The sequence below is a fragment of the Thermobia domestica genome, chromosome 14, assembly GCF_964235325.1.
Source record: "Thermobia domestica chromosome 14, izTheDome1.hap1.1, whole genome shotgun sequence".
NCBI lineage: Eukaryota > Metazoa > Arthropoda > Insecta > Zygentoma > Lepismatidae > Thermobia > Thermobia domestica.
This window is the reverse complement of record NC_137467.1, coordinates 171,893,253-171,965,341: the sequence shown is the minus strand read 5'-3', so window position 1 is coordinate 171,965,341 and position 72,089 is coordinate 171,893,253. Positions and strand designations below refer to the sequence as shown.

At 36.5% G+C, this 72,089-nt stretch overlaps 1 protein-coding gene across 1 annotated transcript; it reads right to left on the bottom strand.

Annotated features, from left to right (window-relative positions):
* Positions 1-14,502: 14,502 nt before the first annotated feature.
* ktub (Tub domain-containing protein ktub) lies at positions 14,503-53,153 on the bottom strand. Its single transcript, XM_081739182.1, has 10 exons — positions 52,776-53,153; positions 44,865-44,944; positions 42,113-42,278; positions 36,674-36,793; positions 34,350-34,504; positions 31,102-31,296; positions 25,318-25,548; positions 23,972-24,089; positions 18,185-18,337; positions 14,503-15,199 (listed from the first exon to the last, which is right to left on the bottom strand). The coding sequence occupies exons 2-10, from the start codon at positions 44,904-44,906 to the stop codon at positions 15,066-15,068; spliced, it is 1,314 nt and encodes a 437-aa protein (XP_081595308.1). The 5' UTR covers positions 44,907-44,944; positions 52,776-53,153; the 3' UTR covers positions 14,503-15,065.
* Between the last annotated feature and the right edge of the window lie 18,936 nt (positions 53,154-72,089).

The window sequence follows — 72,089 nt, the reverse complement described above, 5'->3', positions numbered from 1 at the left end:
GACCTTTTTAACTAGCGCAGAATTTCTGTAACGCAAAAATTAATTTGGATGGAGTAACAAGAAAGAAAGCAAAGATATGCCATATTAACTATTTAAATAAACGAAGGGATAAATTTAAGTGATCTATTCCATTTTGTACCAAGGAGAAATGCCATTTTTATCTAGCTTAGAATTTCTAGTGCATGTTGTAATATTTTAAACAAAACGAAGGGCTAAATTTGAGAAAGCGAACATGAACCATTGTACTCAAATTTGGATGGAGTATTTAGCTTTGTATGAACCAGAAAAAAAGTGAAGAAGGACCATTTTAACTAACTCAGATCTTTATACCATTTTGTACCAATCAGAAGGGTCATTTTAACTAGTCAAGCAGAAAAAAGGAAAGAATTAACACTTTGTACTAACCAGAAAAGGAGAAGAAGGATCAGCATTCTATACTTTTCGTGCCATTTATTGGGATGTTCTATTTCTTTCTTTCTTTTTTTTTTTTTTTTTTTTGCCAACGAGAACCATTTTTAACTGATTTAGAATTTTATACCTTTTTGAAAAATTTGTATCAAATCGAAAAAAGCAAGGAAATACCATTTTAAATAGCTTAGCATCTTATAGCTTTTTGTGTTTTTGGTCTACCCAATTTAAACAAACAAAGGAATAAATTTGTATGACCTATTCACTTTTATAGCAATCAGAAAAATGAAAGAATAAATTTGAATAATACAAAAATAATACAAAATGTAGCATCACAAAGGTATAACATTCTGAGCTTTTCTTCTGATTGTTACACAAATTAAATAGACCACCCGTAATACAAAATGGTATAAAAATACCTAGCTTGTTATAATGAACCTTCTTCCCTTTTTTTTCGTGCTTTTTCTGCTTGCTATAAAAGTGAATAGGTCAAACAAATTTGTTTTTCTATGGTTGGTACAGAAAGTAGACCTTCTCCGCTTTTTTAATTGCAAACAAAATTTATTCATTCTTCAATAGGTCAAGCACAAAAAGGTTAGTTACCATTGACCTTCTTTGCTTAAGCCACTCAAATTTATTCTTTCATTTTTCTGATTGCTATAAAAGTGAATAGGTCATACAAATTTATTCCTTTGTTTGTTTAAATTGGGTAGACCAAAAACACAAAAAGCTATAAGATGCTGAGCTATTTAAAATGGTATTTCCTTGCTTTTTTCGATTTGATACAAATTTTTCAAAAAGGTATAAAATTCTAAATCAGTTAAAAATGGTTCTCGTTGGCAAAAAAAAAAAAAAAAAAAAAAAGAAATAGAACACCCCAATAAATGGCACGAAAAGTATAGAATGCTGATCCTTCTCCTTTTCTGGTTAGTACAAAGTGTTAATTCTTTCCTTTTTTCTGCTTGACTAGTTAAAATGACCCTTCTGATTGGTACAAAATGGTATAAAGATCTGAGTTAGTTAAAATGGTCCTTCTTCACTTTTTTTCTGGTTCATACAAAGCTAAATACTCCATCCAAATTTGAGTAAAATGGTTCATGTTCGCTTTCTCAAATTTAGCCCTTCGTTTTGTTTAAAATATTACAACATGCACTAGAAATTCTAAGCTAGATAAAAATGGCATTTCTCCTTGGTACAAAATGGAATAGATCACTTAAATTTATCCCTTCGTTTATTTAAATAGTTAATATGGCATATCTTTGCTTTCTTTCTTGTTACTCCATCCAAATTAATTTTTGCGTTACAGAAATTCTGCGCTAGTTAAAAAGGTCTTTTTTCGCTTTTTCTTTCGTTTATTTGAGTAGTACAAAATGGTATAAAAAGTAGAACACCCAAATTTGTTCTTTCGTTCATTGAGCTAGTATAAAGGTACCTTCTTCGATTTTTCTGGTTAGTACAAAAAACAGGTCACTCAAATTTGCTCCATCGTTTGTTTAAATAGTACAAAAAGGTACAGAAATTCTCAGTTAGTTAAAATGGGTCTTCTTCGCTTTTTCTGATTAGTACAATTTTGTTCTTTCGTGAAAATACTCAGCTACAAAATTAAATAGCTCACTCATATTTATGCCTTCGTTTATTAGACTAGTTTAAAATGATATAAAATACTCAACTTCGGTTTTTCAAATGCATTACTTCGTTTAATTGATTTTAGAGTTGACACAAATTATAATTCCTTTGTTTATTTGAATACTCCAAAATGGTGCAAAACTAAATACTCCATTGTTTATTTGAGTAGTAAAATTATATAAAATAGTCCTTCTTCGCCTTTTGCTGAGCCATTTCTCATTGGTACAAAATTGAATAGGTCACTTAAATTTATTCTTTCAGCTAGTTCATTTTTTCTCGTTGGTATAAAAAGTAGAACATCGAAATTATGAACTTGTTAAAATGGCTCTTCTTCGTACAAAAATAGAACATTCCAGTTGGTACAAAAGAAAATAGTCCACCTAATCTTCACTTCTTTTTTTTCTAGTTGGTACAAAACTAAATACTCTATTCCTTCGTTTATTTGAATAATGGCCCTTCACTTTTTCCAGTTGGTACCTAAGGAAATAATCCAATCAAATTTTTCTGGTTCGTACAAAACTAAACACTCCATCCAAATTTGAGTATTACAAAAATGAAATGAAATTCTGAGTTAGAAAAATAGTCCTTCATGCTACAAAATTGGAAATCTCACTCAAGAGACCTTCGTTTGTTTAAATAGTACACTTCTGAGTGGGTTAAATTTATCCGATCGTTTGTTTATTTAAATAGTACAAAATGATTTAAAATACGCCGTTATTTCTCATTAGTGCAAAATTGAATAGGTCACTCAAATTCACCCCTTCGTTTGTTTAAATATTAGAACATGGTCTAGAAAAAATGTCATTTTTCATTGGTACAATATTCCTTCGTTTATTTAATTAGTACAAGACATAAATTCTGAGGTACTTGAAATGGCATTTCTCGTTGATAGAAAATTGAGTAGGTTCCCTTTGTTTCTTTAAATTCTCAGCTAGCTAAAATGACATATCTTTGCTTTCTTTTTCGTTAGTCCATCCAAATTATTTTTTCGTTTATTTTGAATAACCCAAAAATGTACAGAAATTCTGAGCTAGTTAAAAATGGTGTTGTTTTGATTTTTTTCTCGTTAGTACAATAGCAAATAAGTCACTAAAATTTATTCATTCTTCACTTTTTCTGCTTGGAACAAAAAAATTGAATAGGTCACAGAAATCTCTTGCTGGCTACGTTTACGAGTTTGACCTCGATGGTTGACACTTTTGAGACATGTGGTCTTTGGTGACCGATAACTAAATGTGGAAACAGCACCTCAATATTTTGCTCAGTTTTCGAGTCATTAGTTTTTAAGTATGTTGACCTTTGACCTCGATGATCATTATTTTGTAACTTGTAGTAGTTGGTGACCGATTACTAAATGTGGAAACACCACCTCAGTATGTGGCTCCGTTTTCGAGTTATTGGGTTTTAAGTATTTTGACCTTTGACCTCGATGATCATTATTTTGCAACTTGTAGTAGTTCATGACCAGTTACTAGATTTGGAAACACCACCTCAATATGTGGATCCATTTAAGAGTTATTTGGTTATAACTATGTTGACCTTTGACCTCGATGGCCACTATTTTGGAACTTGTGGTACCTGATGACCTATTACTCAATGTGAAAACACCACCTGAGTATGTGGCTCCGTTTTCGAGATATTAGGTTTTAAGTATGTTGACCTTTGACCTCGATGGCCACTATTTTGGAACTTGTGGTACCTGATGACCTATTACTCAATGTGGAAACACCACCTGAGTATGTGGCTCCGTTTTCGAGATATTAGGTTTTAAGTATGTTGACCTTTGACCTCGATGGCCACTATTTTGGAACTTGTGGTACCTGATGACCTATTACTCAATGTGGAAACAGCACCTCAATACGTGGCTCCGTTTTCGAGTTTTGACCTTTGACCTCGATGGCCACTAATTTTGGGACATGTAGTACCTGATGACCTATTGCTAAATGTGGAAACACCACCTCAATACGTTGCTTCGTTTTCGAGTTTTGACCTTTGACCTCGATGGTCACTATTTTGGAACTTGCACTAATTGATGACCTATTACTAAATGTGGAAACACCACCTCAATACGTTGCTTCGTTTTCGAGTTTTGACCTTTGACCTCGATGACCACTAATTTTGGGACATGTAGTACCTGATGACCTATTGCTAAATGTATGATATTCGTACTCAGCATGGTCGAAAACCCCCATATGCCGAGTTTCATCCAAATCGGTTCAAAGAGCGTATCGAATCGCTATGTTACATAGGTATTCATTGTCTTAAAATAGGGGTTGAAAAAAAAAATGCTATGGTGAAATAGTGGTTGAAAAAGTAATCATAAAAGGGAATGAATACACCCCTAAAATGGATGGATGTTGTGTGTTCATAATCTCAGTGTAATTTCTGCTATGTTAAAATAGGGGTTGGAAAATAAGCCATGTTCTTTTATTAGCTCTGCTGTGTGTTCATAGTCTCAGTGTAATTTCTGCTATGTTAAAATAAGGGTTGAAAAATATGCTCATAAAAGGGAATGAATACACCCTTGTGTGTTACGTATTCTTATGTATTATCTGTTCTGCTGTATGTTCATAATCTCAGTGTAATTTCTGCTATGTTAAAATAGGGGTTGGAAAAGGGAACGAGTTCACCCCTTAAAAAGTGGTCATAAAAGAGAATGAATACACCCTTGTTGTGTTACGTATTCTTATGTATTATCTGTTCTGCTGTGTGTTCATAGTCTCAGTGTAATTTCTGCTATGTTAAAATAAGGGTTGGAAAATATGCCATGCTCTTTTATTAGCTGTGATTTCTGCTATGTTCAAATAGGGGTTGAAAAATATGCTCATAAAAGGGAACGAGTTCACCCCTGAAAGAGTGCTCATAAAAGGGAACGAGTTCAATCTGCTCTGCTGTATGTTCGTTATGTTACGTAGTCTGATGTTCTGTTGTATGTTCATAGGGGTTGGAAAATATGCTCATAAAAGAGAACGAGTACACCCCTGAAAGAGTGTTCATAAAAGGGAACGAGTCTTATGTATTATCTGTTCTGTTGTGTGTTCGTAATTTCTGCTATGTTAAAATAAGGGTTGCAAAATATGCTTATAAAAGGGAACGAGTTCACCCCTAAAATGGAGGTCATAAAAGGGAACGAATACACCCCCTAAAAAGTGCTCATAAAAGGGAACAAATTCACCCCTAAAATGGAGGTCGTAAAAGACCGTGGGTTGACGGTTCACGGTGCTCGATTTCTCGTATCCTCCCTGTGTCTTCCGGCATAGTGTGTCAGGCGGCACTGGGAAACTCGTTGTCTGCTTCAGGCGGGACCGAGAAAGTGGGTAGAGGGTCAGTGGCGCAGAACTGGCATTTTTCTACTACTATGATCGGATGATGGAAACATAATGTGAACAGAATTTGAAAAATAAATCTTTAAAGTTCTACGTCACACGGTTATGCCGGCTAGGCTAATGGAGACGGTGATGATGAGAAATGAATGAAATGGTGGAATGAAGGAAGTGGGAGGAAACAGGAGAACCCGAGGAAACCCACGCACACGCTCACAAAGCTCACTTTGTGCGAACTGGGATGGTACCAAGGTTCTCATGCACCAGAGGTGAACGCTCTACCATTGAGCCACCGCGACCCCGTGAACAGAATTCGTGATGGCTAAAGCTGGTACTCAGATGAATATGAAAATGGGGTCAATTCTTGCAAAACGGTTAGCTGGAAAATTGAATTCATCTTGACGCAGAGAGGAGCTCCACAAAATATGAATAATAAGGTAAGCGTCTATAATCAGTAACGTTTTTGTGTTGATTTAGTTTGGTTAGTAGTTAAGTAACGGTGATAATAAATAAGATGCACAAATCTTCAGTTCCAAATTTACATAAACACCATTGGTCTTCAGCGTTACCTGCAGTTCAATCTTGCAAAGTACTTGAAGACGAGACACTAAATTAATGACAAAAAGAATACTTTTTCTACGTCCAAACTATGTTGCGCATAAATATGGCATACCTTACAGAAGAACTCTGACCTTCGATCTCGATCGATAGGTATAGTAAAAACGCTCAAACTGTCCCCAGGCGGCTACAAAGGAAGCGGAACACCATTGAAGGAAACCACGTGTTTCTTTGTTACATGGGAGGGATAATTCAACATGTCCTTCCAGTTGAGGGTGGTGTGCCAGTTGACCTGCTGAAAAAGAAAGCGATGTTGCAATTTTCACCCTCTTGCTTACTGATTCTTCAGTAGTCTTCGCAGAAAGACAGATTTATCTAGTTTTTTCGTTACTTTTGTTTTCATTGCATACTCCTCATCCTGCCTCCTTTAGCTTGAAGGGCATAATTGTGGGACGTTAAACTGAAATATTTAATTTAATTTGAATTCAATTTGGATATGTTGTAATCAAGAGAAAAAAGAAATCAATCATTAGTTTCATGATATGTGCTTATATTACTCTTAAATATAGCATGTTGTTAATATTATGTAACTTTCATAACGATAACGCTTGTACGAACCAAACATGTTAAGTGGTTCGCCCCTGTCTTCCCCCGCAAGGCAGTGCCGCAAAAGCTCGATGAGAAAAAAATACAATATTTCTTTGCCACTCCTAGAAATCCGTCCTTCACCGCCTCTGTCCATACTATTATACTGAATTCCTTTAATGATTGTATCCATCGATAATAAAAGTTGAGCGATGGCAACAACGTATTACTTCGACACCGAACACGTGCCGTTTATGGCTTATTTGGAGTGTTATTTATGGGCGGTTAGGGTAAATTTTCTGCTTGAGTTCAAAGGAAGCCTGTTGGGGACCAATAGAACGTCTCGACTATATCAGAGGTACAGTACTAAGAGAGATTGAAAAAAGCATTTTATTGTCAAGGATTCTGCATCACAACAATAGGCCCTATCTCCGTCCTTATCTATTTAAACCGATCACTAACTAACTAACTCTATGGCCTATGGAACCCGAAGGTTCAATGCCGCGTTCACAAAGGCTCTCCACTGACTTCTATCCTTAGCTAACTGCATCCAGTTTCTGCTTTGTATTCCAATCTCTGCGAGATCCATCTTAATATTGTCCTCCCATCTGCGCCTAGGTCTTCCTAATGGTCGTTTTCCAGTCAAGACTTTGAAAGCGTTTCTGCTTTCTTCCATTCTAGCTACATGACCTGCCCACCTAAGCCTCCTAGACTTGACGACCCTAACAATGTTGGGTAAACCGTTTAAATTATGTAGTTCCTCGTTATGAAGTTTCCCCCATTCCCGTTTCTCCTGGGTCCGAATATTCGTCTCAGGATCTTGTTCTCAAATACCTTCAGTCTATATTCTTCCCTCAGAGTAAGCAACCATGTTTCGCAACCATACAGAACAACAGGCATGATTATCGTTTTATATATTTTAAGCTTCAAATTCCTCGACAAAATTCGGACAAGAGATTTTGAACCGAATAGTAACACGAATTCCCTGCTTTTAGTTGACATTTAATTTCTTCGTGAATATGATTTTCGTCTGTTAATATTGATCCTAGACATTTGAAACTATCCTAAATATTTGAAACTATTAAATTTACATCATCAGCATATGCCATAACCTGGTGAATACAATTCAACTCTAGGCTCTGGTTGCTATCTTTGAGTTTCCTTATAGCGTATTCCAGAACGAAGTTAAATAATAATGGCGACAACGCATCTCCTTGTTTCAGGCCATTTTCGACGTGAAAGCTCGTGTACCCGAAAATTTTCCTACCTGAACTTTACTTTGGTATTCATTTAAACATATCTTAATTAATCTAATTAGCTTTCTTGGTATTCCAAGTTCTCTAAGAACGTTGTATAATGTTTCTCTCCTAACCGAGTCGTACTAAACCGATCACTTCGTTTCAATATTGTATGCGGAGGCACGGTAGCTCAGTGGTGGAGCGCTTACCTCTGATGCGGGGGGGTCCCTGATTCAAACACTGTTAGTAAGTTTGTGGAGCAAAAAATGGTTACTTATCAGCTTTTAAGATCTACATAATACGAAGCTACAAACGAAAACTCAGTTTGTATATTCCATGGAGACCAAAGTTATGGCCTGCTGAGCAATAGATAAAATTATCGAAACCAGTGTATGGCTTTTAGGGTCCCTGGTTCGATCCCAGCTCGCGCCAAGTGGTCTCTGTGGTGGACAAATACCGTATGTGTGAGTTCTCTCGGGTGCTCCCATTATTTTTCATTTCATCATTCGTTCATTATCATCATCAGTTTCTTTTAGCTTCAGTGTATAATCGTGAGACTTTACTCACTCAACGTAAGAAAGAAAAATATATGGGTTCTCATTAGACAAAGTGCCATTGAGAATTTCTCTTTCTCTAAGTAATGAGTTTTTCGCTCTTAAAGTAAGAATCTCAACTCGAGCATAAGATGTAGTGAAGTCAGCTGAAAGAGAAGTTCGATTACTAAATAAGCATACTGCAGGCTTTTTGACTTACATATGTAACAAAAATACACTGATAATGTTAAATATTGATGATAAATATTAAAAATCCTTAAATCGCTTCCTTTCTGAGGTACGATAGTTGGAATTGAGAGATGCTTAAAGTGTAACAGATTCCCAAGGTGTTCTCCAATTATGTAAGGTTGCCAGATTTCTAAAACCGAAAAGGATACTTGGACCCTTAACCATTAACGGTTCACTACCTTTTCTGTCTGCTTCCGGCACTGCTTGCAAAACAACAACATATCCACAGATTACTTCACCAGAGTTGTCACCAGGAGGCAATAGCTGCTCTACCATAGCGGAAAGTACGTACACAACGAACAATAATTGAAAATAATAGTCTTCAAACGCAATAGGCAAGATCAAAAAATGTGTAGCCAAATGGTAACGAAAACTCGTTAAGGCAGGGATGCAAATAAGCAACAGAATTTTAGTAGCCCAAGAAAAAACCACTAGCCCCCATCCCACGACAGAAATCATTTACTTACCTTCGCAATGATATTAAATACTCGCCCGCACCGATAAACCATTCGCTAGTGGTTATTTGCATCCCTGCGTTAAGGGTTAAACTACTAAAATGTTCTGCGATCGCCTATATTTAAGTTTGTGTACAGTGAGCCTATTGCAATTTATAAAAGAACTATTTTTTCTATTATCTTAAGAATAACAAAATCAATATAAACATTATCAAAATATTTGAGTTTAACGTCCCACGATTATACCCTTCAGGCTAAGGGAGACCATGATTAAAGCAAGTGAATGATGATGGAATGACAAAGTGGGAGGAAACGAGAGTACCCCGAGAAAATTCACCACAAACTAACTTGGCCGGGGATTGAACCAGGGACCCCACGCACCAGAGGTAAGCGCTTTACCACTAAACACCGCACAGTGGTCGGAAACTTAAAAAAACGGACAAAAATAGTTTATTCCCAAACAATGGAAGTTGACTGACGTCTGTCTATCGTTTTATACGTAATTGTCCTTTCTAAATCGATTGCAACTACTGCTAAAGTGATTCGAAAAACCTCTGCTGCAATACGTGTAGTTATATATACAGGGTGGTCCAAAAGTGGGGAAACCCCTGGCATAAATATCAAATACTGCAAAATATAACCAAAGGAACAATGTAGCGAAGCAGGGTGTCTACTAAAATTCCAAAATGAAATTTCGTGACCTTTTCTTTACCAAATCATAAAATTTCCTAATATTTTCAACTGCGAATTTGGGTGCGAATTAGGCCGAATTTTCATCCATGCGATACAAACGTTCTTTGCTTGCGATTTGGTAGCGTCTAAAGCCGAGCATAGACATTTTTGGTGCTGAATTTTGACGTTTTATAGAACAAAATTTTCCAATCTGTACTTACATTTGCAGTTTTAAAAAAAAGGACCCAAAAGCTAAATTTCGTGACTTTCGTGACCGATAGACACCCTGCGAAGTAATAAAGATGAGGAGAAATTGGGGGAGAGACAGAACAATGAAAGCAGCCATCTTGAAATTCACCATCGTGAATATCACATACAGTTTATAAATTGAAAATAGCATGTTGACGCCTTATGTGAATTGGACATTGCTAGCCAGTACAATGTTATGGCAGGTATTAATATGCATCCAAGAAGCGGTTATAGGTTCAGTGTGCTCACCCTCTAATTGTATGTGCAGCTAATAAAAAGACGGTGTAAAACAAATGTGTGTTTGGCCTTAGGATACAAAATTAAAGTTCACAGTTTTGCACTTGCACCATTTTCGAAGAATCACTAATATTTACTGGAAGGAAATTTAGTTAAACATTACGTTGTTTCGGTAAGATTAAAGTTTATCACAGCAATGTATATGAGGCTTTCACTACAACTTTTGATTCAGGGACGAAGGGTAATCCAAATTACTTTCAAGACAATATGCCTTTTCCCTTTGTAAGGTTCAGATAGCGGATCTCCATTGCGACCACAACAACATTATTCATCACGTATTTCTAGTTATATGAGGCTGAGTCCTCCTTGGCTTGCAGCTACTTCCAATGCTTAACCTTTGCACTACTCATGATCAACTCAATAAACCTTATTTTGCAAATAAGAAGGATGAGCTTTAGACTGTAGAGCTACTAACAACATATATGTAACTTTTTTTGTAAGACTAACAAAGCTATCTTATAAATAATATGACAATGCGTAACAAATCAAACTCTTCACTAAACACTTAGGGCTTTATGCAGAGTCGTTTTGAAGCGCGATTAGTGCCGTACTAAAGAGTTCGACTAACATAAGTCTCCGTCAGTAGTTCAGTATGACGCTAATCATACGTCGAAACGACTCAGCATAAGGCGAGTAATATTTGAGTCAAATGTATTATTCAACCGCTTTCATCGACCTCAGAAACGATATAAATGGTTAAAACGTATCATATTGTTTGGTTCATTTTTTTACTCATTTTTCGGCATTTTTATTTGTTCATGTTTACATGCATTTTATGGACAGCGAAAATATTCCTATGTTCTGAGACTCTGGCTTTGGAAGCAGGAGAGATATTTATAATCAAATATCAATACTGATTTCATAGGCGGCGAAGTTGACAAAATCGATTTTTGGCCGCTTTTTTACAGTTTCCGACCACTGTGCACCGTGTCTCCGACAAATATGTTTCAGATTCACCATCATTACCACTTCGTGCATAATTTGTACAAATTTGAAGTTATTTCCAGTATCTATTCACAGAGATTTTATTTTTGAAAATATTAATCTACTGCAGTATCAATTCTTTCACATTTAGCATTTCAGTTGGATATGGAGATAATGTAAGAGGCTATTGTTTTGTACTTTTTGTAGAAAATTTTATTAAAAATTAGCATTTTCTTTGTCTAATGCAAATTATTTAGCTTATCAATTGTCATTGTTCCCTTAACTAAGCCACTAAGATCCTCAGTTTTCAACAAGAGTTATTTTTAAGCCAAACAAGGACAAAATGCGTCCGTCTTTCTTACAAAAGAGGACGGTGCAGCTAAAAGCTGAGGTCTTCGAACCTTATCTCCAACACGATCGTATCATATGAATTCCCAAACTTTATTCACAAATTTGGGTAGGCAGAGGGTAGTCTTGAATGTAATTTGTTAGACCGCCTTTGTTATATTATACTTTGGATAATGTATACTTTGGTTTGAGATTTTTTGGACGCACTGTATATATATATAGTAATATTTTTAGAATTTTATTTATTTAATAACATTGACTTATTTTAATTAGTAAGAGTATATTTTGTACTTTGTTGTTTTTTAGTTTATTTTTAAGGGAATTTCGATGTAAAGAATTGTTATAAAGAAATTTTAGAATTTAATTTTTTTTTTGAAAGTTTTTAGTTTCGAAAGGACACCTTACGTCCGTCCGATTTAATTTTTGGATAGCTGAGGACCCCTGATCAATTGTTTATATGGAGCCAACTCCCTATGACCAACCCTGTGTCCTCCAGAGGTCACAAAAAGTCTCACCGTTACGAGGACTACCCAGCCGTAGCCCAGTATAACACACAACTATTTTTTGTATGCCAAGTTTGAACCAGTGTGACCTTCGGTGACCTCTCGAGGGCACAGGGTTGGTCATAAGAAGTTGACCCTATATAGACAATTGACCGGGGGGTCCTCAGCTACAACATATCCAAAAATCTCCCAAGTCGGACAAACGGGGAAATGCAATGCTTTTTGTACGATGTCCTTGAGCTCTTTTTTTTTTTTTTTTTATATATATTTTTTGTTTAGATGGAAATTATTTTTATTGGAGTTTAAAAATTTTAGTTGACGTAGAGATTTATTTGGACCAATTGTGGTAAATAGGTTTTACTGTATATTAATTACGAGTGCGTCCCTTTCTTATTCCTCTCCTGTGTAAGCACTAATTAAGATACCGGAATGATTATTGCTATGCCAAGTTTGGTTGGGCCATAGTTTATCCTGATGCTATTTTTTTCCTGAATGTTGAATTTCCCTCTCAAATTTGGGCCCAGTTAAAAATTCGAGAATTTTCGAATTTCAAATTTTCTTTTTTAGTTTTTTTTTTTTTTTTCAGTATAACTTCCTTTGTTTTAGAGATCTACTTAGAACTTGCCAGGTATATACCCCATATGGATACCTAAGATTTTAGACCAATTTGAAAATCTCAAATCAGTGTCGCCAACTAGGGAGATTATTATTTTTTGGTCAAAAAATTCGAAAATTATGTTTATCAATCCGTACCAATACGTAAGAATGCAAGTCAACTTACGCCAGTCTAACATCAGTCCTTACTGAACAAAAACAAGTACACATTACTATAATTGAGTAATTAGGAGGCGCATGAAAAATTCAAATTTAAGAGTTCGAAACCTTAACTTTTACTTTTCGGTTTACAATAATCCTTTTTACTAATTACAAGCTTCGTTTGTTAAATATCGACATGATACTTCTGTGATATATTAGTGGTGTACCGAAGTTGCGTTTATACAGTAGCAGTGTTTCCAGCGACAGAAAATTTCCTTCGTATTGGCTACATTGGAACAAACGTACCAGTATCTAAAAGATTCATCTTTGGCCTACACAACGCACCATAGAAAGTTTCACTTGGATAATTAGGGGAAGTACAGTTGAGGTTTACAGCAGACCTTGTTGTTTAAGTGGAAAGATAATTGTGATTTTTTTTTTTTTTACGTAGATATATATATATATATATATATATATATATATATATATATATATATTAAATTACATGCTTAATTTATTAGGTACCTTCATGATACTTCTCCGATATATTTGCGGTGTACCAAAGTTTATTTTAAGATACTTTGTGTCTGTCTGATAGCAGTGCTTCCAGCCACAGAAAACTTTAATTCGTGAATTTAGGTGAAAAATTCAGAAAATTTCCCACTTTTCCCTCTTGTTGACTACATTGAAAGAAACTTAGCAGTACTTGCATAACTTGATTTTTGCTTCTGAGGAGAAAAAAGTATCAAAATTGCGTGTGTAGGATGAGATAATTTTTTTTCTGTCTTTGAATGGTAGCCAACGACTTCACGTTTTCACTGAAAGTTGACACACACACACACACACACACACACACACAAAAAAAAAACTTTTTGAGGTGACTTGGACCCATATGACAACAGTGGTGCAAGCTCCAAAAAGTTTTAAAATTCGGTTATGGATTTTTTTGGTGAATTTTCACCCCTACATTTCCCGGCAACACTGCAATCAAAATTACGTCATAAAATTGCCACATCCTTCTAAGAAACAAGGTATCAACCATATCAATCGAGTAAATAATCTTTGGGTTGCAATTCATTAACTGAAAGTCTACGAAAACGCCAAAAGTGATCTTGTCTCGAAAGGGTTAAAAGGTCCAGTGCTAGCAGGGAGTTTGTGCAAGATTATGAACGCCCAGATCCAAGCAGGTCTGTCGAAACTGAGATGATTGACAAAATTCAGGTATGACCAAAATGCAAGTTTCAGGGTATTATCAGACCTCCTGGGGGTGAATAAGGGACTGTAACGGATGATTTAAAGAAACGAGAACTGTATGCACATTTCGTGTCCCTATTACTTAACAGACGAGCAGAGCAGTGAATGATTATTCCTGAGTCCCCCCCCTCAAAAAAAAAAAAAAATATATATATATATATATATATATTACCATATCCCGCATACTCGCCAGACTTCCCTTATGATAACTTTCTCCTTCCAAAATTAAAAGCAACATCTAAGGGTTGCTTTTTAACGATCTTCTGTCATCCAGAAAATAGTGACGAGACCTTGAACACCAGTACAGTTCATTTCGTCCAGCAGTCACCCCATAACATACTGGATCGTGCAGAACTAGTGTAGACAAAAAAAGGTTCCACTTTGAGTAAACCCAAGTGTTATTTTTCCCAGACCCCGTCTCGTTCCCTAATGACTGTACTGTATTGCATTGTTATGCTGTGGCTGCTAGTACGCAAGTTCATACAAGAACTGAAAATAGTGTTAAATTAAAACAACTGTTCCACTTAGTTTAAAGAGTTGTATTTTTATATTTTTAAACAAATAATCCAAGAATACATATTCTTTTTTGTCATTAAAATCAATGATATAACAGCTGTGAAATATAGTTTTGTTTTTTTGTTCATAAATGGATGGTGCTTGTTTGACAAAGTTCTACCAGAACTTTTAGTTTTCTTTGCGTGGATTCGGTGAACATATTTTTTTACGTCCTTCGTCGTTTACAGAAACATGCTGAAGCGCAATTGAAAATGGCAGCATATTTTGACAGGTACAGTAATAAAAAATATAATTATATATAGCACTTCTGTGAGATACACAAAGACTAGAGCACTTTTCACGTACTGAATGCAAATCATAATAAATAAATAGATCTAATTAACGACAATTAAATTTACTGATTTTTTAAAAAATGATTCCATTTAACTATGTATATATACGTAATAAAGGTATGTGGAATTTGTTTTATTACGACGGCAATACAAGCAAGTTGTCCACTTATTACATAGGATACGTATTCTGACACTGAACTCAATTCTTTTCCGCCAAAAGGAATCTCTTCGTCGATCGATCACTCGCAGGCTAACTTGCTGTCGAAACTACTGAGAGCAATGGCGAAGGCTTGCAAAGCACACATTGGATACCGATAGTCCATCGTAAATACATCTTCTGCTACTCGCCCGAATTGCATCACTATGTAATCCACTGAAAAGAAGAGAAAAAGATCCAATTAAAAAATAATAAAAAAAAAGTGCATTAAAATACAGTCTTTGTAGGACAAAATACAGAAATGGGTCGCTCTTTTCCTCAGGTTGAGGGCGAAAGCGTTTGTGAATACGGAGGTACGTAGTATTTCCAAAAGTTTCTGTTACTACACTGCAATACTGACGCCACTGGTAAGAAGCCGTTCATGACATGCAATACCATCTATGGAAGAAATCTATATAAATAAAAATGAAAGCGGCTATGTTCATTACTTAACTCTTGAACCACCCAACCAATCTCGATCAAATTTTCAACATACGTGAGGTTCGGGCCTCGGGTTGATTTTATCGTTTCACTTTGATGGTGCAACTTAGGGTAGGGGAAGATATATAAAAAATGAAAATGAACGTTATTAATGTTGAATCCATAGTTTTCTAGGTCGTTGAGATGAATAGTGACACTTCCAATGCCATTTAAATCCAAATCCAGCCCCGCAACTTGGGGAAGGGGGAAGATGTATAAAAATAATCGTTATTAGTGTCGAATCCATAGTTTCCTGGGTCGCTGAGATGAACAGCAACACTTCCGATGCCATTTAAATCCAAATCCAGCCCCGGAACTTGGAGGAGGGGGAAGATATATAAAAATGATCGAAAATAACCGATATCAGAAAGCGCTTTAGTAACAGTAAAAAGTGACTCACTAATGAAACATATTACTATTTTTTTTTTCTTTACTCCAGCGAAGCGGGTAACTGACTTTGTAATGTATAACTTTCAACTGTCTAGCTACGTCAGTTTGTTGGAGTCAATCAGTTATTTGAACGTTGAACTTGCATAGTGCATGACAACTCTTCAGTCCACACGGCTGTTGCTGCCGAGGCTGCAGTGCTAAATCTGGACTGTAATGTAGCTCTGAACCTCCTCGAAGTTACAGTCCTAGCAACAACAGCCGTTTGAACATGAGCACTATCTTGCAGTATGTGAGCTCAACTCATAATGACTATTTCAAATGACTGTGTTCAACGAACTGACGCTGCTAGACAGCTGAAACTGAAACATTATATTTTATAGATGGTATCATTATATTATTATTACCAGTCGTGCGATATTTCAATGTCAGACCGGGAACTTTTGGAAATACCCTTATTACGTAAATGGTTTGCTAATACCAATCTTTGCAATCTCAGTCCCATTTCTTTATGTTCACCTCATGAAATTGAGGTAAAAATAAATTTGAGAAGCTGATAATTTACTGTTGAAGTCTAAGTATGCATTAATAAGCTTTTGATAACACTAAGACGGGTACAGAAAGTATACAAATTTCACACACTGCATGCAAAGTTTGAACTGCTTTTACATATGTTGGAGGAATTATTTTCCTTTGTTTTCATGGCTCTTGGCGAAGGTATGCATTCTGATTCCTCTAGTTGTTATTGTATATACCTAGTTATAAATACTGTCACAAAGTTTGGAGTGGCGCAGTGCTGCCATCTGTGTGTAAAGCGGAAGATGTATGTAGTGTGTGTTTTACTATTCATGACATACGTTGATATGGTACTGAGTTCTGATGGAGTGGGGCGATTACGAAAATCGTGCAGCACTAATTGCACTACACAAGGTCGGGAAGACAGTAGGTGAGATTTTCAGCATCCTGAAACTCCTACAAATCAGCAAAAGATTCGTGTATCGTGCCATATAGCGATACAACAAGACTGGAACGGCAGCTGACCGCGCAAGGAGTGGCAGACCACGAACGGTACGAACTCCGCAGGTCCAGAAAGCAATCGCAGCAAGAATTCGAAGAAATTCTGTTTGAACACAAAGTGTGATGGCTGCTGAGATGAACATCAGCAGAAATTCCATGTCTCGTGTGCTCAGGAGTGACCTACATCTACGGGCGTGTAGGAGGCGGACTGATCACTTTCTGACCCAAACATTAATGTTGCAGAGGGTCCTTAAATCAATGAGACTGTTGTGGCGTTACGCCAACAATCTGTACAGGAATATTCTGTTCACTGACGAAAAGGTGTTCACAATTGAACAGCACAACGCCCAAAATGACCGTGTGTATGCCATGTCATCTACTGCAGCTGCTGAGGCAGCTCCAAGGGTTCAGAGGGCACATCATTCTGCCTCAGTGATGGTTTGGTGGGGAGTGAGCTACCCAGGCACAATCCAGCTGCATTTTTGCGAACAAGGTGTTAAAACATCTGCCATGGTGTACCAGGACACAATGCTAACACCTATAGTGAAACCACTGTCTGCTACCATGTTCCCTGGAGAAAGGTGGACCTTCCAGCAGGATTCCGCTCCAGGCCACAAAACGAAAACAACCCAGGACTGGCTGGCACGGAACATCCCCGACTTCATTTCTACCGCTGATTGACGTTCTAGCAGCCCGGACCTTAACCCGTTGGACTACAAACTTTGGGCAGTCCTTCAGGCAAAGGTCTGTCACAAACGGCATCCATCTGTCGACAGTCTTGAAACAATCTTTGACCCGGGCAGTGAACAATTTTCCCATGGACGTGGTGCGTAATACCATTGACCAGTGGCCGGACAGACTTCGTGCCTGCATCAAGGCCACGTGGAGACATTTCGAAAAATGATTCGTGCGTCAGGTGTACAACATATCAATGTAAAACATGACCAAAATAAATTACCTTGGTGTTGATACTCTGTGTTATTCACATTCAAACTTGTGACAGTATTTATGATATAACTGGGTAGTATTTGTAACTATTTTCATTTAAGTGAGGTTCCCTTTTGCGGATTCGGGTTCATTTGCACCATTCATAGTACTGCACCATATGGCCCATGATACAATTTGGCTATGGAAAATTTCTGTGGTGCACCCTTTCCCTTGGTGCTCTAAGCACGTGCTTATTTCGTTTAAAAGGTAATCCACCTCTGCCAGAACTATTGAGTATATCATTTGAAATTTTAATATAACTCGGCTTTGAAGGATTTGCGTACTACTTACCGTCACTGTCGTGCACTATCTGGAAGTTCTTGACAGACGCCTGTGTTACTCGGCCATGGAAATTTAATACATACGATTGTGTATCATCATTCCACACAGGGGTCTTATTATGTAATTCTATTAAATTATCCATTGTTTTATTCTTCCAACATTCTGAAAATAAACAAAATTGTAACAATTAATAGATTAATTCACTATAATTTCTATTTGGTCAGGTTTGAGCAAATAACAATTCTGCACAAAGAAAACACCGGAAACATATCCTTTGTATACTCATGTTCAAAAAATAAACAACAAACTTGCTTCTAGGCGCTCTCTTCTTAGACCTGAAGACAGAATATAACCAAGGGTGGCATAAAAAAAAAAAAAATTCAAACCATTTTTTAAAAACAGATTTTTGGTTTAAATACGTCTGTTTTATTAATTAAGATTACAAATGGATAGAAATAAGTTCGTTTGGCCTTAATCTTATGTAACAGCGAGATCATGAACAACGGGACATACAGCTTAAAATGGTATCCGGGCATTCTTACTTGCATTCGAACCCGGAACCTCTTGGTTACAAAAGCGAAGAATTACCAATTCATTCACGGACACCTGACAGAAATGCTTGTATTGATCTTACATATTTGTGAATATTTTAAGTCACTTCAGAAAAAAAAAAAAAAAAAAAGTGAAATCACTGTGCGGTATATACTGTACAGCTTGTCCTGCTTAGGTGTACAATAAATAAAAAAATGTAACCATGAAATAAATTATTAGAATGATAGTATATTTGTACACTGTTGGGAATAAATCAAAGTTTCATTAACAATGCATCAAGTACCACAAGTGTTATTATCTTGCGCAGTAGCCACAAAGCCATTAAACTCATTGCTTGTCTGCCAGTCATCATGAGGCACCTCAACAGGTGTTTCTCTGGCGGAACTGAAGCCTGTGAAACTTGTTCAAGGACGTTTTCATATACATTTTATGTCGGTGCAAAAGTAGTAGTACCAACTTACATATCTATCAACAAATGGGACTAGTAGTTACGAGAAACGGAATCATTGTTAACGATTATCGGTAAACATACAAAAAAGGAAGTTTCAGAAGAAAGCGTGGAGGAAATTCTTGTTGTATTTAACAGAAGCCCTACAAATCCACACAAACTAGTAAGCGATTATAAATCTCCAAATCAACTATAAAATCACAAAGATTGCGCCTGCATGCTTACAAGATTCAATTTCATCAGCGCAATAGAACCAGCTGACAGGCTGTTGACGGTACAATTCGCAGAAGAAATACTTGAATAATAATAATAATAATAATAATAATAATAATAATAATAATAATAATAATAATAATAATAATAATAATAATAAAGACGCATTTCTGAACAATGTTTGTTTCTCAGTAGAGGCGACTTTCCATGTGAGACGTAACTGTAGAATATGGGGTGAGAGAATCCTCACGAAGTGCGTAAAAGAAAACCTGATTCCCGGAATTTAAATGTGTGATGTCATGAAAAACAAAATTATCGGTCCCTTCTTTTTTGCTGAGGCCATGATGAATTTGAACAATTATCGAAACATGTTGCAGCTATATGTCTTCCCACAACTCCCACCCGGAGCCATTCTCCAACCAAAAAGACGGAGCTCCAAACCATTAATCTCACGTCATCAGAGACTTCCTCAATGTGCATTCCAAGAGAGATGAACTGGAAGAGGTTTAAAAAGTTCACAACAGGTCCCTCACGATCACTAGATCTTACTGTGATTTTTTCTTACGGGGATTTGTTAAGGACCAGGCTTATTCTACTCAGATTCATCAAGATCTGGATGATTTACGTAAAAGAATTGTTAAAAAAACTGCCAGCCCTCTTTCCCCCCAATCCCCATTGAATTTGTATAAATTCTTCCTCGGTAGTATGTTGCATCACAAATCCTGTGCCCTGTCAAAATTTCAAGTTTCTTGCTTCAGCGGTTTAGCCTGTGCGTTGATCAGACAGTCACGTAGAACTTCTTTTGTATAGAGAGATACCTTCTAGATGGTTTAAGGTATGTGGAAATATCACCATAACGTTTGCACGATTTGTGAGAATTTTGCTTTTATTTATTTATTTATTTATTTTAAACTTTAAAAGATAATATTAAAAAAAAAGAAGAAAACATTCAAACCAGCCGATCCTTAATATACCCGGAACAAGTATGTCTGTCGCTAGAATCGCAGGAATTGGAATATACCCTGGCCGGTGAACGATGATTTCTGACAGCTTTGCACAAGGCCACGGCGAGTGAGCAGAAGACAGCAGGTCAACCAACCTTAGGTTCAGAACCTGTCGCGTCTCCATGGTAACCACCGCACACTGCCAACTTTCACTCACCCCCTCTCGCCCTCAGCGAGGAAGCAGACGACTCTTCCCTTGCGCGAGAAGCACATGGCAATACCGCACTCCTCAGTCGTCCTCGAGAGCTGAGCTGTCAGAAATCATGGTTCGCCGGCCAGGGTATAAGTACTAATACACTTAGAAAATCTATACGTTGTGACTAAATCTGCTCCCTCACCTATAACCTATTTCACTCCAAGGCAACAGAAATGATTATTAAATCTCATAGAAATAAACTAACATGTTTCTTCAAAATAAGCCAGTTTTCACATCTATCACTGAAGACAAGCACATTGATGAATTGGTACACATTTAAATGAATGTCATGTAGAATGGTAAAAGCTTCCTTGTTCTCACTTCAGTTGCCATATTCTAACCATTTAACACAAACTTTTTTTTTTTTTAAATAACTTTCTAGGACATGTTATCCTAATATTAATACATTTAATTTTTGCACTTACCTTTCTTTTACAGAAGAAATTGTTGAGCCATACTATTATCATATGTATCACACAAGTTTTAAGTACAATGCATTTCTATAGTAACAGTTATGAAATATGAACAATGAAAAAGAAGAAAATTTACATTCTTGTAGCTATTATTTAGAACGAATATGTATTTTCTGTTTTAACTCCCATTATTACTTCTATTACTAATACAGCAGACTTTCGACTATGCGGCCTAGTTTACAAAGGAAGTCTCCGTCATGAAGTGGACAATTTTTTGGATGATGTATTCAACTTTTTAACGCCCTCATAAAAATGCAACTTTGCCAAGGAGAAGCAGTCATATATCAAGGGCTTTTCAAAAACTACATTCTACGTTTGGACTTTTCTTCTTAGGTGTACTTTTGCACATTTGTGTAATCATTTATTAATGAAGAGCAAAAGTTTAATCTTTTTTTAAAAGAATTAAGCTACGTTTTACGATAGTGTTTTGTTTATTTTAAAATTGTATATATGTACAGTGTACATCATTCTATGGTTCCTGCAATTAGTTAGTGATTATAAAATCTATAAATTGTGTACAATATTTTTTATGGTTGGACTTGTTTAAGTAATAAATTTTTAAAACACTATACAGCACAGTACATACATAACAAACGTTTATGAAGTATTGGCCTGTGCTAAAAGAGAGAGAGAGAGAGAAAATATGAATAAGAAGAGGTTATATATTAACATATATACAGGGTGGTAGGTAACTCCACCGACAAACTTTGGGAGGCGATTCCTTATACGAAATGAAAGAAAAAAAAAAAAGTTCTAATAAACATGGGCCGAAAAATACCTCCTTTCAGAGTTATGCTCCATTGAAAATTCGAAAAATCATTTTTCAAAACTCCCTAACTTAGCAACTATAGGACCTATCCCAAGCCGTTTGAGGAATTACACAGGAACTAGTATGTTCTCTATCTAAATATCCATGTTTTACCATCCTCCGTTATCGGTGAAAGGAACTGTAAAAAGGAAGTTGAAGTATAGGAATACTCCTTTAAGTACTAGTGGTGCGGTGAACGCTGTTACCGGTGAATTCTGAAACATCGATATTTAGATAGAGCGCATACCAGTTCCTGTGTAATTCCTTAAACCGCTTGGGATAGGTCCTATAGTTTCTAAGTTAGGGAGTTTTGAAAAATGATTTTTCGAATTTTCAATGGATCATAACTCTGAAAGGAGGCATTTCTCGGCTCATGTCTATTAGAACTTTATTCTTTCATTTCGTATAAGGAATAGCCTCCCAAAGTTTGACGATGGAGTTAAATACCACCCTGTATATATACATATATATATATATATATATATATATATATATATATATATATATATGTGTGTGTGTGTGTGTGTGTGTGTGTAATTTTTAATGGCATGGATGGGGCAGGAAGTGAGAATTATAGAACTCCGACCTATAGGGCTTTTTTCGTTATCCAGCGTGTCTTTCCGCCACATTAGACCGGACATGAATCTACTGTAATATGATTAGTTGTTGCCTACCCTTCCGCCACATTAAATCGGAGTCATGAGTCTGTTGTAATATGATCAGTGCTTGCCTGCCCTTCCGCCACATTAGGCGGACAGTCATGAGTCTATTGTAATATGATAAGTGCTTACGACGGATGTTGTTACGTTCAGTCGAATAATAAAAAAAAAAAAATGTGAAAAAATATTGTTAATAAAATCTCCATTTTAAAGATGGTAAGAGAAATAGCTTTAGAAAGGTTTGCTAGTTGTCCTTGGTTTCTCTACCGCTGGAAGTTCTCATACTTCCTGTTGCATTGCGCTAGTTGTGCCTGTATCCACCTCTTGGGTGTGCAGCTACCGAGCGGCGTATTGCTGCAGGTAATCGCTACGGCTGTAGTTCGTTAAGAGTTTGATGTGACTTGATAATATGGAATTGTGAAAAGAAATCGCGTTAACTAGTGAAATCAAGTAGTGAGAATTACTTACGTTATTGGTTAAAGGAGATTCGGTAATAACTAACCACTAAATTTGTATTCTTTTAAAACAAGCTTTGAGACAAAAAGTGAGAAAAGAAAAGAACAGAAAATAAGTGATTGATTCTGGTTTGTATGGTACATTTAAGTTCCTTTTGGATAGAGTGAAACTGATGTTTCATGTTTCGTGTTATCAAGTTTTGAAAGAAAAGAGAAGAAATGTAATGAGAAACTATTCTGGATTAGCTTATGCCTTTTTATTTTCCCTCAATATAGGGCTTGTTTTGCTGTTTGATAACCTGTTTGACATACTCATTCTTTTTCACCTACTAAATTATGCGCAGCAAACCGTAGGGAGAAAAGGAAGAAATTAATCACTTTAATTATATGGTATTTCGAGGGTTTAAGCACCTATTCCCTTATTGTTCTTTATTCTGGGGATTTTATATTCCTTTTCTCTTTGTCAAACGAATCTTGGAGAAAAAAAAGCAAAAGCAGATTGTTACTTACTATTGAGACTAATTGAACAGACTTAAGTGAAGTCGAATGCTATGTATATATTTCTTGTTATTGAATCTACATTTGTTATAATAAAGTTTGTTATTTGTTTTGGGAAATAGGTTTTGTTGAATTGCCACTATAACTGGTAACCTGCTATATCGCTCACAAACATACGGGCTCACTCGACGTGTTACCGTTAATTTTCCGTATTGGTTGTTTTGTGTTTGGTAGTTTTGGATTTAATTCTTTAATTCTGAAATACTTAGGGTTGCAAAGCAACGAGTACTGAGAATTTCCGGAAGCATATAATTATGTATTTGTGTTTATTACGCAACAATGTCTACTGAGGAAAACTATATGGTGCTGGAAATGCGACGTTCACCTCTAAAGTGGTTTCTAATACGATATTATTATTGTTAATTTTTCAATCATCTTCGCAAACATTTTTTGAGATTTCTTAAGAAAATAGCGAATTTGATTTTCTTACCTAACAACGTATCCTGTTCTGTTTGGGGACATATGGAAACCCGTTTATGCTCCTGCGTCATTCCTGGCAGAATTACAGTCATTTTGCGAGGTCCTTTGAAACCTAATACGTTGGTTTCCTGAAATAAGAAAAATATTAGTTTAGAGAAATACCTTGCGGGATCGTATATATATCACTACCACGTGGCACAATATACAACTAAAATGAGATCGTACTTTAGATCTGTTAATCTTTGAAAACCGTGACATTATAAGTATTCACTAAGCCCCTTCAAATGACAGAAACAAGGTGAAATTCCTACAACAACAGATAAGTATCACATAGAGGTAAGAACATACATTATCCCTTTCGTAGAACTTAGTCCTCACCGTATTTCTCTCTGTGTCAATTATCAGGGTTCCCACTTATTTGGTGACCATGAATTTCCTCACTTTTCCACGCCTAAACATAATATTATATATATATATATATATATATATATATATATATATATATATATATATATATATATATAAAAAACCTTAGATTTTTAATGATCTTCTCATCTACTATACATGTACAAGTATATAGTGTGTGTTAAGGTAGGTAAGTTTTGTAAAATAAAGTATTTTATAAAATTTTCCCTACCAAATAGCTGGTAAGGCAAAACGAGAAATCGAGTAGACCTACAATTCTAGAGTATTCTAAAACATGAAAGAAAATAGAAAACTGTCTGGTAATGTACATACTAACTGCTGGCATAACGAAAAACTTAATACATCTTGTTAGAGCTTTGCTCGTTAGATTAACATCCACAAATCTCTCAAACTCTATCGTTAGGTCGTATATAAGTTATATTCCAAAGAACAACTTAACGCAACCATTTCCAACAGGATGCTGCTCGGCTTCTCAGCAAGTGTTGATACATGACAAAGGTGATAAGCAAACAAGGCTTTTGCAGATATACTATTCGTTGATTCAAAGTACTCACCTACTTCGTTCCCTCCCGCTTTTGCTCGATCTATTGCCTTTGACTGTAAACCCCAGCTTCCTCGTGATACACTCATGAGTTGGAAATGACTGTCTTAATTGAATTATACCTATTCGAGAAAGGCAGGCGTCAACCGAATCCCAGCATCTACAGTAGTTCTTACTATAGGTGAAATTCCATTGAATTTCAACGAGTAGCTGGTCTGGGGAAGGACGTGATAGTATAGTGATTAACAAATCGGGACTTAAACCAATGACTCGTGACCCAGTCTCGTCCATTTTCACTACGAAATTCAAACTGAATACTCAGGAACTAAAAAACGCCTTCTTCACATATGAATTCATAACATACTTGATATTTTTTCTAGAATACGTACATAAACTACAGCTGCTAATTCCTGCCTGGAGCTTGTTTTGTCCCCTCCAGAAAGGCTTGCTCGTCTCGGCGAGTGGCCATTGTCGTAAATGGTGAAATGAGTTCCTAGAAGGTTAGACCTTAGCTTTCCTACGTAAGATTCACCTCCTCGGGACAAGTCGGTGGGATCTGTGGAGATCAGGTAATTACTTGTGGCACTTTTTTTCCTCTTTCTTCCGGCTAAAAGAAACACCTGAAACAAATAAAGCAATCTAGTTAAATACAGTACACAATTAATTACATTAAATAAAAGGTTGTTGAAAATGAAACTAAATTTTTTAATTTAACGTACCCACGATTATGACCTGTAGGCTAAAGCAGTGGTTCCCAACCTTTGTTGGCTGACGACACTTTACCACTGAATGCCCACAACATCGCCACACACTTATTTCATTTTTTATTAAGACGTCCGATTTAGAGAATGCAAAAACACACCCAGGAATTCTAACTACCATTCTACTTTCTTTTTTCAAGCTTTCGACTCTCCCCTGGAGTTTTGGTCACGGAGGTTAAAAATAGGAAGGAAAAGAATAGAAATATCAAGGAATAAAAATGGAACGAACTTACCAAGCGAAGAGCTGGTTGTACGGAAACACAACATTGTCAAGTACGTCGGTGATGTTCAGCTCATGTAAACTAAAATAAGACGGATTCAGGTAAAAGAAACGCAGCACAGGGTGTAAGATTCAAAAATTTTATTCGGAGCTAGAAATGAAGTAAAGAGACTGGTTTTTTGAAAATTTATTTATTCATTAAAACAAATAAATAAATAAAAATTTAGACAAGGGATGGTTGGGTGATGGATGGGAGGCAGTAATTACAAAATTTTCACAATATTAGCATGACAATAAAAATAATAACATGAGTTGGCAACCTTCCAACAAGGAACAAGAAAGGCGCACAAATTGACTCCACCATATTTTAGTTTCCATCTTCTTCATTCGCTGATTACTGACGTACTTGACAACGTATTTCCGTCAACACAGCTCTTTTCTTGGTAAGTCCGTTCCACTTTTATTCCTTAATATTTCTATTCTTTTTCTTCTGGTTTTTAACCTCCGTGACCAAGAATCCAGGTGAAAGTCGAAAGCTTGGAAATCTAAAGAAAATTCAGGAATCTCTAAGTAGACTAAGTATACAGAAACTTCTTTATATATTTACTCTGTCTGTCCGTTATGGAGACAAAAAAATCTCAAGAAAGCAGAGGATCAAAAGTTAGAAATTGTGTTCCTTGATGGAGGTGATCCATCGAAATTGATTACAAGATATGGCCGATCAAAAATTGTTTTCCCATGTATATATTAAAATTGCTCCTTTGTAGTATTCAACCCAACTGTGCCTCAACATCAATTTGGTTACATACCACTAACTTACCGGTATTTTCAATGCAGAGTGATTCAAAACAACACCGACAACGTTTGGTAGGTGATTCCTGACACCAAGATAAGACAAAAAGTATAGACCAACTTGGGTGCACAAATGCTTTCTTTCGGAGTTATAGGCTGCCGAAAACATGAAAAAATCAACTTTAAAGGTCGATAGCCCGAATACTATAGGACTTACTGTAGTCGGGTTAAGACTTCACTTAGAAACTAATATATGCGCTATCCAAAAATACATGTTACAAAATCCTAAGATACTCACGCAACAATTTTATAGAGGGAGTTTGGCTACCAGTATATAATTTGAAGTACTTACCAACTACCTCTATAAAAATTGTTGCGAAAGTACCGTAGGATTCTGAAACATGGATATTTGTAAAGGGCACATACTAGTTCCTAAGTGAACTTTTGACCCGACTACGGTAGGTCCCATAGTTTTGGAGCTATGGACTTTTAAAGTTCATTTTTTCATGTTTCCGGTAGCCTATAACTCCGAAAGAACGCACTTGTGCACCCAAGTTGGTTATACTTTTTGTCTTATTTTGGTGTCAGGAATCACCTCCGAAACGTTGTCGGTGTTGTTTTGAAACACACTGTATATCCTAAGCAAACTCCTTCACATGACGTATGCGTGACACTGTTCAGTAATAAGCCTAAACATTTCTAAAAAGTAGGTAACAATAAGCCTGAACATTTCTAAAAGCAGGCAATAATAAGACTAAACATTTCTAAAAAGTAGGTAACAATAAGCCTAAACATTTCTAAAAAGTAGGTAACAATAAGCATAAACATTTCTAAAAAGTAAGTAATAATAAGCCTAAACATTTCTAAAAAGTAGGTAACAATAAGCCTAAACATTTCTAAAAAGTAGGTAACAATAAGCCTAAACATTTCTAAAATGTAAGTAATAATAAGCCTAAACATTTCTAAAAAAGTAGGTAATAATAAGCCTAAACATTTCTAAAAAAGTAGGTAATAAGCCTAAACATTTCTAAAAGCAGGTAATAATAAGCATAAACATTTCTAAAAAGTAGTAACTCTTATGTAGTACTGAGTATTGCTGCTGCCACAGACGTGTTGAGTGGTAGAGCCTATTTCAAAATTGATTTTCACTCATTATGAAAATGTGTGACAAATCGGTTGGGAACTACTGGTGGTGCTTGAATGTGAGAGTAAATAGGAGAACCACGAAAAACTAGACAAGATTTTTCACCACAAACTTATATGGCTACAGATCGAACCAGGAATCTTTTGCATCAGAAATGAACGCCCTACCACCTTACCACTGAGTCACTGTTCCCTCAACAACAGAAGGTTGTTGCCAATGATGGCGTTGTATCACATCCAAATAACTTATATTGTACTGTATAGAGGAAGTTTAGCACTTTTCAGTATTATAAGCACTTTCATAATCCAGTTAGGACAAAAGTCGAGAAAATTTTAATAACTATAATACGAATATGGACACACTAAATACATAAATATTTTTTTGCCGGTATTAGCCTCAGATGAAAACTTGAATCATAGTTTACATCTCATTTTAAGCGTGTGACTGTCTCATATAGCTTTCTCTTATTACATGTGAAGGGAAATCTGTGTTACTAGCATATCGAAAGTTTTCATGCATGAAAAGTACCTTTCAGGTCCTCGTTTAGAGACGCGAATTGCACTACTTGGCAATGTCGCAGATAAAGAACCACAGAGTAGATATACCAATCCATCAAATAATTACATAAATTCTTTCTAGATGGCACTTCAAGTCAGTAGAAGTTGATACTAGCACCACCTTTTGACGCAACAATCGATGTAACCGCATGATGGATTCGTAGGGCAATACTAATCGTTCCAAATTAATCCACGATGTTGCCATAGTGAAACTTTTGATTCCCCATAGCGGCTAAAGAAGGACTCAGAGGGTATACTCATATGCAACATTTTCACTTTATTTTGACCTGTAGAATAGCGTTCTGATGTCTGTGTACGCCACTTTTAGAATACGAGTTCTATCTACTTTACCTACCTATATATACATGATGGACAATTTACCTTGATCATCCACTATAACGGAGAAACCAAAACAGAGTGAAAAGTGAAACTTTGCGGGAAGCAACTATAAGGAGGGGAGCATCTTTGCATGAATTAAACAGAAACACCCAACAGTGTTGCCAACTCAATATAATTATTTTTTCAAATGGCACTACGTCAGATTATTATATATTTCAAATCAATATGTCAAACGAAAACTTAAAAATACCACTTTTATTAATCAGTGTTGCAAATTAAAAATGTTATAGTATCACAAACATCCAAAGTTTGGAAGTCTCTACCACACGTACAACACAACGGAGATGGACAGGATAATGCACATCGAGAGTACCTTAGCGTTGGATATCATATTCATGGTACGACTTTTTTCTAATGAATAGGAACGAAGTTACCAAGGCTTGCTAATTTGATTTTTTTTTTTTTTTTTTTTTTTTTGAAGAGGTTTATTTCGAAAAAATGCTTAGATAAGTATCATATCCAGTTACATGTATGGTTTGCAATGAACTTACAAACTATTCTGCAGTTTACAGCACTTCGATATCTCAAACCGTCCGGAGATATGATAACAGGGTTGGCAAAAACCATGGTTTATATTGAAAAAAACAAAAAAAAAAAAAACCTTTTTTTGTTTAAACCAGGTTTTTTGATTTAAATAATTTGCTCTATGTATTTATATCACATATGGACAGAAAAAAGTTTGTTTTGCCGTGGTGTTATTATGCAACAAACGGGTTATGCTGGGTCACATAAACTTAAAGCGGAATTCAAACCGCTTCTCGGCTTCATCCGAGATAAAATGCCCTCCATTTGAACTCGAAACCGGGAATAATTGGCAACAAATGAGATATGTCTGCCGACTCACTCACGAAGGACTTCTGATAAAAATACGTTGTACTGATCTTTATATACTTGTTAATATAATTGTCAAGAGTAATTTCAGGACAAAAAGATAAACAGTTGCACAAGTGAAACCATTATATAGAATTACATATGGACAATTTCGAAATACTGCAGAGTACAGAAGAACTAATTTAGTACAAGTTAGTTCACTACGACTTTTATTAGTCCAAGTTAAAAGAAATACAGCGACTTAATTTGCATATCAGTAAGAAAAGTGAATAAAGATACGAATTATTGGAATCCACTTTGGCTCTGATCCATTTCTACATAAATAGGTACCAAAGATACTTCTGATTTCAATAAATGCCTCTCGTGGGGTTTGTATAACCCCCCCAAAAGGAGAGCATTTCGATGTATTTTATTAAAAAACATTATTAAAACGAAACAATATTTAGAATTTTCTTTGATTGCAATTGCATAACAATAATAACAAACTATAAAAAAAATCACAAAAGAACATTCATAAACTTATAAAAACCAAAGTTGCTTTTGTAGTATAATCTCTTTGAGTAATGATTGGGGAATTTAGGTCTCAATATAATACGAATATACGGAAGTGAAAGGTGATAACCCACAAATGTGTGTTCATCAAGATTTTACGAACACTTACACATTTACGAACATTTTTCTTTTTTTGGTTTAAACCACAGCCAACCCTGTATGATAAACATTCATGAAGTCCCCAACACTGCTGGAAACGCGTATTTATGACAAATATTTAAAATGATTGTTTCCTTTCTCTTTTAAAGCGTTATAGCAAATAGCTTTTAGTAGTTGTAATTACAAGTTCTAGCAATTACATGATTTAAGCAGTTTTGCAAACTTCAGCAATATTTATCATATCTCCGGAACGGCTTGAGACATCGAAGTGCTGTAAACGGCAAAATAATATGTACGTGCATTCCAAACCATACAAGAAACTAGATATGATACTTACCTAAGCATTTTTTCGAAATAAAGCCCTTCAAAGAAATTCAAATTTTCAACCCCTGGTAACTTCGTTCTTATTCATTAGAAAAAAGTCATACCGTGAACATGATATTCAGCGGTAAGGTACTTAAGATGTGCATTATCCTGTCCATCTCCGTTGCGTTGTACGTGTGCTAGAGGCTTCCAAACTTTGGATGTTTGTGGTATTAACCTTAGTTTGCAACACTGATTAATAAGTGGTATTTGAAAAACATAACTTTATATTGGGTTGGCAACACTGTTGGGTGTTTCTATTTAATACATGCAAAGATGTTCCCCTTCTTATAGTTGCTTCGTGCAAAGTTTCACTTTTCTCTCACTTTTGGTTTCTCCGTTATAGCACATGACCAAGATGAATTGTCTAACCTGTATATACGAAGATAGATATATTGTCCTTATTTTATTGATATTTTTAAAGAAAAATAAAATAAATGATACGTATCTGTTACCTTTTTTCCATCATCTCTTTCCATGTGTAGAAAATAGGTAGGAAAAAGGCCCCGATCCATTCCTTTACGGTCTCTCGATATTCTACATTTGACGAGAAAACCTTGAGGTGCTGGCTCCAACACAAATTGCTCTAAATTACTAATCACTTCAGTTAAAGCCAATGTCGATTGATTGTCTTGGTTCACTGAAGAGTCCTGAAAGAGATTACCGTTGCAAAAATTAGAAAATAATACATAATAATAATAATAATAATTATTATTTGTTAATTTCTTAATTAATTTTAATTTCTCAATCGTTTTGCTTTAGATTATTCGTTTATTCTTTTAATTTATTATTCTTTCGCTCTCATGCACTCCTACCAACCCTTCCCATTAGTTTGATCCTCTTCCATTAAATTCCATCTACTTAGAATTATCATGTGATCCTGCAATTCAACAGTACTGCGCAATACTGTGAAATTACTGTTAAGTTATTACGACTACATATTCATTACACTATTTAAATTACTGATAAAATCAAATCAGTGTTCTTCAAACATCACACCACATTCCTTTACATTGCACGAGCCTTCCAGTTGAATGATCTACAACGCAATCGTCCTCTCCTATCAAAACCGTTGGAGCACACCTCTCGTGATGGATTGTGTTGAAAGTAAAGTGAAGAAGCAACCATTATTGGAAGCTAAGACCGTCTCTAGGCCGTCCGGAACTTGGAACTTGAGAGTTCATAATCGCAGAAGCAGTCCATAAAGGATATTCCAGGCCACTATCCAGATATCACAATCGAGCTGAGCTACAACAATCCATTCATCGCCCTTGGCAGATTTGACGGGATATGAAATCCAAGCGTCAACATTAGCTTTGGTTCCATCGCATCAATGTCAGGAAGTTACGCAGCAACTTTGTAGAGTGTCTTCATCAACTAGATCAACTACAGCATCATCAAGAACGAAGGATGATTACGTCATGTGCTCATCTCCTATCCTAATAGTTAAATCCCTTCTCTCCCTCTTTTACTTTCTACCCAATCTAGTCGCTATTTTATCATTTGAAATTGTTGCGTCTTATTTATGGATTGGAGCATAACCTCCCACAATATTACTTGCGTGTGAGTTGTCAGTTCTCATCCTCATTTACATCCCTTTGTTTGAGTAATTTATAATAATCATGAGTAACTTATAAGTCAATATCTGAGTTAATAGAACATATTTCATACCTGACTTTCTCTACTTCTATGTCCTTTAATTTTTCTCCCCTTCTCTACCTCCTCCTCCCTTTTTTATTCATTATTTTTATTTTTAGTAAATATAGAATAAGGTTTGATTTAACGTTAGTGCAGTAAGAATTTTATGATATTGAGAAATTTGTATATATTTATACTCATTAGCAAAATTAATGAACATTAGCAAAACTTAAGGTGCTATGGACCAAAAGGATAGGAGCTAGGGGGCTTCAAAATTTGAATAGCCAAAAAATTATATCATGGAATTATGTACGTTTGAAGTAAATATCTTGAAAACCGTTAAAGCAATCAAAACACAAGTTTCACAATATAATGAGAAAATGCCCTACCGAAAATCATAAACAGTGTTGCCATAGGTGAAGCAGTGTTGCCAACTCAGCATAAAAATATTTTGTTTGAAATAGCACCATATACAAGTGTGCACAGATTTAAAATGCACTATTATCACTAAACATAACAGTGAAGTGTAATGGTACAGTGTTGCACGCTATTGGAGCTACATGTGCTGAAAATGTACCTTGGAGAAGTTTGATATGTGGCAACAGATGGTAATAAAGGAATCTGGGTCTCATACTATGAATTTAGTTTAAATGGATGACACAGATAGTATAACATAGCAAAATGTCAGCAGTGTCACAAAATATTGATGCATTTGAAAAATGAAATTGAGTGATACCATTTTTACATCCTGTGTCAGCTTCCAATTTATACCTAGGTATAGGAGTGGAAAGTGGGATCTGAATCCCTATGAAAGAGAAAGATTACAATGAAATGTAAGGTGAAAAGTACAACAAGAACATGTCCGAGGCGGAACTGGAATCCGCGATGCCTAATATGTCGGTTGTCTAGCCTTCTCGACCAGACGGCTATCTTGGCCGGCTAAAAACGAAATGAGGTAGTAATAAAATAATTATATTTCCAATGTGAATATGGTAATATTACAGTGTACAACCATAATTATATGGTATGTACGAGAAGAAGTAAAGGAACATGTCACTTAACACGAAAGACAGAAACCAAGAAACTACTCTTCCAAATACTGATAAGATAATCGAGAACCAGTTTACAGGAATAGGAAACACGTGTTTCTTTCCTCGCGTGTATCATTTTGTTATCGCGAGTTATCTACTTATTCGTTGGAGCTACCAAAGTATAATGCAAAATCCTCACTTGTTTCTGGGGGGCGCGGTGGCTCAGTGGTAGAGCGTTCACCTCTGGTGCTTGGGGTCCCGGGTTCGATCCCAGCCCCCGCCAAGTGAACTTTGTGGTGGACAAACACCGTGCTCGTGGGTTTTCTCGGGGTTCTCCCGTTTCCTCCCACTTTATTCATTCCACCATTTCACTTATCTCTCATCATCACCGTCTCCTTTAGCCTAACCGGCATATCCGTGGGACGTAAAACTTAAAGATTTCATTTCATTTTCCTCACTTGTTTCTAGTGCATTCCTTTATTACCCTTTGTTACCACATATCAGACTTCTCCATTATACATTTTCAGCACATGTAGCTCCAATAGTGTGCAACACTGTACCACTACACTTCACTGTTGTTTAGTGATAATAGTGCATTTTAAATTTGTGCACATTTGTATATGGTGCTATTTCAAACAAAATATTTTATGCTGAGTTGGCAACACTGCTTCACCTATGGCAACACTGTTTATGGTTTTCGATAGAGCATTTCGTTCTCATTATATTGTGGAACTTTTGTTCTGATTGCTTTAACAGTTTTCAAGATATTTACTTTAAACGTACATAATTCTATGATATAATTTTTTGGCTATTCAAATTTTGAAGCCCCCTAGCTCCTATCCTTTTGGTCCATAGCACCTTAAATTTTGCTAATGTTCATTTCTCATGATGCTCTATCAGATGTGCTATGTGGCAATCAGATTTTAGCGACAACTTGTGGGACTCTCCCGTGTGTGCTTTAATATAGAGACTAATAAAGTCAAAATCATTAAGTTTTACTGTACTGCAGAAATAAATAAAGATTCCATACTTACACTGCCACCTAAAATAGGATTCTTTCCATTTTGTGCCGGAGCAACTGGCATACTTGTTGTCCCAATGGGAGTTGTCGGAGGGATAACTGGACTGGATTCTTCATCCTCTCCCTCATGATCCGATAGGCTTAATTCATCAAGGTTCCTATCCAACTCTGCAAACAAATAGATTCGTGTATATATATATATATATATATATATATATATATATATATATATATATATATATAACAGAAAAGTAATTGTTAACCGTCCCGATGTGCGATCCCATCTTGGATCTATTTACCCAAAGAATATGGACTCTGGGTTTGTTCTGTATAGTTTACACGTTGAAAAGAAATATATTTAAAGTCATTAAATTAGGTTTTCAAATACAGTGTGGTCCGGTAATCCGAACAGGTCTGGGAGAAATTTTTGAACGAAAATACGGTTTTAGGAAATTAATAACTAAAATGATGAAAATGGGTGCACGTTTTCGTAGAAAATAAAGTAAACTTTCGTTGAATAGTTTTTTCTTTAATATCTGTATTTAGGCCTTAAGCCACATTACAACAATTACACAAAGTTTGAAATAGAATACAGCGTACGTATTGTCCAATATTGAAAGTTATAATTTTAGTGTGAGCGAAATACAATAATAGTATGGTAAGTACTGTACTGTAACATAAAACTGAACGTATAATACTGGTAGTGTACAGTACTAATATCTACCATAGTACCGTACTAGTATTACTTGTTACAAGAGATTAACTCAGTTTTTGTCTTTTATCGCAAGGAAGAGAGTTTATTGGACGACGCGTAGTTTTGCCATCGTCTCAAACTACTGTACGTGGAAAAATAAAGGCATCAAGTTTTTCCAACATTTTTCCACTACAGTACATATATTGTTGTCAGAAAGCGTGTTTTGAAATACTATACGCTATGTATTACAACACAATAGACGCGTTCACCCGCTTCATACCGCGATTTTACTGTTATTCCGTCTAATCCTAACAGGGTTCGGTCCCAATTAGTTCGGATTAGCGGGACTCCACTGTATAGATAAAATAAAATACGAGGTGTGTTTAAAAAGTATCTCCGACAAAACATTCACAATATTCCATAAAAATCAGTGTGTGTGTAATAAATAATCAGAAAGATAGATTATATATAACTGGAAAGAACGTGCTCCAAGTAGATGCAAAGTATTTTACCTCAAATTGCATGAGATATACTTTAAGATGAATGAATATTTGAAAACAAAAAATACTGAAATCTTCAGATTAGTCGAGTAGAGAGTCATTTAGTTTCATTTTAGCGATTTATTCTACGGACAAATTACTGTTTTGCATCCTAACTATTATACTAATCCACTAATCTTAACCCTTTATTTGGCACTGTTACTCTCAAGCAACATCGCGTTTTATTGCGTTATCCGCACGAATTATAACTTCAGTGATCATTTTATTGGCATTATTGCTTTCATACATGCAGCATGATTTGCGGGTCGCTTGTTTGGATATTTCCAATCTTCGTCAACAGGAAACAGACGAACTTAATATTGTAGAAGCTCCATCTCCTACGTTCCGAACGTTCTTTTTTCAATTTTTTATTATTATTATTATTTGTGGTTTCTTGCTCTGTAGGAAAATATTTCAACGAAACTGCTGCTAATTATTGAGAGTATTCTTGATATTTGACCATAATAAGCAATGCTGTTCAGTAGCTACACATAAGACTTATTTTATGGCAATGTTGCTTTGAAATTAACATCCTGTATTTTGTAACCTAAGTACAAGAATACTTTAATAAAAATTACGAAATTATGATCAGAAAGACATGGTTCAACCATAAAAGCAAACTAAATATTTTAATGGTAATGCTATCAATGCTTCCCAATTAAAGGGTTAACAATACGAGGGCTGGTCTATCAAGCAAGGATGATATCCATGATTACTCCCACAGGAATACAGGGTTCAACCATAAAAGCAAACTAAATATTTTAATGGTAATGCTATCAATGCTTCCCAATTAAAGGGTTAACAATACGAGGGCTGGTTTATCAAGCAAGGATGATATCCATGATTACTGCCACAGGAATACATGGGGAACCGATTTTTAATTCTCCGTATCTTGGGATCAACTAGATCGATTACGTCCATCAAGGGACTAGATACCTAACGTTTGAGCTTCTACTTCCTGGCCAAAATTAATGGTGATCCACCAAATTGTTGTTGAGATTTTGTGCCTTCCGGACGACACACGGACAAAGTAAAATAAATATATAAAGGAGTTTTCGGTACACCAAGCTCCTTAAAAATTAGGTAAAAACTATCGGTTCTCACCTTCTTCTTCTTCCTTGGTGATTGTTTTAATTTCTACTGCAGCAACACCATTATTAGATAAAGGAACTACAGAATCTGGATTGCCAGGACTCATTGTAAACTGCAACGGTCCATCATAACCTAGAAAATTGAAATGATAAGAACATTAATATACAACAGTATACAGTGAACTTAGATATAGTGATCATTTTACTATAGTAAAACTACGTCGCCAGCCCCTAACCAAATCCATTACGAATATAACATATACACAGAGCCATTTATCCTGATACGCCCTTACAACTTTTAAATTAATAGATGAAAACCACTAAAATTTTGTTCCACGCAAATATCGGCAAGGGGACATTGACATACTCTGTGATACTACTAGGTTAATAATGTTGCCAACTCAAGATGAAACTATATAGGGTACTCTAAAAATGGCGCCCACGGACCGCAGAGTTAATCTACAGACCAAATACCCTTCGGGGTCGCCTTCAGCCGCTATGGAGAATCAACATTTCACAATGTGCCAACGTCGCAGATTAACTTGGAGCCATTAGCATTACTCTACGAACACAACATGCAGTTGAATCGATTGCTACACTAATAAATGATGCTAGTGTCAATCAATATCGACTTTACCTGCCATCTGCAAAGAATATATTATTTGACAGGAGACTGGTAGATCTAATCTATGGTTCTTTATTTGCGACATTGTCACATAGTGCAATTTGTGTCTCCAAACGAGAACTCAAAAGGTATACAAATATATATATATATATATATATATATATATATATATATATATATATTTATTTTGACTTGTAAAATAATGCTCTGTGGTTCGTGGGCGCCATTTTTAGAACACCCGATATATGTTTTTTAATGGTACTACGACAGATAATTACATATTTCAAATCTACATGTTAACACTAGGGCACATGCACCCTATTTGCATCAAATCCACACGCAGTACGGGGATTCCCTCAATTTGAGAATAACTGGCCGTAACTTTTCACTTTAAACGCATTTTAATTAGTTATTTTTGCTACAGATACATTGATGTATTTATTTCTTAAGGTCTTAAAATAAGTTTCTTAATTTCTATTGTACGTGCGTTGGAAACATTGACTAAAGTAGGGGGGCGCGGTGGCTCAGTGGTAGAGCGTTCATCTCTGGTGTTTGGGGTCCCGGGTTCGATCCCAGCCCCCGCCAAGTGAACTTTGTGGTGGACAAACACCGTGCTCGTGGGTTTTCTCGGGGTTCTCCCGTTTCCTCCCACTTTCTTCATTCCACCATTTCACTCATCTCTCATCATCACCGTCTCCTTTAGCCTAACCGGCATAACCATGGGACGTAAAACTCAAAGACTTCATTTCATTTTTGACTAAAGTAGTTGAAATTATAACAACTGCATGAGTTTTTCGAACGAAGCCAGATGCAGTGACGGGGATTGCACGTACTTTCAAAGCTTCCTATGCTCATAATCTCGAGTACCATTTTTCAACTTTTTCAAGAACAATTTCTAAAAAAACTTTTTTGTTCTTCCTTATACTTCATTTTGATTACAACTATATGTACAAAAAGTATAGTAAAATAATAATAAAACGAACTAATCCACATGCGGTGACGGTTTGCCCCCGCAAGCATAATATTGTCACAACAAAAGCTCATAGAAAACAGACAGCGTAATGTATGTGCACGAAGAATCAAAAGAGGAAGCTAGAGGGTGCCACAGCTACCAGCATAAAGCTAGTCTCAAGTTCCGATAATCGAGTAATCGATAAAATTTCAAAACCGTTTCATCGATAAAGAATTTTAATTTTATCGAACTTTCGAGACTCTCGAAATGATCGACACTCCCGACATGTTCGGGACTCTCGAAGTGTTCGAGGCACTCGAAATGTAAGAAACATTAGACAACTTCGAGACACTCGAACTGTTCGAGAGTCTCGAATTGTTTGAAAGCAGCAAATACAGAAATATATCAATATGATCGCATTTGTCGAGTCGCTTGAATATTTAGAAAAGTTCGGGATTATCGGAGTGTTCGAAAGAAACGATGTATTCGAGGTTATCATACTTGTATATAATATATATTACATATATGCAGAGTGTTCATTGTAGTGAAGGAAAAGTTTTTTCCCCACAGATCTGTACAAGCAATCTGTCAGAAGAGAGGAAGAGAAAACATGCATCACCCAAATGGAATTGGAATCCAAGACAACATTAGTCTACTAATAGTCACTTTGCCGATTGCGCCAATAACGGGGCAGGCAGAAAAATAATTTTACATATGACTTCGACAAATACAACTTTGCAATAACTTATCAGATGAAAAAAGTTGTTTGACTAGTTTGGCTGCAAGAAGAAATCGTTGGAGAGATGAAGGAACCGAACTGTTCATCACTACTTTTGATAATACTTGAAACTTCGATAATACTCGAAATGTCGATAATACCCGAAACTTTGATAATACTCGAAATGTCGATAATACCCGAAACTTCGATAATACTCCAACTTTCGATAATACTCGAAATTTCGATAATACCCGAAACTTAGATAATACTCGAAATTTCGATAATACCCGAAAGTTTGGTAATACTAAAAATTTCGATAATACCCGAAACTTCGATAATTTTAAATACTCGAACGGTTTCGAGCAATCGATGACAACTCGATAAATTTTCTCTCCCGAAGTTCGATAGGTCCTCAGCCTTATCGAACACCCCTAGTCTCAAGCAGTCACATTTTAATTCAAAAGCGGGAAATCCCCGTCAACGTGTGTTCTTGCTTGAGTGCTAAACAAAAGCTTACAATATCACATTTATTATTCAGTGCTGCAAACTGAGGACGCCGCAATATCACAAACCTCCAAATTTTGGTCGCAAGTGAGGCGGGTGAGGCCATGCACGTCCAAAGTACTTTCCTATCTAATACTATGATCATAATATGGTGAATTTGGAATGAACAGGAACAAAGTTACACGGGGGTTGAAAATTTGATTTTCTTAAAAAACTGCTCACATAAGTACCTCATCGAATTGCATAATTGTGAAGATCATAATCCTGTTTACAGCAATTCGATACCGCATACATTTCTGGAGATTTGCTAAAGTTTGCAACACTGCTTAAAATTATTAAATCCGAGAACTTGTTATATTCACACCTACCAAAATAAATTTTTGTAATGTTAAAGAAGCAAAGCAAATCAGAATTGTTTTTAAAAGTTCCCGATTATACGTCATTTTAAGTAATATATAAGATTTAATCATTTTTTTCATATCTCCAGAATGGTTTGAGACATGAAATTGCTGTAAACGGCATTATGATCTTTATGTCTATTGAAAACTATCTACGAAATTGAATGTAATACTTATCTAAACACTTTCTCGAAAATTCTTTGAAAAAAAAAAAAAGTCAAATTTTCCATTCCTTATTTTTTCTTCCTGTTTGTTCGAAATACTTTATATGATGACGGTAGTATTCGATATTAAGATACTTTAAATATGGATTACCCCATTGTGTCATCTGCGTTATTACTGTTCCAGGATCTTCCAAAATTTGCTTGGTTTTCGATGTTTGTGATACACTAGCGTCTTTACTTTAAAACATTGCATAATAAGTGTGGTATTTCAAGTTTTCGTTTCACATGTACATTTGATATAACCTAACGTATTTGCCATTTGAAAAAAACTATAACTTAATAGTGGGGTCGGCAAACTGTTAATATCTGGTTCTATTGCAGGGTATGTCAAACAATATTCCCCCTACCGATATTTGCATGGTACGAAATTTCAAAAGTTTCGTGTCTACTAGTTTAAAAGTTACAAAGGCGTATCAAAATAGATGGTCCACCCTGTATATACAAAATTTATTATAATGAATTTCAACTTTTTTTTATAATGAACCTAATGTTTAGTTGTAACTTTCTGGGGAAAGCGGAACGAAAAGTAGAAAGAGAAAAGTGTACACGCCTTCCTTTGTTCAGGATCCCGACATCACATATAGAAGACTTCTTCTACAAACCATTAATCTCACTGCTCACATTCAGCTGTTGTTATTTGGAACTCGGCTTTTCCAAGGCTTATGTGTTAGGTTTCCTTCCCGCGAGATGGATAAACACAGTTCATTCGCTGGAATATTAACTTTTGAATCCGTCCGTTCAAGTCGCCACCAGGGGTCTTATTTCCCAAAACTAATAGTTTTGTAATACTAGTTTAAAACTTTTCAAAATCAGAAATTCTACAATTGTATATACACCATAAAATCACATCAAATTTGAGGTAGTAGTATTTGGAAATAACTTTCACTATTATTCTAGAATTTCTACTAGCATGATATTTTACGACTTCTAGAGAGGTATCAGCATTAGTATTTAGAAAGGACTTTTACTATTATTCTAGAATTTCTACTTGCATGATATTTTACGACTTTTAGAGAGGTATCAGCATTAGTATTTAGAAAGGACTTTTACTTTTATTCTAGAATTTCTACTTGCATGATATTTTACGACTTTTAGAGAGGTATCAGCATTAGTATTTAGAAAGGACTTTCACTATTATTCTAGAATTTCTACTTGCATGATATTTTACGACTTCTAGAGAGGTATCAGCATTAGTATTTAGAAATAACTTTCACTATTATTCTAGAATTTCTATTTGCATGATATTTTACGACTTCTAGAGAGTATCAGCATTAGTATTTAGAAAGGACTTTCACTATTATTCTAGAATTTCTACTTGCATGATATTTTACGACTTCTAGAGAGGTATCAGCATTAGTATTTAGAAAGGACTTTTACTATTATTCTAGAATTTCTACTTGCATGATATTTTACGACTTCTAGAGAGGTATCAGCATTAGTATTTAGAAAGGACTTTTACTACTATCTATTATTTCCACTTCATTCACAAGACTAGTAATTTTGAGAAACAGGCCTTGATCAATGTCCTGGAAAAGCGTCGATAGAGGATATAGGGCCGAATGGATCAGAATAGGACTCACGAAAGGTTACTCAAGCAGTAACGGTTACCTTCGATACCCGATGTCAAAATATAATACTAGGAACATAACAAATCTTTCCAAAAATCAATACAATTTATACAAAAATTTACCAAAATGAACTGGGAAAGGAATATGATTGGTACATATATTGTAACTTTTAAATGAAATGTACATTTAACACAACATTTACTTGTACTTGCTTATAAATATTTTTGTTTTCGTTCTATTTCAGGTGATACCCGAGCAACACGGGCCAAACGATAATTGTATCTTAATCTCTCAGTTAAGCATGGTAATACATACTTAGAGTTAGGTTAGCTATACCTATCTGCTCTAATTAGTGAGATATTCTGTTTTAAAGAGGTTTTACATTAGAGACTTCGTGTACTTCTTGTACTTTGTTAAGTATAACGTCATAGAAGCTTTAACAGTTAATAATAAACCAACTCACCATGTAATTCTTTACTGGAAACAGGCGAGGTACATGATAATCGGCTTTGAGATTTGGTGCTCTTAGCTGAGCCCGTTCTTTTGGCTGACCCTGGTCGAACATCAGAAGCTTGAATCATGCATGGAGTCTGTCTTTTCTGTTTCATCTTCTGCTCCATTAACATACGCTGAAAAAAAATTAGAAAAAGAATGCATTATGCTTACTATATACATACTGTAACTTCGGGAAGAAAAGAGGCCTCATAAATATTAGCATCACTGGGAAGTTCAAAAGCATATACGAAAGTGGATCAATACATAATGCACAACAACTTACGTACAAGAAAGTGTAATAAGTACAACATCACGAATATACACAAAGTGAAGGTTTATATTAAGCCTTTGCACTCCATTTTTATACCACAGAAAGAGCCTCAATTGTTATTATTATTATAGGAAATTTCGACTATAAAATATTCCTACTACGAAGAAGTGCAGACATTCCTATCAGCTGTTGTGGAAACAAAGAATTATGGGAAGAATACAATTAAATCAATCGAAATAAGACATTGGAGAGCAGACGATGGGAAACTGCAGTGTCGGCTAACAGCTGACATTTGAGCGCAATGGGTTAAAGCTACTTTTCAAGATAGTCTCTCAACAAGTATTTCTCCCATCGTAGCGTCGCAGAAGTCCGTCTTTGGCAGTATAGTCATTTATGCACAACTGCTTTAACGGAATTTCAGTTTGTGGAGCACTGCCTCATACACTGCACCGTAAAAATTTTTGAATATTTTGAACCATGTCGTTAGGTAGCCGCGAATAATGAACGGAGGCCAAATGTACTTGTCATATTCAACAAACTAGAAATACTATCAAACATTTTTTTAATACATGTATAAATAATATAAAAATTTATTGTGTTGTGGAGATTACTTAACCAAATTTTCACCTAATACCCGTCCTGTGATCTTCATCAGGCTGAAAACTTCTATCTCAAATTATGCTATTTCTGTTAGATCTTAATTGCTTTCTCTCTTCTTTCACATAAACTTGAAATATTAATTAGTTTCTACAAGAAAAGAAGTGCCACATCTAACAGAAATAGCACTCCCCTGAAACAGTTTTCACCCCAATGAAAGCCACAGGAACGACAGTAGTTGAAAATTTGGTTAAGTAATCTCGACAACGCTAATACAAGGCAATAATTTTCATTTAATTTATCAAGTGTAATTTGCCTTAAATGAAATCTGTCACATTTTGTTAAGATTAATTAATACTCACCTATCATATGCTTGGGAAGCCCCAATCGAATTTGTTATATTCCTTGTACCATTTCGGCAAACAATCCTGTTGCGTTCAACAGATAGGCACTAAGGAAGAGCTTCGGGTTCACAAATATTTAAAAAAACTTTTCAACATACTTCTTTTTTTTTTTTTTTTTTTTTTATCAAAATAAATAAATAAAACACTAAAATGAGCAGTACGTTGATAATCATTACACACACTAACTCACAACTTAGAGATACCATGTAACTATTTACACACGCGTTTCATAGAAATTAAAAAGTAATTTTAAATTATATGAAGCATGTATAAATTGTGACATATTAGACTGTTGAGTTGATTTTGAGTTTAACGTCCCGTGCAGCAGCGAGGCTATATGAGACGTGGACCTACTGATTAACGTGGAATCCGAAGCACATGAGCTCCCGCCGGGAATCGAACCCGGGTCTCCCACGCCAAATATTAGACTGTTACTTTAATATCCATCGTCATCCATAGCCATACAATTACTTTGCTCTACTTTCTAGATTTCCTGAACTACAAAGTCTCTCTGCACTTACAATGTTTGACAAAGGTTTTCTTTTTCTAAATATTGAATATTGTTCACCTGTATGGAATATGGCAGTACCTACTAATCTATCTCGCACTGACTCCGTTTTAAACTTTTTTCTTGCCATAGTTAGATTTAAAATTGCTGAGTAACGTAATCACTCGAGGCAAGAACTAATGTGTTTAATGAACTTATGTACTCCTGGACAAATGTCGTCACGCAGCTGATTTACTTTACCTATATAAAGATCATCAATGGTCAAGTTGACTGTGAATTCTTATTATCGCAGATTAACCTTCGTGTTCCTCCGTGGCGAACTCGCTCTCGAAAGTTACTAATTACGAGACTCCTAGGTTGTCAGTTGTTAAGCGCTCCTTATTTAACAAACTAGCGCAAGATTATAACATGGTTTCAACAGGTTTCAACATTTTTACTACTGAACGAAACTTCAGAACTCAACTACAGAGAATATTGTAACTTTAGAGGTGAACTCTCTTTTATTTGTATTTTTTCCTTTTTTCTTCTTATATTTGTGTGGTTTCAACGTTGATGTGGTTCAGTATCAGCCAAATGGTCTTGTGCTGTATGAAACTTAGTAAATAAATAAGTAAAAAATAGATGCTTGAAACATGAGCAAATAATGACATATTACATTCTTTTCATATTGGAACCGATAATTTTTGATTGTGCGTGTAGTGTCCAGCAACATTTTAATAACCTATTGCTGATTTTAATGTTTTTGTAAAGAAAAAAAAAAAAAGACTAAATTGAATAAAACATTAAAAGATCTTTGCAAGTAATAGGATTGATTGCCGAAATAATACTAGAAACATAACAATCCTTTTTACGATTCCCAGCGCATGCAAAAGATGAGTGTTACTTAATCTTTTAATCAGCTTATAACAGATATATTAAAAACACTGCATTCTGATCATACCTGCTGTTCAAGCTTCTGTTGTCGCAAGCTCACTGAAGTCATCTTTTCTCCTTAAAATGAGTACAACGCAAAATGGTACCCTGTAAGACAAGAACAGACAACTCACAACTTCAAGAGTAAAATCACATTAAAGCAGTTCAGTTAAAAATCTTTCATTATATAATACAATAAAACACGAGAGCCAATCAAATGGAAAATGTTGTGCTATATGAACTTCGGTAATAAATGTGCCATGCTTTAAGATAATGTATAATTTTTATGTGTCCAGGTACAGTCCGCAGCAGAAAACCTGCAACATGAGCATGTAAGATTATTGTGAAATTACGCCTAACAGCGCAGGGAATCAACATAACGTCTAAGTGGCACGAATTACGCCTGGAGAAACCTCGGCGTCCTCCCCTGCACACTTATTTTGAGCAAAAGACTTCGTCGTTTGACAATAAATTTACATGCTCATGTTGCAGGTTTTTTGCTGCGGACTGTACAAGAGGTTTGAAGATATGGCGTTTGGAATAAGTGACAATACCAAACTGTGGAAACTGCTATATGGATTAGTGCTTAAGTTTCTCCATCTGGATGGAATCAAAGCCAAGGGAAATTTATGACGAAATGATAACTGCATATGATTAAACTAGTTATCATTTCGTCATAACTGTGGATTACCTGGTGATCGAAGATAGGCGAATAATAATGTGTAAAATTGAGAATGGAGTGTTATTGTCTTTGGAATCAGAACGCCCCAGGACTCAAACAACTTGGGATCCGAATGTAAAATACGAGCAAATTTTGCACCGGATTGCGAAGGTTCCGCAATCCGTGGCTTGAAACAAAATATTTCGAGAGCCAACATGAAGACACAGACTAATGGCACTAGCCCCTTACCTTGTTCCTGTTTCAACTGCGCTAGCGTGTTTCTGCCTTTATTTCCTACACATTATTTTCCACAGGCTTTCATATCAGCGCCATAGAAAAGAGAGACAGATTGGTACTAGACCCACCCATTATAGCGACTGAAGAATATGCAGAAATATTTTTTATACTTTCAAAAAATAAGAAGCCCCAGTGTATGTCCTCTAATTAAGCCTGAAACTATATCCAAAATAGGAATTTCCGTCACATTATTGTCTTCTTGGTCTTGAGACTTTGATCATCACTGTTTGTTCTAGTGATGTATGTTAATGATACAAATATATCTAACCCAGAACCAAATAAGGAAGTTTCATAGTTAAGACCGACAACATTACAAGTTCTAAAGAGTATCCTATTTTGACACAGGGTGCCAGATATGATAGAACAGATACCTAATTATCATGAAATATTTTAGTCTATCATTTCCTGAGTTCAAGCAGATTAACGTAGGACTGGATTACCTATTAGAAACAGCATAGATGGAAGAAAAATGTTATGATCACTATACTACGGAAAAGGGTGAAGGCAAAGATAATTAAAGGAATATTTTTACCCGTTAGTCATTGTAAGTTGGTAGATGATAAATTCATAAGGATGTTCTCTGGATACTACGATCTCATGTTTCCTCTGGGTTTTACATAATAGAATTTATTTTCATTCCCATTCATTTGCTTTTCTCATCACCCCTATTAGTTTCATCATATATTCAAAAATTACTATCTAAAACTACAAGTATCTCTCTTTCTACTACTAGTAAGAAGACAGAACCATGTTGATTAAGACTTTTGCACATGTTTAAGCGATGCAGCGTAGAATATTACTAGGCACATAACAGGGTTTTTGTAAGTTTCTTTTTTCCTTTACAAGCAAACAAATAATTTCTAATTACAGTGCCACGGACACGGCCTAAAATTTCACATAATTAACGTGTTATCCAGTTGGATATAAGTTGCCTCAACAAATATACGATGTTCTTGAGGTGTTTACTTCAGAACGAACGGATAAAGTTTCTGTCGATACAGAAAAGAACATACCGTCGCTGCGCCTCGAAGAACCGCTGTGTGTTAAAACCACAACTTTTCAAGAGAAGCAAAAAACATTCCAAACTTAAACTTTTGCCTAATATACACACGGAAACACTTGAAAAATATAGTAAAATTGGTTCTGCGCATATTATGCACTGGATCCACTTATAGCTTGCTTCAATAGTATTATATCACTATTTTTGAGTTTACGTAGCACGTGTCGGTTTACCTTTTGCGCCTCTATAAGCACAGAGGATCAATACGTACGTGATGAGAGAAAGTGGAGCCTTTAATTCCAATCTATTATTTTTTTCATTGTTGCGGCGAAACAATTGAATATTCACTTATCATATTATAAGGGATGCTGCCTGACAATTTTCAGGTTTATTTGCACGGCATAACTCATTTTCGACAAAAACGTCACACAGCGGACCTTCGAGGCGCAGCGACGATACACTCTTTTATTAGTTACTACAATCCTAATCATATAGGTTTATTCGCTCCAAAGTTACAGACTAATGGTATAAGAGGCAGGTATGCAACTTTGCTGACTTTATAATAACCAATCTAAAGGGCGTATTCTGTTTTCTATAAGCCCCAAACTGTGTCACGTGATCAAGTTAAAAATCACGTTAAGTGCTAAATCGAGCCTGGAGATTCCAAATAAAGATGTGAGATATTTCAAGCACGTAACCTCCCTTGGAGCGCTCTGGGTAATTCGCAGATGCATATATTTATCATTATTTATTTTACTCAAACAACTTCACTTTTGACAAGTGTTCTATACATATCTACACTCATGTCCAAAATTATTGTCGCATGTTTATAAATATGTTGTTGTAGGAATATAATTTGATAAAGAATTCGCCCGGTATTCTTTATAATGTTAGTATGTGTATAATCAGCAAAGACATGTATGTTGCAAATTTCATGTCACAAGAGCGGTAAATAAGAACAATAAAACGAAAATAAAACTTTCTTGTCCCTTTAGCAACATTTTGTTTTGCTTATTCTAATTTTCGGATTTATAATTCTTTTCCCATGAAATAAATCACATATATACATTTCCCGATTATACACATAGTACCCTGCAAGATCATTATCAAATTATATTCTTACAAGCAGACAGTTATAGATGAGACAATCATTTTTGACATGAGTGTACATTACGTGCTTATACATCATTCTATAGCTTTTCATTATGTCTTTGCAATAAGCTTTCAATTAGCCATCTCCTTTTTTTATAGTTTTTGAGATATCTGGACTTCATTTTTTTTCCATTGACTTTAATGTTAATGTTTCGTACTTTTTGACTATGTTCCGTCCATTTTATGACAATTTGCTTTTGGAATATAGAATCTACATAGTCTCTCCGACATTTGAGCTGAATTTCAGCCATCTCCCCCGAAGTCTATTCACATCACTGCAACTGATGGGACCTTTATATTACGTTTTCGTCTTTTCTAGAGAATTTATTCCTCAGAGTTGTCTGAAATTAAACGTTGGCCATAGACAACCCAACAGTCACTCTCTCTAAAGTTCCAGCCACTTGTCTACTCGCGTTGACTTCCACGTGGATTTAATGCTGTATTGTAACTTAGTGTACACCGAGAACTTCCCCAATGAGTTGACAGTTAGAAAAATATTATATGTATTGATTTGTTTACCAGTCGAATTCTTTCAAGAAATGAAGCTACTAGCAACCAAAGACAATGTTACGCGCTGCTTTAGACAGCAGTGCTTCGTGATTTCAGGACGATTAACACAGGGAGATGGCTTTCATCGGTTCCACTCATTGATTGATTGATCAATCAATGATTGGAGCTGATTGATGATGACTAAATCATCGCGTTATTAAATTTTTCATGACAATTTTCGGAACTCTATACTTACACTATTAAATATGAACTCTTCCACTCTTACAAGGCGCGTCCACAAAATCCATCTAGTACCGAGTACTCACCATTTCGGTTATTTATGCAAAATTCTGAAGTGAGTTACTGTACGCATACATCACGAAATATATCCAGTTTGCAAATCAGGGTTGGCAAAAAAAGCTTTGAAAAAACAACAAAAAAAGCTTTTTGTGGTATAACCCCCCTTTTCTTTTTTTTAAATAATTTGCTCTATGCATTTATACTACATATGGACAAAAATAAGTTTGCTTCGCCTTGGTGTTATTATGCAACAACGGGGTTACGCTGGAAGGGGTCACATAAGCTTAAAGCGGAATCCAAACCGCTTCTCGGTTTACATCCGAGAGAAATTGTCCTCCATTTAAACTCGAAACCGAGACAAATGCGATGAGTCTGCCGACTCACTCAGGAAGCACTCCTGATAAAAATACCTTGTGCTGATCTTTACATACTTGTTAATATAATTGTCAAGAGACATTTCAGGACGAAAAGATAAAAGAGTTGCACAAGTAACCATTATATAGAATTATATAAAAATTGATAAACTCACGCCTCAGCCATCGGAAAACCCTGTTATTACTTTATATGCAAAGGAATAACGGGAAAATCCCGTTATTGCTTCGTATGTAAAATCTTATGGTCATCGTATCATAATCAGTACGGTACGCTAAAACTGAGGCATTGAATTACAAATTTAGTATGTAGACATCATTCAATTAGATTGAAAGTCCAATCCAAGCTAATGTTGGAAGCTACGTAGGCAGTCGATAAATTTTGCCAATTTCTATCAATATAATTAAGCAACCTTGGCTTCTTTATAAAACAATGGGCATTCAGGCAAGCAGAAATAAACAATTTGGCGTCGTTACTCATGTTTAGGCTTAACACCCTTATGTAATATCGAGGTTAACAGAAAAACTTTTGCTTAAAGTGACATCCGAACCACTACTTAGTTCACACTTGAAAGAAAGGTTGTGGTTCGATCGAGAATTGAACATTAAAAGGTGAAAAGGAGATAAAACTAATGCAGATGGTTTGACTTGTGGAAAAGTCACCATGAAGTTCACAGGATTTAAAGCATTTTTCGTTCTTTTCTTTCTTTCTTTTTTGTTTTGTTTAAACAAGCCAACCCTGTTGCAATTTGATGGACTTTTTTTTCTTTTGGCTATGGTTTAGCTTTGGGAAGGGGGGGGGGGAGGATTTTAACCGACTTTTTTGCGATATTCTATTAGCATTTGTTTACGTTAGGTTATTAATATTTAATTCAAAGTATTGCCGAGCGAGCGTTAGCGAACGAAGTCGGGTTAGAGCCTCGCAGGGCACGTTTTCTGTCTTTGTTAGTGTTGGCCCCCCATTACTAAACATTTACCTTTCTTTTTAATAAAAGATACCGAAATGTACTTGAGAAGACATACATCGTATTATATATACACTCTACCCCGTCAACGAAGTGTAGGGTTTCCCCTGAATCCCCAACAACCCGTATCTTAAATAACTTATGTCAAATAATGAGTATTATTCAGTTTCTCCCCCAAATCACTTGATAGTGACTCCAGCTCACTTGGTATTAGAGTGTAGAGTTGACCCTCCAGTCTGAAGGTGCCCTTGAACTTTGCAACATACAAAAAACAGTGCTTAAAGTATTAAAAATTGTTACATTTCACTTAACTTCAGTACTCCGTGCGCTTCACAAAAATTTAAAAGGTTTTCCTTCATTATTTTTGAGCATCCATTACACCTGTTCGCCATATTTTACAACTACCATGCTGCTGAAACCTTTCGCGAATGTTTCCGCATCCGGCAAATAGTACTAACTTCAACATATCTTTTCTCGTATTAAACATAACTCTCCTGCCGAACTTACATTCCTAAACATCAAATTCTCATTTCTCCTGTAAATTATCCTGATTTTTATAAAAAGCGGAGCGGTAACTCTAAACTCAACCCCTTGGTATGATTATGGTTCATTATTTGTAACTGTGATGAGTATAAATACAATGTGGACGTATGGCATAAAACACGAACCAACTTGTGACAGGTAACCACTAAAAAGCACGAATACTACCTAACCCAGTCAAAGCAGGAGCACAGCAGGGGGCGCCCGAGCGGGAGCGACGGTGGGTATACGCATAAACGAGGTGGTTTACAACACCTCACTTAAGTCATAGTACCGGCTCCGGAACCGTGGATGGATTTACAGGAGATACCAAATGCCATCCCAAATAAAAATTTGAAGCACAACAATATACCAAATGACGCAAATTAACGTATTACTAGAGATATAAAAATAATAATATTCGCCTTTAACATTATTGGATCTACTACTGTGCCATTCTTTTAAAGAAAATTTACGCCGCTGATCTTGTTTATCCTTCTCAACTAACCCACTATGTTATTCTCCTAACTTCGCTTTCTCAAGCTCCCACACCCCTCAGTGCCTCACTAAATTCACTCCACCAATGACATAAAATCGTTTCCTTATAAAAGCGGAAGCCGGTTGGAGCTATAATGAAACTTCGGTCCATTTTCCGTTAAGGGGGTCCAAAACTAACCTAACTAAAGCTAATATAACGTTATATTATGTAATCAAACGAAAATCGATGGAAAGAAGTGGAGAAATTGCAAATTTCGTGTGGAAGAAATTACTGGACCCCCTTTTTAAGATGAACTAAAAAAAAAAAAAAAAAGTCGTTTTATTACATATATGTGATGTTTCAAGGCCCTCAGGCCTTTACTCGATAAATGGCATTCGTGAGCGGAAACCTCGTACAAGTTGGTTAACTATTATTTTGCACAATACTTCTTACGGTATACGAAAAATTACGCCATCCTAAAGGGAATCTGCACTGAAGAATGCAAGTCCATACTCCAAAAATTATTGTTTAAGGAACACAGGGCATATTTACTTATCAAAAGAAATAAGGATATAGTATACGTAAGACCGTCTGAGTTCCAGAAGAAGCTCGACGCTCATACTTTTAGGGATTATTCATTGAGTATCTACGAACTTAGAAAGGGGGTAACAAACCCACTTTCATTTACTTATCCACTGATACGAAAATAAAAAAGAACGTACCTATTTGCCCTTGTACTTTATATGCTATAGCGCATTACATTATATGCAACAAGGATTTTGGTCTGCATCATGATATAAATTTAAAAATATTTAACATTTTTCGTATCGAAATCAACAAAATTTATTCTAGAAAGTAAAAATAGAATGTCAAGCACATATAATGAAGACAACGCAGTGATTTAATTTGGTAACGTATAAATATATAATATGAAGTATCCTTGCGCACGGAAGACAGGGGGTTCTCATGTATATTATTACCAGAAATAAGTATGTACGTATGGAACCAGATTCTCAATCTGCACCTAGATGATCACAAAACTTGCACTATCCTGCTTTGACATTAAGTTGGATTAGAAACAGACTTTCCTCTTTTACAGTAACTGAATAAATATTGTTGATGAGATGTACAAGCTTTATTTTTTCTTTTTGTGCCGGCTGTACGAAGGCTTAAAATATGCACTAAAACTTCAATTAGTTACCAGGGAATACTCTGTGAATTTCGTAGTAAAATTTCCAGACTAAAATAATCGAACAAGAAATAATTATTACTTCCACATATTAATCAGTTGAAAAGCTTTTACGGATCCTGGCATAAGAAAAACACTGACATCTTGACAGTACCCCGTCAAAACTTATCATCACTCGTGCCATAGCTGTAAACAAACTACATTGTTTATTAATAAGCTTACGTTCGCATACTCTATTCTTTAATTTCTCGTGTAAATTACTTTCCTGTAAAAATGAACATTGCAATCAACTGTTTGTGTTGTTACGAACTCTTACGATATCTAACTACAGTGGGAAATTCCAGTGGTACGCTGTAGTTTCTTGTGAAAATCTTCATTATTAACATATTATAAAGAAAAAAATCCATGATTACGAGAACACACTTTCTTTCCACTGAAAAGAACTATTTCTTAAAATATAAGCACCTAACGTTGATGTAAATAAGAATCAGATGAATGTTTCAAAATATGTTACTTACCAGAAGTTCAATAAATTATCTCAGCTTGGAATGTGGTCAGTTACAGACGCTGGGTACTTGATGGAAACTCACAGGATTTCCGTCAATTATTTCTTTCATTTTCTTTGATAATTATGTTACCACTCTTCACTTCAATATAAAGTTCTATTATTTTTAACATATTTTGTATTTATTCTTCAGTGAAGTGTAACCATTTACGAATCAAAACATATGACTGTTACACGACTGGATCCCAACATTTCGACAGCACTTCTCCCGTCCCGAACGTCTGCGATCACCATGACAACAACGGTGTAGTGGCTGGCAGCTGCCCTTAAGAATAACATGGCGCTACTCTTTTCCCCTTCTCGGCTGACCACCTGCTTTGTTTCTCCCACCTCTGAAAATGAGTTCTTACCGACTCCGCAGAACCGAAATTAGTAAGTTGTCCTCTTTTTGTTAACGATTTGTCACATTTCCTTGAAAAATTTCGTCGTCTTATTGTTTAACCTCTGTTACAATGGAATAAACAACAATAGTAGAAACTCAAAAATTAATTCTAATTCAGACAGCAAATTTCAGATTGAAATATAATAATAATAATAATAATAATAATAATAATAATAATAATAATAATAATAATAATAATAATAATAATAATAATAAAGCATGAAACTTTTCAGTATATTGAGCACTAATCATTCTCTTAAACTTTAATTCTTCAATTTACTACTACAGACGGAACATTTACAAGTCTGTGTTTTACATTGTCCAGAATCTTGTTTCGAAACCAAGATGCATCCGCCTGTGATGTGAAAGACTCTGGTTCGATTCCGCTCCCGTGGTAGGTCATATGGTACGGATCTCACGTTAAGCTTTACGTCCACATCTCAAAGATGGTCCTGAAAAGCATATATATATTTTTTTTTTTTTTACCTGTTCTACCTCTTCGCTGAGTCGAGTTTTCCCCTATCTAATAACATTGGAACTTTTTTTCGTGTTTTTCTCAGCAAGCAATGAATAAATCCTTATAAAAATTTGCATAGAGTCAGGTCGATAATAAAGGATTTGTTATATGAGCTTATAATTTTACTAAAAGCCTCCAATTAAGTTATTCATTCCCCCCTTTTTTTCATGTGAAGATTTGCAACGGTGCGATATCTGCTTCTCCCTGTTTGTATTAGCAGCGTGAGGGAAATTCGGGCTAGCCATTTAAAACAGGTTTTTAAACTCTGTCCATATCACATCTGTGGAATGAAATTTTCTAGCCCTCTCGTCCTTTTCGAGGACAGATTTATGGCACTGAGAAGGAGGGGGCGCTCTTTATTTTCTTTGCTAAACCTATTGCTTTTAGTATATTCGTCTAGTCTCATTCGGAGTTCTTGTGGTTACTTCTAACATAGCAAGGTGCCTCTTGCATCTCATGTATTTCAGTCTTACACCTGGTGATTGGTTATACAAATATAAATTAGCAGACGATTGTGATAGCAGATAAATTTCCTGTGGGGGGCCGCGGTGGCTCAGTGGTAGAGCGTTCATCTCAGTTGCATGGGGTCCTTGGTTTGATCCCAGCTCGCGCTAAGTGAACTTTGTGGTGGACGAACATCGTGTGCATGGGTTTTCTCGGGGTTCTCCTGTTTTCTCCCACTTTCTTCATTCCACCATTTCATTCATTACTTATCATCACTGTCTCCTTTAGCCTAACCGGCATAACCGTGGGACGTAAAACTCAAAATTTCATTTCAAAAAATAAATAAAATACGAATTTTTTCTCTCTAAACAATACGTAGACTACGATTGTTGAACCAACACTTCGTAATTGTGAAACTTGTCCCTCTCTATTTCTTGACATGAAAGGATTAAATTATGCAAGAGTTGATGACGTTTAGTACATCTTTAAAATTATGAAGCAAAAGGCATAAAGTGCACATATTTGCTTCTCTAAAAATAAAATCAACAATGGAGACATAAAGCGCGGTAAAAACGACTATTTTTTTTTTTTTTTTTTTTTTTTGCTAGTCGTAGACGACTAGCTCCCGCCCAAAGGGTACCGCCCTTTATATCGGGAAGTGGAGTAAAGGAATGATGGGGATTGGAAAATTGTGGATGGGTACTCGTAGATTTATTAAACTTTATTTCAACATTTTATTTTACATCATCATAAATATATTGGAGCATTTTCAGATCAAACAGACTAGTATATCATATAGTATGAGAAGGGTTGGACATTATGGCCGTTAACCATAATCATAGTTGAAGGTGGATGGGAATGAATGGTAATGAGGTGCACAAGACGTCACAGCAACGGGTTTTGTTAGCAAGACAGATGTGTGTTATCTTCTGATCCGGGGGCAACTCCGGATCTGATGGAGACAGGGGAAGCCCAGTTAAACAAGAGGACTACTGTGCATAAGATGGAATAATGCAAGGTGATGCCGTGTCAGTGATGTAGTCTGTGATGAAAAGATGGTCAGGACTGTCAGGTGGTAAGAAGTGGTACAAGGTAAATAGGAGCGAAAGAGGGGTATGACGGAGAAGGACATCGGTCGGGTGTAAAGCAAAGTGATGCATCGTGTCTAGTAGGAGGGGATGATGAGTTTGAAAGCGAGTTGAAATGTAGCGGAGGCGTAGGGTTTCAAGGTGATAGAGTATGTGGGGAAATGGGGTGCGATCATAGAGTTCATGAGTTGGGCTGGGAAGGCGGATACGAAAAGCTAATCGGAGGGCGTGCCGTTCAAGAATTTGAAGTCTGGTATAAAATGAGGGAGCTGCGGCTATCCAGGCTGTAAAACCGAAGGTGAGAACTGGGCGGAGAAAAACTTTGTAGGTGGTTAATAAGGTATGCGTGTTCAATCCCCAGGTAGTACCAGTTATACGGCGTAAAAGGTTGAGGCGATTATAGGCTTTGGCGCAGATTGATCTGAGATGAGCAGTCCATTTAAGATGTCTGTCAAAAACTATACCAAGATAAGTGACGGTGTTTTGAGGCTGAAGAGGAACGTTTTCGACATGAACATGAAAGTTAGCAGGGTTGCGGTACACGCGAGAACGTTTGTGTGGAGGAAGAAAGATAATGGTTTGTGTTTTAGCAGCATTTAGGGTCAGTCGCCAGTGATTGCACCATGAGAGAAATGTGTCAATAGCAATCTGCAGAGTTCGATTTATCTCTTGGATAGTATTGGCTATGGCGAGAAAGGCTGTGTCATCCGCAAATTGATATAAACTGATATTTCTAGGCAAAATAGGAAAGTCGGCCACATATAACAGATATAATAACGGAGATAGTGAGGAACCTTGAGGAACACCAGAATCGAGAAATATAGGGTGCGAGAGGTGATTGTTGATAGATATATAACTAAGGCGGCAAGAAAGAAAGTGGAAGATGAAACGGATGTAACACAGAGGAAGGCGGTAAGAGAAGAGTTTGTACACAAGACCAAGATGCCACACCTTATCAAAAGCTTTTTCCAAATCGAATAAGACAAGGCAGGAAGGTTTGGATGTGTTGAACTGCATTGTGATATGGGTGGTAAGGCGCAGAAGCTGATCATTGATACTATAAGAAGGTCGAAAGCCAGCTTGTGGAAGAGGAAGAAGATTATGATCGGAAAGATGATGATGTAGACGTGTGACAAGGATGCGTTCCAGAATTTTGCTGAATACAAGAGTGAGCTGAATAGGCCGGTAAGAAGAGACATCATGTGGAGGTTTGTTTGGTTTGGGAAACATTAGAGTGATCGATGATTTCCAGTGAGTCGGAATGTAGGCCGTACGCAAAATAAATGTGTAAATAACTGAAAGTAAATGGAGAAGAACATAGGGAGCCTCTTTGATATGTCGGTAAGAGATACGATCAGCGCCTGGAGCCGACTGACGTTTTCTGGCGACTGTACTGCGGATATCTTCGACCGTAATAGGGGCAGTAAGATAATTATTTGCAGGTAATTGGTGGTTGGAATTGGGTTGGAGATCGGGTGAAGAAAGATTGAGATTTTCTGCTGGATGACGGCGTATTGATGGGACAGGTGCAAGAGGAGTGAAAATGCCTTGAAGATAATCGGCAAAAGCATTTGCTTTAGCAGTATCGTCAGCGAGAGCTTCGTCTCCAGCTAAGAGAGGGTACGGTGTACGAGATGATCGGCCAGTGAGTTGGTGGAATCGCTTCCAGTACCTGGTAGGATGGGTGATGGTGGAAAGATCATTGCAGCTAGTGATCCAACGACGACGTTTATACGCAACGAGGTAGTTGTGAACAGTGCGTCGATACTGACGGTGGAGACGAAGGGACTCAAGGTTACCAGTGTGAGTGAAGTCTCGATAATGTGCCCGGGAACGTTTGATAAGTGTAAGATACTGAGGAGGAAGAGCTGGTTTATAAACATGTGCGGTCCGATATGGAATATGTTGGGCTGAGGCAGCGTGGATGGAAGCTGTAATAGTATCTAATGCGATATAAAGGTCATCTTCTGTTTCGGGATCCGGGACATTTGCTAATTGGTTTTGAAGTAAGGTGCGGTAACCGTTCCAGTTTGCTTTGTCGAACAGAAGATAAGAGCGTGGGGGTGGAGGAGTAGTGCGAGAAGCAGAACGTGGATTTGTAATGGTCAGAAGAATTGGCACATGGTCACTGCCAAGAGGATCCAGGACATCTAAGGTGCACCGAGTCTGTAGGTTGAGAGAAGTGATAACAACATCTGGTGTTGTATTACTACAAGGTCTTGTAGGCTTAGGTATCGGAAGAAAGTGTCCTGAAGTATGCGTTAGAAGGTAATTGCGGAAATCCTGTTGCTGGCGAGGAGTGCGACTGTGAAAATTCAGATCCGCTAGAATGATGTAAGTACGATAGTTATCTGAAATGTACTGAATGAACGGATAAGGAAGAGGATGTCCAGGACGGATGTAGATGGTCGCAACAGTGATGTTGAGCTGTTTGAAGTATAAAGTAGTAACTAGATGTTCGGGGAGTGGAGTTATGGGAAGAGTAGTGCGGCGAAAAGGAAGAGATGGTGAAAATCCTATGGCGACCCCACCACTTGCCCTCCTCGCTGGTATCAAGTTATCGTGTCGAAGCATAGTATAATTTGGCAGCTGTACGTGGGTGTGGGCCTTAAGATGTGTCTCGTTCAAAACGAAACACGCAACATGTTTTTCAAAGAGGAGCTGTTCAAATAAGATTTTATGTTGAGGTAAAGAACGAATGTTCAAAAACAGAAAAGTAATGTCCATAATGATGTGAAGCAACCAGATGTTGTCGGAGAGTGACTTAAACTTCTGTTTGCAACGGATCTGAATGAAAGTAAACAGTTTGGCCAGAGTAAGTAGCAGTGAAGTTGATGTTAAGTATGGCTTTGGCAGTTTGTTGGACTTGGCAAAGAATATGGTTGCGAAGTAGCGGATGAATGTTTTGGAGAGTAACAGTAAGAAAAGACAAGAATTGGGTGATTGTAATTGGTTGACAGATATCTTGAGGAACAGAAGCTGATTGAGTGATATGCGGTTTTAATGGTACCGTTAATTCGGGCTTGAATGGATCCGCAGTAGGTTTAGCCTTGCATTTGTAACTGTAAGTAGGATGTCCAGTTTCATTACAGGTGGAACATTTAGGAGTTTCTTTCAGGTTAGAACAATTGCGGGTGCTATGAGGGCCAGTGCAGAATCCACATTTGAGTTGGTTTGGACATGCGCCGGTCGGATGATCGTTATATACTTGGCACTTTTCACACCGCATAGGAAGTGGAGCAGGAGAACGAGAAGGCTCGACACGATGACGTTTGCGGTAAATGAAGGCGCCATTTGAGAGAAGAGAGTCTATGGTATCGTGAGAATTGGTTAAGACACGGACCATGTAGGTGTTTCCTTGTGCGTTTTTGATACGGATACATTTAATGATAGAATGTCCATCAAGCTGAAGTTCCTGACTGATTTCTTCATCTGTAAAGGACGGATCAACACCTCGGATGACAACTGACAAAGCAGGTTGTTTGCGTGGTGGCGGTGGTTGCTTGGCTGATGGAGTGTTGAGTTTAGAGATAGAAGCGTTTTTACCAAATATTTCAAAGGAATAAGTATTGCGGAGGGTAGATGCAAATTGGTCGTCTGGCGTTTTAATTATTATGCCTTTCTGGGTGTAAATGATTTGTGCGATGTTCGTGCGAGGTATGTATTTGACAATGCGATGATACAACTTCTTGAGATCAAGATACTGAGGATCATAGTTGGTAAGAAGAAATGTAGAAATGGCTGGTTTAACAGAAGTGAAAGAAGTTTGAGCGTCCATGTGATGAGATGAATCAGATGCAGTAGATGATTCGCTGAGAGTGTGATGGCGTTTTGGTTTAGGTGACTGAGGATGATTCGGATGAACTTCATTACGTGTTGTGCGTTTAGAGCTCTCCCTTCGCTTGTCGGCAGATGCAGACGGAGCGGAGGGGCCCAAGGAAAGATTAGAAGCGTGAGGCCCAGTAGCCATGATGATGAGCACACAAAACAACTAATGAGGTATGGTAAGCAGGTAGAAGCCACCCATTCGGATAGTGGCTTAGGTGAGGAAATGCCCCAGTCTATACGTGTCGCAACGAGCTACCCTTGGCTGAGATAAGTCTGATAGCTGTTGCTCAGCAAATATCTGACGAGCAAGTCCCAGGATCGTGGACAGGATTTCAAAAAGCAGCCGTTCTGACGTTTGGTACGTCACAGCTGTTATAGTCGATATTGATATTGCTATCGCTATCGACCTGAAAGATGAACGACTATTTTCGTAGATTTATCATACCGCAACTCTAAGCTTTATTTACTTGTGCTTTTACATTCTCCTGTAAATAATGGAAATTCCCCTCACATATTACACTATAACAGCAGGACTTAATCGAGGTATTAAATAGAAAATCAATTCTTGATGCATTACAAAAAAAAAAAAAAAGAAAATCTGCATTAGTCTAACATTATTTGAATCAAAGTAACTATCATTACTATGCTGCCATCTATTAAGAGTATTTATACTAAAGGTATCTGGATTACGATTAGAAATTAAATTTCTTGGCTTTCGGCATTTATAGCCATGTTATCCCGTCACGTACGAGGGATGACTGCCCGGGGAATTGGGAACGATATAAGGGAAGAAAGGAAGTGACCTGGGACCATTATATGAGATATGAGGGCGCGGAGAAAAGTTCTCGGCCTGAAAATGAAACATTGCGAATTTCTGTTCAAAAATGATTTAATTTTTCGACATAATCTCTCTTAACTTCAATACACTTAGTCCAGGATTTCTCCAACATTTCTCCAGCGCTCCAGTATTCCATCGGAAGTGAGAGCCTGGAAGTTTGTGAAAATAGTCATCCAAGACCCTCTCAACTTCTTCATTCGATGTGAAGCGCTTCCCAGAAATAAATTTCTTCAAGTTTGGGAATAGATAGAAGTCCGATGGTGCCAAATCAGGAGAATGTGTGGGATGACCGAGCAAATCATACCCCAAATCCCGCAGTTTTTCCATCGCCAACGCACCCTTGTGCACAGGTGCGTTGTCTTGGTGAAAGACGATTTTCTTTTTCTTCAAGCCAGGCCTCTTCTCGCGAATTTTATCATCCAGCTGGTCAAGAAGGTTGGAGTAATATTCGCCTGTAATTGTTCTTCCTTTCACAAGGTAATCAATTAATAGGACCCCTTTCGCATCCCAAAACACACTGGCGATTGCCTTTCCGACCGATACGATCGTCTTCACTTTCTTCGGCGCTGAACCACCGGCTTCCACCCACTGCTTGGACAGCTGTTTCATTTCTGACGTGTAGTGGTGAAACCATGTCTTATCCATTGTCACAAATCGCCGCACAAAATTGGTCGGATCTCTTTCGGATCGGTCCAAAGATTGCTGCGAAAATCGTTTTCGCATTTGCTTTTGGTCATCAGTCAGCAAATGCGGCACCCATCTTGCGCAGAGCTATCACATCCCTAGTTCTTTGTGCAAGATGTTTCGCACCCGTTCCTCCGATATCCCCACACTCTCAGCTATCTCACTCAGCTTCACTCGCTTATCGTCCAACACTTTTTCGATTGTTTCCGGCGTGGTTGCTGTTTTCGGCCTTCCTTCACGCGGGTCATCTTCGAGGGATGTACGACCACGTTTAAATTCAGCTGCTTACTTTTTAACGGTTGACATGGAAGAAGCAGAGTCCCCGTAAACGTTTGTCAACTTCGGATGAATTCCCGTAGATGTTAATCCATCTGAATCTAAAAAAATTGATTATCGCGCGATATTCAAGTTTATCCATTTCCACAACTAACACGCAAGACGCCTAACTGCAACAATGCCTGCACACAAACTATTAGAGACAACAAGTTGACACTTGTTATACGAACAACTGAAAAGCGCCCCTAGGCAAGCACAATAAAATTTTGCTGATTGGAGTGCCATCTTTGGGTCAGGCCGAGAACTTTTCACCCCGCCCTCGTAGCTATCATTCCGGTGTTTGCCTGGTATGAATGAGGATAAGCCCAGTGGTCGAAATGAGATGTATGCAGTGGTATGCCATACCGGCTCTGGTATATTCAGTGATGAAGGCATACCGCCTCTTGTTTTTCAGTGATCAAGACATACATTGACGAATAGCTTTGCACGTAAGAAGAGTTTATTTGTTATGTAGAAATAATTTCTAAGTTGACAACACCGACACTATTGTTATCTTTTTCCTACCTTTTGTTTTTAAAATTAGGTGTCTTCAAAGAAGGTCGTCTAGTTTATATTTTCGCCATATTGAATTGTTTCTTTCGTAAGTATGTGTGTGTGTCTTCTTGCCTTAATTCATATAAATGTCGTGCTTTGAGCATGAGAGGATTTAGGGGTTGTCTGCTGTGGGAGCGATTCTTCAAGGAGCTTTCCCACAGGAAATTGTTAATATAAAAACTCGATTTTTGAGCATTTTCGTGTATATTTCTCTATAATACAACATAAGGGGATATTTTAATTTTTTTTTTTAAATAGAAAGTTGTTGGCGAGGGATAAAGTCTCCCCATGCCTTTACCCCCGTAACTAAACAGAAGCTCTCCAGTGGTTTTCAGCCATTATGTAAAAAAATTGCAATCTTTTAGGCAACATACCCTCACTGTATTTTAACATTTAGATAGCTGGTATTTCGAGTGAAAATCGTAATAAAATATACCGCTTTTGCTTTTCTTCCACTTCGAACACTTAGAGGTGGACTAGGATGAAAATTTCACTATGGAACAATTCCACCAATCAGCCCCTCTCAAAAAAGTAGCCCCTATTTTTTGTTATCCAATACTATTTTTTTTATAATTTTATATTTTAAAATTTGTCCTTTATAAATTAAGGAATATACGTACGCTCTTGTAAATGAAACTATATTCAATTCGAGATAGATCTACTTTGTGCTTACAAGTAAACCTTACGTTTGGGTGATTCGAGTTGCTGACTGAGACGCCGGAGGAGGCAACTCTGCGAGTAAGTCGTTGGCAACGCTATGGCTGAAGTTTCACTGTTTTAGAAGACTCCTATTGTGCATCCACTTCGTGTCCCTCACCTCGTGCTTGTGTGATCCAAGGCGTTGGTTAGGAACAGCGTTGCCAGACTCACAGCTCGGAATTACTCCAAAACCTGATCGAAATTATGCTAGATTCGGTCAAATTATGCTAGATCCTCATAATTACTAATTCAGGGGTTAAAAAAAAAAAAAAAAAAAAAAAACGAAGCTGAGATACGCTAACGTAACTTAAAATATGCAGAGCGCAAGAATGCGTGAATAGAACTCAATACTTCACGCACCAAAGCTTTAACTCAACTAAACTAGTGCAGTCGTTGCCACACTCAATGGCGTATATATCGTATAAATGAATGCAAAGTGTTTGTTTACATATTTTGAAAGAAAATTATCTCGCAGCATAAGCGGAGTTGGGAATTGTCTGTCTGAAGAAGGGGGGGGGGGAAGATTTTTGGTCGGTCTGGGACCTTTTTAATTTCTGGAATAAAGATGGTGAAGTTGTCAAAAAATTGAGGGGAGAATGGCCCCCATAGCTCCGCCCATGCCTCGCAGTTAAAGGATTAGAAAACCCTGGGTGGAGCCAAAAAAAAAAAGCCGTTTCCAACTTACTTCGGAAAATAAGACTGCCTGTATGGTTTACCGACTATATGAATCAATGGAAGAGGACACATTTCTGCCGTTCTTTTTCTTCCCATGACCAACTTCTTTCTCATCTCCAGGTTTTACGGCTTTTTGATAAACTTGCTGAAATTATGCTAGATTTGGGCAGGATGCTAAAAGCAAGATGCTAGATGCTAAAGCCATACAAATTATGCTAGATCTAGCATCATTATGCTAGATCTGGCAACGCTGGTTAGGAAATCAACGTCTTGAGTTGTCTGCTTCTCTCAAGCGTTGCCAACTCTGTAGATTTATTTGTGGATGTACAGATATTTTATAGCAATAGGGAAAACATTTTTGGGGGCAGAGGGGCTATGATCTACGCTCTTTTTTATTGCTAAACATATCATTTAATTCAAAAGTTAATGGTGCAATCGAGTTCTTCCTAAAATACGTGTAAGGAGTACGGTGAAAAGAAACATAATTTTTTTCTCGATCCAAGTTGTGTTGGAAGTGTCAGTTGATGCAGAAAAAAAGGAAAGAAAAAAGAAAAAAGCCTGGACGTTAAGCTACAAAACAGTTTTCCATTTTGCCTTTTTATTTCTCTAATTTTCATTTACTTTGTCGTTAGTGGGTCACCCTCAAGACTTACGGTTTCGGGCCTCTATTACTGTTTCTAAAGCATTAATCCAGAGGTTGCTACGCAAAGAAAGATGACTTGGGCTGAAATTCACGTAATTGTAAGTAAATAATTGCTTGTTTTTGATTTTCAGTTTCATATTTTGAGGGTATATTTACTTATACTATAATTATTATAATTAAATGTATTCCTTACGTAATAGCATCCTCCTTGGTTGTTCTTTATAACTTACAGACTAAATTGTTAGAAATAAATTTCTATTTATATGTTGGCGTAAATAGGACATTATGCAGCGACGATCATAGTTCCTTACTTTCGAAAATTGCGAGAACTTCCCGGTACAGACTATATTCAGGAAATCGATGCGTGGGCAAAGTATGATCACTATTAAATGCTCATATGCTGAATTCGAATGCCACTAAAATAGTTATGCGTAAATTGAGGTAAATTTATCACAATATTTTTGATCAGTAAAACAATGTGGGTGGACCCATCTTTGCTCCTGGGAAGAGGGGGTTCCCCCTCTAGTATTGCCTATGGTTGTGAGGGTTAATATATTTTTCCTTTCTTGCCAACGCTCTAATATCCACGATAGGAGACGCTACTGATTCATGTGTTCCTTCTTTCTTTACTTCTTCGATATAAGTACTTCAGCCTTCTTCCATTTCCTTTTTTACACAGAATTTTCAGGGCGACGCGTCCCCTCCCCCCGGCAGAGACGCTTGTAGCTACAGCCAAATATTAATATATAAGTATATACATATCTTTCAGTTTACATTTTCAAGTTACGAGTAATTTTTTGGGAACATTACCTTTCTGTGCTACGCTATCTATGATGATGTCTGCAGAAATCGATGGTTGAGCGCCAAAAGGGCGTAACTGTCGAATTTTAAAATTTGGAGGTAATGCTATGAGGACATGTATAATGGATTCAATTTTCTTGTGCCAAGACGCCTTAATGAAAATCTCTATCCTTGGAACGTTATTCGAAAATGATATAAAGGTATAACTGAGTTATTAGCATTTGGTTCTGTGCCAGAGAGGCACATATCACTTAAGTCTCTAAACTAATAAAATTGCAGTTACGCCTTTTTGGCGCTCAACCATCGAAATATATTAAAGGTTCCCTTCTCCACTGACATACGCATAACCTCTAACGACCATTTGTAGCATCTATGCTAATCTGGATTTTATTATTATTATTATTATTATTATTATTATTATTATTATTATTATTATTATTATTATTATTATTATTATTATTATTATTATTATTATTATTTTATGAAAGACCCAAACTTAGGATTGTGCGAATGACCACTTGTAACTTGTAGTGCCTTTGATACACACAATGCAACACGTCGGTCATTTTTTCTTCAAGTAAGTGTGCAGTTAGAGGGTAATTACGACTTTGTAAGAATGACATCGGAAGCACGTCTCCGGTTCGGGAGGAAAAAAGAAGGTAAGTTTATTTTTTTGAAGAAAAAAACGCTTTTTTATTATGAAATAAAGGAAATATAAAACAAAGAATATGTAGAAATTGATTTTGGTGTAATTTGACAGAAATAAACTTCACGTTATTACTTTTTCGTTTGTAGCACAGCTATTACATTGGGTTCTAATGACAATTTTACATAGTAAAGCGGTGTTGATAGGCGTGTTTCATTCATGACACTAAACTGCAATATTTTTTCCTGAAGTCTAGCTGTTGTATTCATTTGTCTAGCTATTGCGAGGCTAAAATTTTAGCCTTTATTTACTATAATTTGAAAGCAAATTGAAAGTTATTAATAGTTTTTCCTAATAATAATGCAGGATGTATTAAAAAATTACAACTTTGAAAACATATTAATTTATTCATTTATCTTACAGATATGGTTTTGGTGTCATATTGTAGCAAAATACACCCTGTTTCAAAAAGAATATACGTATTTGGAATGCATATATTTATTAAACTTTAAGACATACGAATAGGAAATTTTACACACATATTTACGAACATCTCAAGTTCAAATTACAGTTCAAAGTTCAAATAACAGATGTTCAATATGTCCTCAATCAGCGACACGAACAATATCACATCCATACTCAAATTCCTCCCATACTCGAGCAAGCATGTCCTGCGTCACTGATGTTGTGGCAGTTTGGATCCGGTTCTTCAACTCTTCCAGGTTCTGTGGGAGTGGTGGTACATAAACGTTGTCTTTAACGAAACCCCACAGGAAGAAGTCACAGGGTGTGGAATCCGGTGACCGTGGAGGCCAGCTGAGACATGCTAAGTCGTCAGCTCCTTGACGACCAATCCAACGGTTCGGTAGAGTTTCACTCAGATATTCACGCACTTGGCAACTTCAGTGAGGGGGTGCCCCGTCTTGTTGAAAAATGAAGTTGTCTTCGTGCAGCCTCGGAAACAACCAGTTTTGTAACATAGCGAGATACTGTTGACTGTTAACGGGATGATCTACCTTTTCTCGGCACAAAAAAATTTATATTGGACCTTATGGGGAGAACATGGCTACCGAATTTTCTCATTTTCTAAGGAACTAGGTATCTTTAATGGGAAAGAAAAATTTTGCAGCATTCTACAGAAGTTTATTAACGGGTTGAAATACTTAAATTGTATATTTGTCTACTAGTTTAGCAGAAATAAATTATTAAAAAATAGTTTCTTTTTATACAAATTATAATATGTTTAACTTTGGAACCAATTATGGTAGAAAGATCAACTTTTTTTTTGTTTTATTCCTTGAGAAGAAACGACTCTAATAGTTTTAATCACAACAATATCTGATACGCCAATTAAAAAATAGTATTTTAATATAAGTATTAAAGTCCACCTGTCAAGAAGTTTGACGAGGGTAAGTCACACCCCACTCTAAGCTTGGCCGCGGAAAGGGCGGGGGTTGGTGAAATGGAGGGGGAAGGGGGTGGATGTCTGAATGAAACAGGTTCTCGACCAGTTCCTGAGATTACCTGTCAGCTGCCAAATACTGTTAGCTTTATAGAGTTTGTCTCCCTCAATGGTTCCATACTAAGAGACTGGACGATGTGGTATGAAGTAGTATCCTCTTTTCCCCGTTACTTCTGGAAGCTCATCAAGATGCATTCTAGAATGCGCGGGAAGAACAGTATATATCAGAAAACGCTGTTATTTTGGGAATTTTTCCCCTTCCAGACAAATATTATAGCATACAGTAGTGGCGAAGGGAAGGGGGCAGAGGGGTGCCCCCACAGGATTCTGACAATGTAAAGTCCTAGCCCCCATATATAGGTGTCTGTAAAAAATGTCCCCTAAGTTTTTTTATAATGTCTTGGGAATATATTTCAAATTTGAGGTGTTTTCCTGGTAGCCGTCATTTTCCAATATGGCCGCCGCCCTACGTAAATCTCTCTCTCTGTATATATATATATATATATAAAGAGAGAGATCGTGAACCAAGGCACTTAGAAAGATAATTTTGGTGTCAAAGTATAGGTTTCTGAGGCCGATGAATTTAAATATGGCATTATTTATTGACACTTAGAAACCTTACAACCTGGCAACACTGTTGTCTAACGATTAACTGTACAAAGTTACAAATGTATATGCACACATTACTCTAGGATGTAGCGTACTTCCTCAGGACTAAACGAAACCTACTTTTTCTGGTAGCTTTCATCACGACAAGACATATTTTACATGGTAACATGAGAGAACATTTGTCTAAATCCAATATGGCAGCCAATATGATGGCTAATTACTAGGCAACCAAATAATGGAGTTATTCAAATGCCTGTCAGTCCTAATTGGCCTAGAGCCTAGAGAATGGGAGAAAGAGGCAGGATACGGTCTCATTGAAGAAGCGTCTCCTTAGGGGGCGAGGGAAATTTAAAATACTCCATTTTTTAATGAAAAACACGGTTTTGCCTCCTTGTCCGCAGACAACACTGCACACCAAATGCTCTATAAGACGTTCTCTAAATAGCCCTGTTAGATCCAATCTGTATTGTGTATAAACCGTGCATTTTCACGGGGGAACAGCGGAGCAAAAGCCCTGTTTTTTGTGATATTTCTGGTTTCTCGTGCTTACTTCGCTAGGACTAAGCACTGTAAGCCAATCTCTAATTATCCTATAGCAGTGTTAATTTTAGATCATTTCCTCCGGAGGCACCACGCACAGAGGGGAAAAGCGACTAAAAATTGCGTGCTCCACAGAAATTTCTGCGAAGATCTCAAGCACCCGAGGGTGAATTTCGTAGCTTTTGGGAGAATTTCCCCTCAGAACCACCCCTGAAATCATCACTGTCCTAGGGAGTTGAAACAAGAAACAGGATACGCAAAAAAAAGAACAAACTTTCAAAGCATTTAAAGTTTAGGCTCGTTGCGATGAGCACCTTCTTAGGACGAGGAGGCACTCTAACTCCAAATAATAATAATAATAATACTTAATAATAATAATAATAATAATAATAATAATAATAATAATAATAATAATAATAATAATATAACTTTTGCTTCCTGAAAATTACCAGATGGTAAAGTTATGGTCGATACATTTTTGGAATTCGAAGGCATTGTAGAATGCTTGTCTATCACCTGGCTATCAGAAATAATTGATCACCATCACCAATCGTACGGTATCACCTATATCTCCGTACGTGGCAGTTTATCACACCTTATCTTTCTATTCACTGGAGTACCGCAAGGGTCGGCTTTATCTCCTTTATTACCAGATAAAGTACACCTCTTTCAATATGCGGACGACACGGCCCTTCTAGCAGTTGGAACAACTATCCAGCAGACCAATACTATCTTACAGACTGCTATCGAAAGCTTCTACACCTGGTGTACTCTCTGGAGGCTTACTATCAACGCAGCGAAAACTCAGGCCATAGTTTTCTTACCACCCAGACAAACTTTCAAATTCCGTAGAAATCCACGAAAACTCTCTCTCCAGGTTGATGGGGTGCCAGGTTCAACTCAGTAATACTGTTACAAATCTGGGAATTACATATGACCGCCATCTTACCTGGTTGCAACACTTGAAAAATGTTACTACTAAAGCCTATAATAGACTTAATCTCTTGAAGCGATTGACTGGTACCACTTGGGGCCTTAAAGCACACACCATACTAAATACGTACAAAGTTTTTTTTTTTTTTTTTTTTTTTTACGACTAGTCCTCACGTACGGCTTCACTGCTTGGTTAGCTGCTCCGACAAAGTTCTACAATAAACTCTTAATCCTAGAACGCCATGCTTTTCGTACAGCGTTCTGTATTAAGCTACCTAGTCCCACACAGGAACTCTACCGCCGAATTACCTTTCCGACCTTACAATACTATCTTGAAAAGCTGCGGCTAACATATATCACCAGACGTTTCGAAACCAGACATCCTTTACTTCAGGATACAATGCGTTATTTAGCACTTCGCCCAACACCTCACCGTTACTAACACTCTCCAGTTTCGCTTCTCTTCATCTTATATCACTATACTCTACCACCGTTAGATCCCGCTTTACTTATCATCGCCGATTACGTCATTCATGAACATCTTCCTCTCATTCACCCATCATTTCCAGCACAGTGATTGCCATTATTTACTAACATGGGCCTCATTCGTTTTCATCATTGCCTAGAACAGCCCCTAGGCTGAAGATAAGCTCATTTGTCTAACTAACATCACCCACGTGTTGTCCTGTGTATGCACCTCGCCACATCATTCACGCCCATTACTATATCATCCGTATCGTGCATGCTATACTTAATCCTTCGTTATGATCATTAATGTTCTTTGCTTATAATATACTGTCTATTTCCTATTAATAACAATCATATATATGTAATGTTTCTTTTCATCTATTTATGTAATCTATCTCATCATAACTTTCGCACTTCTATTGTTCTCATGTTTTGCTTTGTTTTCTCACTTATATATTCTATAATTACCATATTTATATTTATGTTGTGTTCAATTATACTCGTTATTATGTTACTGCTCTTATGTCATTAAAACTACACCTACCATTCAAGTATGATTATGATCGAAAAGATCATAATGTCCTAGTTCTAGTAATAAATAAATAAATAAATAAATAAATAACTTACTCTTAGCCCACCCATGACTTACTTCTTTACCATAATACCTTCACTTCTCCCACCTAAGAGAGGGTGTAGCCCTCTAAAAGGGAGCTAGCCTATAGCTAGCACTTAAAATTAAAAAAAATCACCATTTTCTCTACATATCTATAATTTTCTTACAGGGTAGAAACACCTCCTCGGAAGAGAGAGAGAGAGAGAGAGAGAGAAAGAGAGAGAAAGTGGCCGAACTTGGGCTATTGAGCGTGAGGACAGGATGTTTACATTCGCATTGACACCTGCTGTGAAAACGGTCTGTGTACATAGCTGAAAGAGATTTGTGAAGACCCTTCCCTTCATATCTCTCGGGACGAAAACAGAAGAAAAGGGTGGGCGCGGATGCCTTACCCTCGTCAAACTTCTTGACAGGTGGACTTTAATACTTATATTAAAATACTATTTTTTAATTGGCGTATCAGATATTGTTGTGATTAAAACTATTAGAGTCGTTTCTTCTCAAGGAATAAAACAAAAAAAAAGTTGATCTTTCTACCATAATTGGTTCCAAAGTTAAACATATTATAATTTGTATAAAAAGAAACTATTTTTTAATAATTTATTTCTGCTAAACTAGTAGACAAATATACAATTTAAGTATTTCAACCCGTTAATAAACTTCTGTAGAATGCTGCAAAATTTTTCTTTCCCATTAAAGATACCTAGTTCCTTAGAAAATGAGAAAATTCGGTAGCCATGTTCTCCCCATAAGGTCCAATATAAAATTTTTTTGTGCCGAGAAAAGGTAGATCATCCCGTTAACCGTGTTTCCATTAAAGAAGAATGTTCCGTAAACAGATGATCGGGATATCGCACTAAACACATTGACTTTGGGCGAATCTCGCTCATGTTCAATGACTGCATGTGGGTTCTGTAGGCCCCAAATTCGAACATTTTGTTTGTTTACCTGACTACTAACAACATTAATTTTTGCAATTTTTTGCAATTTTTTGCTTCTCAATTTATAACAAATAATCCAAAATTCGATTTTCTCACATTACTTCCCGACGTTAACTCCACATGTACCTTCTTTTTTTCTAGTGCCTCTCTAGTAGTGGGTTCTAGATGTTAGCACAGGTTAGACTCTAATACCACGCTTCGTAATGGCTCCAGAGGGGTAAGCACCATTAGCCGACTTTCCCTTATTATACATTAACAAAAGATTTCCATGGAAAATAAGACAATTATAGTTTATAACAATTTTGATTTAATGAGAGTTTAAAAATAAGGGCAATTAAAGAATTATACTCATCGCCGTTTTCTTATGTCATTATAATTTCACAGAACTAGTACACGCAAAGAAAAACATAGGTAAACATAAAACAATTACACAGCACATAGGGACGACATGTCTGGTGCACTTATCGGTATGTTTGCTGTAGTAAGTGTTAATAGTTTTATTGTTACAACAGAAAATAGTTCAGGTTCACGTTGGAAAGTAATCCGTTGATGCACACAATGCACACAATTTAAGCAATTTTAAAGAAAATCGCATGTAACTTACAAACGTAATGATTTAGAACACTGTATTTTAAACATACAATAGCTCGATATATATGGAAATCATTAGTGCAAGTTCATTAGTAAACATCCAGTATGACCACAGTTATTGAAATATAAACTTTTTTGCAAAGTAACCCAATAGGTGGGATTACTTTGCACAACATACAAAAAAGTATCTTCATCATACGAACATAACGTTTCTGTGCAATGTTTTCCCTTCAGTATTTATATATTTTACTTTCTACACAAAACTGCATGCAGTCTACAAATATTCGTATTAGAATGATGGTACCGGTATTAGTACTTAGTTTGAATTATCAATATTTGTAAAGAAAATTATGTATTTTCTGGTACTGGCACAGGAAACACATTCCAGTAGTTCAGCATATGTCCCACAAAAATGCCAACTCAGGAGCAGAAAAAAACAATCCTCGTGAACTCATTTGCCTTGGTTATTCCTTATGTCCTAGAATATCATCCCAACTGTAATCAGCGGAAGATTTACGACGTTTGGGACTTTCAGGCTGAAGCCCACCCAAATTGCATGATTTCTTTTTTTAAAAATCTAATGTTAGTCATAAGCTGCAAGCCACCCAAAAGTCTAGTGATTGCTAAAAGAAACTAAGCATTTGTGAGTGAAGCCTCTTTCAAATTACTTTTCTGGATTAGCCACTGTTCATAATTTATTTTCCAACATGAAATTCATTTTGGTATCTACCTAAATAGGAAATTTACCTAAATTTTGAATGTAGAAAGTTCGAGTAGTAATAATTTCCTATCTAAGCGGTATTTTGGACCAGTGCAAAGTAACCCCGAGTAGAAACTGAAACCGCCTTCTCCCAGTTTTACTTTTTTTATCACTAAAACATTTCACATTTCAATTTCAACTATTTCATCAAAGTCCCATTATACACAATAGTATTCTACGAAACTGACTTAACTTTGACGGAAATTCTTGTAGGTGATATCTTTCAAATTTTAGC

Excerpts from the sequence above, each read along its gene's own strand:
- ktub (XM_081739182.1), bottom strand. The coding sequence starts at position 44,906 with ATGACTTCAGTGAGCTTGCGACAACAGAAGCTTGAACAGCAG. Across the intron at positions 31,297-34,349 it reads ATCCTATTTTAGGTGGCAGT|GACTCTTCAGTGAACCAAGA; the intron begins GTAAGTATGGAA and ends AATCTCTTTCAG. Across the intron at positions 15,200-18,184 it reads GATAGTGCACGACAGTGACG|TGGATTACATAGTGATGCAA; the intron begins GTAAGTAGTACG and ends TCTTCTTTTCAG.